The sequence below is a fragment of the Quercus robur genome, chromosome 1 (assembly GCF_932294415.1).
Source record: "Quercus robur chromosome 1, dhQueRobu3.1, whole genome shotgun sequence".
In the NCBI taxonomy this organism is placed as follows: Eukaryota; Viridiplantae; Streptophyta; class Magnoliopsida; order Fagales; family Fagaceae; genus Quercus; species Quercus robur.
In genome coordinates this window covers 21,534,683-21,606,771 of record NC_065534.1, presented here as the reverse complement: position 1 = coordinate 21,606,771, position 72,089 = coordinate 21,534,683, and the positions used below count along the sequence as shown (strand labels likewise).

At 36.8% G+C, this 72,089-nt stretch overlaps 5 protein-coding genes and 1 pseudogene across 8 annotated transcripts; 2 read left to right on the top strand and 4 right to left on the bottom strand.

Annotated features, from left to right (window-relative positions):
• Positions 1-892: 892 nt before the first annotated feature.
• Positions 893-8,293, bottom strand: LOC126725362 (transcription factor GAMYB-like). Of its 3 annotated transcripts, none has more exons than XM_050430071.1 (5): positions 7,905-8,293; positions 6,468-6,516; positions 5,906-6,282; positions 1,493-2,495; positions 893-1,407 (listed from the first exon to the last, which is right to left on the bottom strand). In XM_050430071.1, the coding sequence occupies exons 2-5, from the start codon at positions 6,487-6,489 to the stop codon at positions 1,199-1,201; spliced, it is 1,611 nt and encodes a 536-aa protein (XP_050286028.1). In that variant the 5' UTR covers positions 6,490-6,516; positions 7,905-8,293; the 3' UTR covers positions 893-1,198. The 3 variants fall into 3 exon arrangements, with proteins under 3 accessions (XP_050286028.1, XP_050286021.1, XP_050286035.1); XM_050430064.1 differs by lacking the exon at positions 7,905-8,293 and adding an exon at positions 7,270-7,515; XM_050430078.1 differs by lacking the exons at positions 6,468-6,516; positions 7,905-8,293 and adding an exon at positions 7,270-7,515.
• A 27,460-nt stretch (positions 8,294-35,753) lies between these two features.
• LOC126725360 (urease accessory protein F) lies at positions 35,754-38,305 on the bottom strand. The gene is made up of 2 exons (XM_050430050.1): positions 38,148-38,305; positions 35,754-36,741 (listed from the first exon to the last, which is right to left on the bottom strand). Exon 2 carries the CDS (start codon positions 36,721-36,723, stop codon positions 35,992-35,994), a length of 732 nt encoding a protein of 243 aa, XP_050286007.1. The 5' UTR covers positions 36,724-36,741; positions 38,148-38,305; the 3' UTR covers positions 35,754-35,991.
• A 4,287-nt stretch (positions 38,306-42,592) lies between these two features.
• LOC126725353 (RINT1-like protein MAG2L) lies at positions 42,593-47,226 on the top strand. 2 transcript variants are annotated; one of them, XM_050430034.1, is made up of 5 exons: positions 42,593-42,948; positions 43,474-43,994; positions 44,098-44,190; positions 44,825-44,919; positions 45,074-47,226. In XM_050430034.1, exons 2-5 carry the CDS (start codon positions 43,667-43,669, stop codon positions 47,039-47,041), a joined length of 2,484 nt encoding a protein of 827 aa, XP_050285991.1. In that variant the 5' UTR covers positions 42,593-42,948; positions 43,474-43,666; the 3' UTR covers positions 47,042-47,226. The 2 variants fall into 2 exon arrangements, with proteins under 2 accessions (XP_050285991.1, XP_050285982.1); XM_050430025.1 differs by having other exon boundaries at positions 44,825-44,943.
• Positions 47,227-54,064: 6,838 nt separating this feature from the next.
• On the top strand, positions 54,065-54,574 carry LOC126732576 (uncharacterized). Its single transcript, XM_050435551.1, has one exon. The coding sequence runs from the start codon at positions 54,065-54,067 to the stop codon at positions 54,572-54,574; it is 510 nt and encodes a 169-aa protein (XP_050291508.1).
• Positions 54,575-54,734: 160 nt separating this feature from the next.
• Positions 54,735-55,506, bottom strand: LOC126732506 (thaumatin-like protein; annotated as a pseudogene).
• Positions 55,507-57,971: 2,465 nt separating this feature from the next.
• LOC126732443 (uncharacterized) lies at positions 57,972-58,862 on the bottom strand. The gene has a single exon (XM_050435327.1). It carries the CDS (start codon positions 58,860-58,862, stop codon positions 57,972-57,974), a length of 891 nt encoding a protein of 296 aa, XP_050291284.1.
• Positions 58,863-72,089: the final 13,227 nt, after the last annotated feature.

Below are 72,089 nucleotides of genomic sequence, written 5' to 3'. Positions count from 1 at the left end.
TGAGAAATTTGTTGAAAAATTAGGATAATTTTACAATTTAAAAATGTATGAATAGATTACCATAATATATATATATATATATATATATATATATATATATATATATTTTAAGGTGGTTCTCCTAGGACCTAACAAAGCAATAAATCCATTGATCATAATTCCTGTGTCCCCCTCTTTCTTCTGAAATCACTTGTGCCTTCTAGGCCTTTTTATTTACCAATAAATAAATAAAAATTTTCTTGTCTTCTCCATAAAGAACCAAATCGGCAAAATCCCTATCCCAAAACACCAAGTTTATTAAATCTCAATGCTAGACGTGACCTGTTGCAAAATTGTGAGGGGAAGTTGTGGTTTGTTTTGTTGAGAAGATAAAAATTTGGACAATAGGTACTGTTAAATAGCATTTAAAAGGAGAATAAAGGATGACTATAACTTGTCCTCTCTATAATAAAAGTATATGCATCTCCTTTAGTGCTCTTTTCTTGTATGCCCCCCATGTACTTGATTCAGTCTCTTTTTAAAAAAAAATATTCACTTATAAATTTTTTTTTTTTAAAAGTACATGTATTTAATTGTAATTATTCTTAATTGAACTCGTGCATATGACGTGGTTATAAGCTAGCAATCTTGTCAATTATACTTAGGTTGCCATTCCGGTTTGTCTATAGTTTCTTCAGTGTTCTACCATATCATTTATCAATTCAAAATAATACACATTTAAATATCATCATTATATAACATGTCAACTATGATAAAGTAAATTAAAAAAACACACATACACATTCTTAATGGAAAAAAAAAAAAAAAAATGTCATAGGTGAGTTAGGTAATGAAAAAAGAAAAAGAGTTTTAGCAAAAAAAATAAAAATAAAAAAGAGTTTGCACGCACCTCTTGGGTAGAACATGTGCATTATATTATTACTAAAACCTTGTCTTCCAAGTTCAGCACCAAAGTACAACCAACCAACAACCATAATGTGCAAAGGAACAACAATACCATAAAAACTTTCCACCAACAGCATAAAGTTTGAGAATAAACTCCCTATCAATTATAACAAATAGTTTCAAAGATGACTAACGTTCCAGGAAGATTTCAATAATCTTCAAAAAGTTTATAGTAGTCAAGAAGAGTTCTCTCATGCGCAATAGCAAAGTCACATCCATTCTTAATATATGCAATAGTCACAGCACCAATTTGCTAGTAGCCATTGCTATATTCTTCACCAAGAAGTGCCCCTATGGCATCTGTAAGAGTGGACTGATCCTTACCATGCTCATTAATATGCCCAAACCAACCCAGGTCAAGTAAAGCATCAGGCCTGGTAAAGTCTCCCTGAGTTGAAATTTCTTTCTTAATGACATAATGGGTTTGATCCTGATTGACTGTTTCAGGCATACTACTGCACCCTGCATAAAACATGTGACAGAAACTTTTTCAGCACAGCTATATTGTTCAATCTTAGAAAGTTAATATGATGTAAAAAATTCTCACCCAGCACAGTTTCAACTGATTGGTATTCGTCCATGGAGCTTCCACTTAGAGGAGTATATTCACTGAATACTGATGCAGCAGAATGACCTAGAGGTGAATTTGGCTCACCATGTGCCTCCCATTTTGTCTTACAGGGATTCATGGGCGAACTTTCCACCACATCCGCTGGCATGACAGAAGTGTCTGATGTTTGCTGGGGTGAGTTCTTTAAGCCTTTTAAAGTCTGCGACTCATAGAGTATGGCTTCCAACAAACCACTGCTCCTTGGTGAAAGACAATCTGAATGAGTCTGCTCTGTTGGAGGAGACTGGATCAAACTATCAACAGACTCAAGTGAAGGCAGTGGGGAAGCAGGGGTGCCCCAGCTGCAAGGTTGAGTTTCTGAATATTGGAGTGAAGGGAGCTCCAACTTCATAGCCTCAGATATGGGCTTGGAAGAAGAAGAATTGCCATTTAAAAGGGCATGGCTGCCAGGAAGAACACCTGATGGTAACTGGTCATTGGTGTTATGATCAGGAAAAGTTATATAAGGCAAGTTAAAGGGTTCAGCAACATTCTCATAAGTATTATCCATGTAGTGATTGAATACTGGAAGAGCACCACTGACACTAACATCCAGACCAGGGAACATGGTCTCTGACTCTCGGAGGCGTTTGAAGGGATAAATTGTTGGGATCTTGAAGTTATATGGACAGGATGAACCAATACCTTGTTTGAGCAAGCTGCTTGCAGGAATATCAAGAAGTTTTGGCGAATAAGAGAGATACTCATGATCAAGATCCAAATCTTTGAATTTCACGTCTGGAATCTCCAAATCATCTCCCTGCAAGTGATCATGATGGTGTGCGTCCCCCATTGGCAAAGTACTCTTTTGGTTGTCTCGACTCCCATTCAATACTTGTAAACACACTTCAGGTGGATAAATTGGTGCACCAGCTCGTTGCAGTCTCTTAATCCTTGTATTCCAGTAATTCTTTATCTCATTATCAGTACGTCCAGGCAACTGTTAAAGGGAGAGAAGGAGAAATGTGAAAAGGGAGGTCAGTCTATCTCCGACCATATGCAAATACATCACCAAAATGAATAAACAACCAAGTCAGGAGGCCTTAAAAACCCAATGACTACAAATTAGAAGAAATCTAGTGTTGCAAGTACTAGTAAAAGATGAAACATAGTCAACACTGTGCTCTCTGCACAACTATCTTTGGCTGCAAGGATTAAAAATGTGGAATTTTCAGTACGACAACCACAATTATTTTGACCAAAACAATTAAATGAATAAGACTAAGTGTACTTTATTTTGAATAATGGATACTTAATTCTCTATTTACATAGAAAGAAAATCAAGGCTTCAAAAATATTGGAACCAAGGCAAATAGATGAATTATGTCATGTATGATTAATAAAACCAGAATGTTTGCTATATTACTCAATTAAACATCCTGAAGGGACAAGCTAGGCAGTTTGAGAAGGTTTTCAAGAGATGGGGATCCAACTTCTAAAGCCCATATTTCATTTGTGAGCCCGCCTGAGATTTATCTATCTAGTTTGCTTGTTTGAAGCTTTTATTTTAATAAGATCTTATGCTTGTTTCTTAGTTGCAGCTTATTTAATGTATTCTTCTTAAAGTGTTTTCTTCTATTTGAAGTCAGTTAGCATTTTAGAACCTTTCTCAGGTAGTTTTTTCCTGTAACTTCAGTACAAAAGCATATGCAGCCATCTTAAGAAATATTGAAAATTTCTGTTTTTTTTTTTTTTTTTTTTTTTTTTTTACAGCCATTTGCATTTGTGTATGAAGCATTCAAACCCTAGGAGTGAATCCTAGAATCCCTAGTGTGAACCCAGGGCCTGTTTGAGGATTTAAATACAATATTTTTTTTTTTTGGAAACCATAAAATGGTGGTTCCCACAATTGAATCATTGTTTGGCTAATGTTTTCTAAATACAGTATTCAGAAAATTATTTCCCTATTCAAAACAAGATTTTGAAAGCAATTGAGAGAATGTGTTCAAGATACCGAAAATATTTTTAATGGCATAGTTGTAAATAAATTGAAAACAATAGACTCCAGAGATTTTCCTAAACTCTTTTATCTCTTAAATTACGGGGCTTATTTTTATCACAAAAAAATTCTCACGTTTTAAATTTCAAGCTTATCATTATCCAAAAATAAAAAGAAAAAAGAAAGAAAGAAAGAAATGTACATTAGTTCTATTCCCACACTTCAATTTAAAGCTTATCATTATCCAAAATAATAATAATAATAATAATAATAAGAATTTACACGTGTAAAATATTTTTTTTTTTAATCTCAAAGTTGAAATGGTCTCCCTAAACCATGGTTTTAAAATCTAGACTGGCCGGTCCAACCGGTTCGATCGGAAACCAAGCACCAATCCGAACTGATAAAAACCCTCAAAACTGGTAAAAGCCTACCAAAAACCAGGTTGAACCGGGAACCAAAGGCAAAAACGGTTTTTGCCCTAGTCCGGTTTTTAAAACCATGCCCCAAACATCTTTTTTTTAATTTTGTTTTAAATATTTTGAAAATTGTTCTTAAAAGTGGGAGCCAAACGCATAATGTAAAACTTATTATCTGAAAACTAGTTATATATTCAATTTTTTGAAAATTATTTTCATACTGTTTTGAAAACGAAAACAAAAATCTTCCTACCAAACAGGAATTGCTACCTCTTGTTTTCCCTTTTCTTTATCTATTTTTCTGACACAAACTGTTCACTATATCCACAAATCCAACAATTTTAGCACTCACCAGAATTTTAATCCTAAATTCCTGAAACCTAAGTTAAGATCCTAATCACTAACCCTAATTATGGACATAAATCCTTATTAATCCCGCTGGTACTGTGCCACATCCTCTTCACAGAAGGAGGTTGTAAGCTCTTCCTTATTTTTTAAGCACAAAAGCAATCGTAGTCTGACAGTTTCCAGAATACGTTTTTGAACCAGCTTCCTTCAATACAGATAGAGTCATAGTGTGAAGTGACCCAGGAAAACTGGTAGATAAATTTCTTCAAAAGATAATAAGAACATAAGTTAAAAGCATCACAGGAAGATTTTCATATGGTATATCCAAAAACTTTGTAAAAAGAGAAGAAATCCAGAAATATAATTAATTTGCATGCACCTGTATATCATATGGTTTATAAACATACTGGAATAAGGTTAAAAGCAAGCCAATTATTCATACATCTTACAAGAATTATTACAGCCATTCTCACCCAATAAAACTCTTGTAGTATTTAAAGCATTACTTCCAAATTTTAGACTAAAATATAATAAACTTCAGGCCCTTCAATTATTAAAGAAGGGGAAGAATCTCAAAATGAGGACAGATGCTCAAAAATCCAGTATATTTGTTTGTGCTGGTGACATGTGTATGACATGCTTTGAGCATCTACCCCCATAAGAAATTTTGTTCTTATGTCTGCCAAACAAGAGACTATTAAGTGGTAAAGCCAGCCCAATTCTGAAGGGCAGCTCAAGAACCTAAAGAAGCTCTGAGATGGAAATTTAAAAGCTGCTCTAAATGAAGTGTGAATTAGTCTGATGTTGACGAAAGCTTGCCATAAAATCAGCATAATTTAAAATTAAGCACTTCAAAAGAGACAATATAGAAAAACAATGTACAAATATTAGAGTTACATATAGAATTGTGCTCTTTTGTGATTCAGACTAGCAATATTGTTTAGTAGCAAAGTAACAAAACTCTAGCCATGGAACACCACATTAGTATTAAACACATATCATACAGACGCAAAACAAAAAAGTGAGAGAAGCAGTCAATAACACAATTTTAAAGGCATGAGAATAATTTAAATCAGAGTTTCTATCCATCATTCAAATAAAAAATTTTAAAAAAAAATCAGAGAAAACAAGTGTTAGTGCCTCTCCGCCAGAATCACATTATTGAATCCATTATAATTGTGTCAAGAGCACCCAAAAGGAAAACTGGATTTATGAGACTATAGACAATTATACGGCACTATGTTCACATCAGACATCATGTTCAGCATAGCACTTTCTGGACATGACAAGGTATATGTTTACTGCCTCAGACACACCTAAAAATCAAAGTCCCCATGACATATGCATGTCTAACTTTACAAGAGTCCATGAACAAATTTTTTTAAAAAAAATTCTGGTTTTTAAGTATATATGCATTTAAATATGTGGGTGTCTAGGTGTGGGTATGCATGTCTACATGTGTCCATGAACTGAAGATTGTGCTGTGTGCACATATATAATCTAATTCCTGCCAATGAAACATAGCATGATGTGGTACACTATAACTGAACATAGCTTTCACATTTAAATGTAACTAGAAAAAATAGATCTATAACACTGTATATTCATTAGAAATTAAAATGAAGACGGAAAATGGCCACAAACCTCTGCAGCCATTCGAGCCCATTTGTTTCCCATCATAGCATGGAGTTCAATGATACGGCGCTCTTCCTCTGGATTGAACCCACCCTTCTTTAAATCTGGTCTTAAATGATTTGCCCATCTTAGACGGCAGCTTTTTCCACACCGGGAAAGTCCTGAGTGCTTCTGGACAGCATTCCAGTTCCCCTCTCCATGCTTTTTAACATATTCCACCAAAATTGCATCTTCTGCTGATGTCCATGGGCCTTTCTTCAAACCACCCCCTACTCCCAAGCTTCCTCCAGCGCAAGCTTCTTGAATTGATGCCAAATCTCGGCGACCCTTGGATATTTTTCTTTTCTCACTGTCATTTGTTGCGCCCATCATCTCCTTGAATATGCCTAAATGAGAAGGAAATTTAACATTCCAGCAAATAAAGATTGAGCAAGTGAGCTGGTATATCAGAATATGTAAAAGTAAACACACAAAAATTTAATTGAAGGGAAATGGTTTTAGGTGTTAGATAGACAAGAAACTGCTCTGAAATTAGGACTTAAAAACAACAACAATTTCAACAGACACTTACCCTTGGAATTCATTTGGCACATAATTTTTGCACTTTAGACCTGATCTGACTGAAGAGAAAGGAAATTAACTAAGAAACTAAAGCTAGCCCTTCAAAAGGCCTTAATAAATTACTCGCTTAAAAGGAAAATTATTCGATACTTCAGGAATAATGCTCCTTCCTCTCACATGAATGATGAGATTCATTAGGAATTTAATTAGTGGGACCCACTATTATGTGGAATACCTCGAAATCGGAATGCTCAATAATTACTCTTAATGAAAACCAAAAAAGGATTAAAAGACAAAAAAAGTGACACCAACACTTTCAAGCCGCAAATTTCCCAAACTAAAAAGCATGAAGGGGGAAGAACTACATATTTTAAATATAAGAACCTTTTCAGGGAAAGGGGGAAGAACTTTAATTCTAAAATATGAATCCTTTGTTGAAAGATTGTTGTGTTTGACATGTCCCAAAATGGGGAAAAAGTTTAAGACCCAAAAACTCTTATTAAATTATCTTTTTTACTTTTGTCACAACGTCTTTTAAACAAACAGGACAGAATTTAGAAGACTTGAACTTTGAGCAAAATGAATACAAGATTGGTTAATCTGTAAACTTCAGAGGAGTCACTCAAAGTATTTAGTTAACAAAGTCTAGTATTATAACTAGCTGGATACAGGAGGAAAAACAGAAATAAAGAAAATCTGTGAAATTTTATGTGGGTCTAAGTTGATTAGTAGCTTCAGTTCTCAATGAAGGAAATTTGACACCAATGTATACTGTATACAACAACAGAAAAGGAAGGAAAATGGCATTATACCTGAAAAAACTGAAGATTGCTTGCAGAGCTCCAAGTAGTGGTATCAACCAAACCAGAACAATAAGATGGAGTGAAGAACAAGAGTTTTTTTTTTTTTTTAATAGAAATAAAATTTTGAAAAAAAGGATAACAAGATTATCTAGGAAATTCTAAGAGTACTTGAAATACTAGAATTCAATGAACATAGAAATGGTACTACTACCAACAAACAAACAAAAAGACAAAATTGATATTTAAAAAAAAAAAAAAAAAGTCCCAAATCAAGGTAACAAAAACCCTTCAAAAAACAATAAAAGATGGCTGAACAAAGAAGAGACTTCCCTGACTTTCTCTAACCATAGTCAGCGAAAAAGGGAGGACATGATCGAACCATAGAGGGAGAAAGAGAGAGAGTGAGAGAGCTGAGGATGCTGAAGGTGATGACTGACACACACAGAGAGTTTGTGTTTGTAGTACGAATTAGAATTGGAATAGGAGTGTTTTTTTTTTGTTTTTGAAAACAATGGTAAGAGAAATGAAATATAAGGAAACCAAAAAAAAAAAAAAAAAAGAAAAGAAACAAAGAAACCCAAGTTAAATAAAATATGTCATGTCATGAGGAGAGAAAAAGTAGGAGAGAGTAGAGGAGAAATCACCAGCTGAGCTTGAGCAAATGATTTTCTTCTCTCTCTGTAAAATTTTCAAAAGTGTTTTTTTTTGTTGTTAATTCCTCCTCTTCCTCCTTTTCCTTCTCCCACTGGGTTCGGCACCTCTCTTTCTCTCTCTCTCTCTCTCTCTCTCTCTCTCTCTCTGATATTGGTAAAGCCAAACTGTGAAGAAAAATGAATAGTGGAAATTGACCCATAAGTCCTTGGCCCCCTCTGACACTACTGACACGCTTGGAATTGATTGTTAATGCTCCAACTCAAATCAAAATCAAAGCTTTGAAATTGAAAGCTAATCATTAGTCATTACTATGATTTGAGTGTCCCATCAATTTCGAAAATGATATGCTGCACAAAATTAAAGGTTTGATAGTGATAGTGTGATGATGATGATGGGAAAACGAGTGTTTAGATTTGGTACGTACTGTACATAATTGGAATTTTCTTTATGTAGTTTGTTAAAAGTGTAGAAATATTCACTTGTTCTCACATGCAAATTTACACAAAGTTTGTGTGTCAACTTTTGATTGGATTTCAATATTTTAAAATATATGCAATAAATTATATAAAAATGTTGAAATCTAATTAAGAGTTAACGTATAAACCAAGTGTCAATTTGAGTGTGAAAACGGACTTGTCCTTAGCATTTTTCGAAGTAAAAACACATTAAGCAGCCAAAGTCTAGGGGAAATGGTGGTGCCCATAGTACATTTTCTTGAGCGTGTGATGGTTCTGTTGCTAGTACGAAATTTCTCAGTCAAAATAGTTGCCTTTGACTGGCGATGGAGCTAGTGCCAGTGAGTGAGGGAGAGAGAGAGAGACCACCAAAATAGCTACATGTGCTTCTCATTTCTGTTCAACAATTATCAGATATTATTATTTGTTTTTCATATAAGATCTTCTCATTATCTTCCTTTTGGACAGGCTCAGATGTATTGCATGACTCGAATGAATCGTACACAACATTTTGATTTCACTCAAGTTCCTAAACCATAACATAATAAACCATACTTGAGATTCATAGGGTATAATTTGATGAAATGATCCTAGCACATATGTGACTTCTCATCAATCTTGTTCTAAACCCTCAATAATTTAAGAATTTTCACTCACTTATTCACTACTAGAAAATTTCAATATGATATCTTTTATAAGCTACTGATCAACTGGTTTCCTTGGCTTTCACTTTTTTGAATGTATAATTTTCTTTCTTTTTTATGCTAAATAAAAAATGGGGTCTTCAGGGTAGACTCATCTATCACCAAAGTAATTGTCCAACTATATATCATGCACTTCATTAGAAATTTCTATCTTAGGTACCATTTGAATAACTTCTCTCACATCCACGTTTTGCCTTTTTTTTTTTTTTTTTACTAGCGCCAGGTGCACTGTTCATGGGACATGAACATTGCATCAAGGCATATGCAGAGTGAACAATCATTTTTTTATTATTTTTTTATTATTTTCAGTTTTCAGAAAAATAAATGGTATCCAAATGCACCCTTAATTTATCAGTGCTTTCTTTTCTAGCCTATTCGGCTTATTTAACTTATACAAAGTCTTCATAAGTGAAATTTAATTGATGTTGACTATTAATCAAGTCCTTTGTTAGCTTTTAATGACTAGTTAAGTGCATAAATCTCTTTGTAAGCAAAAATTTCCCGTAATGCACAGCACACTCAAAAAAGGAAAAAAAAATCAACATATACTATACTCTTCTTTTTTAAGGTCCATGTGGCACTTCATTCTTAAGATGCTCACAACGAACGTATCATACAAGTACCTATTCTTTTTCATGTACTTGGCATGCTAAAATAATCTTCAGCAAGCTCCACAATTTACGTGACCATCTGATCTGAGCACCTCTACGTGTTGAACTGGCCAAGTTCGTATAGCAATTTAGCTTGAGCAGGGGACATATAGGCATCAATGTATCAAATTGATGGGTCTCAAAGAAGAAAGAATTCATTTTAAACACTGAAAAATCATATATGGTAAGTGTCAATGCGTGAGTGTCGAACTTTAGAATGATCTTTTTTTCTAGTTATCTTTAGAGTTGATTTGATTTACTCTAACCCCAAGTACAGTCTTCCCCTTTACAAACCGATTAAGTATTTTTATTTTTTATTTTCTCCAATATTTCAGTTTATAAAAATTTTAATCCTAGCTACAACATAAAAATGATGAAGGTAGATATTACGTCAATTATTTTCAATCGATAAAAATCATCTATTATCTCCACATATTGTAAACCCATTATTAACTTTGGCCTCTTTTCCAAATGAGAGAAAAAGTATCATTGCATGCGAATATACACTTGATTAAGATAAATCTTTTATAAAACACTAGATAAATCTTTTATAAAACACTAGCTGGTAACCTATGCAAATGCGCATAATTTTTATTTATAAAACAAATCAATGTCTAATCCTCAAAAGTCAAAATCTATTATCAAAAACTCATTAATAAATAACAATTCAGGTTAGGAAATAATCCCAAAAGTTAGAGAAAAAATTCAGCATTGAAAAAAAATAAATAAATAAATTCATTAATTTGAGAAATTATAATTAATCTAAGAGCATTCACATCCGAATTTCTAAAAAATGCCTATTTTACCATTTAAAAAGTTACTTTATCTATTTCACCAACCCACTTAACAATACACCCAACATCTCATTTCTCATTTTTACATACAACCCAATCAAATAATATAAAATACCCTTCTCTCTCTTCTCTCCTAGTCTTTTTTTCTCTTCACCCACAAATATAGCCGGTCAACACCCCCCACAATCAAAACTAGTCATCACCACAATCAATACCCATCCAAAAATCAATCCCACAACAACAACAAAAAACCAAACCAAACCAAACTAAACCAAGCAGCCACCACCCTCACAGCCCACCACCACTACCTAAAATCCAATAGCACCACCACGACCACCACCACCACCACCATCAGCATCAACAGCCACCACCGCCAAATCCATATCCACAAATCCAAATAAATAAAATAAAAAACAAAAACAAAATAAAAACCAAATCGAAACTGCAACCCACTACCTTCAACCACAAAAAACATAGCAACCACCACTATTTCCCACACACCAGCACCATCATCACTGAAAATGCCCACAATTCCCCAAATCCAAACACACAAAATTAACCACTATGAAACCCACAAAAAAACCCACAACCAGAGAAGAGAGGGAGGCGGAGATGAGTGAGCGAGAAGTGGAGGAAAGTGGAGGCTAAGATGAGAAATAGGAGGCAGAGATGAAAGGGAGGCAGAAGAGAGAGAGAGAGAGAGAGATGGAGAGAGAAGAATGATAAAGTGATGGAGATGAGAGAGGCACATGGGTTGAGAGAGACTATGAGGAAAGAGCAGATGATAAAATATAATATTTTAGTTTTACATCCTTGCAAGTAAGAGCATTTACATCAATCTGTGTATAATAGAAAAAATATGTAGAATTTATACAGTTTTGCCTAAAAATTACCCACATCAATCTGTGTATAATTGTGTAAATTTATAATTTTGCTATAGTAACCATGTAAATTTACTATGATACTATTCATTTTGCATTTAGTTATTTATTCTTTCTTTATGTATCTCGAGAATGAAATAAGAGATTGAATGGTGGTTGTTGTGTATGAAGAAAGAGAAACAATTAAAAAAAAAATTGATATTTTAATGAAATGTAGTGCAAAATAGATAATCTAATGTGGGGTGTTTTGAAAAGTAAGTTTTTATACTAAAATAGACATGAATTTTTGCATAAACTGATGCAAATGCTCTTAGGATTTACCATAGCAAGGTTGTATATTTTTTGAGGTTTGACAACCCGGATAAAGAATGATTTTTAGTGTTTGAGTGGGTAAAATAGCAATTGGGGAGGGGGGGGGGGGGGGTTTACACCCCAAATACTAATGCTCTAAGGGAATAAATCATTACCTATGCATTACTGTCTTATTCATTTGGATAGAGTTGGTCATGTATGTCAATACCCTACAAAAAGATGTCAATAAAAAGTTAGATCATTAAAACGTAAGTGATATAAAATTTAAATAGCAAAATAGTTAGTTTTAGAGCAAACTTAAAAGATTAATAGATTATTGAGTGAAAGGTGAATAGTACAAAACTACAAATACAAATATGTTGACGAAAATGGAGACATGATAAGTAAATTTGACCCTAACAAAAAAAAATTAAAATTAAAATTAATGTAGAATTTTGAAGAAAACATTTGAATTATCACTTTTAGATTTAAGTTGATTAAAAAAATTGGATTTTAACAGAGTATGTTCCAATGGCATTGGTTCTTAGGGGTGGTGGATTTTAAGGGCTGAAACAAGCTAAACTTTGTCAAGTAATGCATGTTCAAGCTTGGCTAATCAGGAAAAGTCAAAAATTCAAACTTGGCTCAAGCTCATAACAAGCCTAAAAATAATATTTGAACTTGAGCTCGTGGGAAAGCCAAAAAACTCGAGCTTGGCTTGGCTTGATTAATTAGTCAAGCCAAGCTCGAGCTTAATATCTGTTGAGATACAAATTTTCGAGCCTTGATTTTTATTAGCCCACTCACAAAATACCCACATGAGCCCACACAATATTTAAAACCCACTTAAATATTTCTCATATATATTACCCAAATATTCTCCATGTTATCGAGCCTTCACAAATACTCTGTACACAAGCCCATAAATTGCCATGGGTCCTCTTACAAATATTACCCATTATATCCCACATATCATCCAACTTAAATTCTCCACAAATAATACTCATCATATTACTACCAAAATTGGGCCGCAAAATTACATTATCCCCACACAAAGCCCAACATCATTTAGCTTATGGGCAAAACCCAAAGAAAGCCTAAACTCCCTAAAATCTCACTACGATGTGGCTAATTCAAAATCCCACTACGATGTGGCACTATTTACAAAGCCCGCTACGATGCGGCACTATTTACAAAGCCCGTTGCTACATGGCACCTCTAAAACCTGTTGCTACACAGCAATACTTTACAAAATCTCAAAATCATTTTACAAAGCCCAAATGTTAATTTGGCACTATTTTCACAAAGCCCAAATACTAATTTGGCACTATCTTACAAAACCCAAATACTAATTTGGCACTATTTTATAAAACCCAAATATTATTTTTGCAACTCTTTCATAAAGCCCAAGTACTAATTTAGCAATTATCTTTACACTATTTTTATAAAAGCCCAAATGCTAATTTGGCATCCATTTTAAAAAGCCCAAATCCATTTTAGCAATTATCTTACAAAACCCAAAATAATATTTTGGCAAAAACAATTACTTTATACTCAAAGCCCAAATGTTAATCTGGCACTTATTTTGCAAAACCCGAATAATCTTTTGGCAACTATTTCATAAGGCCCAAATGCTACTTTGGCACATATTTAACAAATTCAAATATTATTTTAACATTTGTTAAATCTCTAACTCATGGGAAATACAAATTGCTCATCTCTCAAAAGAATATCTCCTTCACAAAATTTTATGGGAACTATGTCTATTATTTCCATAATCAACTAACTATAAAGCCCATGAATATCACCCATGGCAAAACTACTCATCTTGTAGGGTTAACCAAGCCCAAGCAAGCTTATCTACTAAGCCTAGCTGAGTCAGGCCAGCCCACACACAAATCTCAACAAATTGGAAAACACGTGAACTGGTCAGCCAAATTTCAGCAACAATTGAACAGCTGGAGCCCCTTCCCATCAGGTCCCAACTTGTCTAACCAAATCAAAAAACAGACACGTGTCCACCAGGGGATGAATCCTTTCTCTACAAACTGAAATCCCATCATTTCTCAAGTGACATAAAGTTAAAGGTGATGTGACAGAAAGCTGGGAAAGCTTCAACCAGCTGTTACTTATTTCTCCTTCAACTCATTCAGTCAAGAACCCAAAGCTGTCATGACCAGACCAGTGAAGCTCCTAAAACGACACAAAATCAGCTCATTTTCATACTAAAAATATGTATTATCTAGTTCATAAACCAAGCACATAAACCCCAAATGGGGAAACTTAGGGAAATGTGATTTGGAGGACACCTAGGGGATCCCAGCAGTGTTCCCAGCAAGGGCTCCAAGGTTGACACCTAGCTTGGGGTGGTCCAATCTGCCCTAGGCAACTTTGATTCTAGTTGCAGCATAACCAAGATCATTAGCCTAAAGCATGCTCTAATCCCATCAGCCAAGGCTAATCAGCATTCAATGCTAAAGCCAGAAACTCAATTGTTATTACTCAAAACAGCAAAAACTTTCTAAAGTTGAGCTTGCTAATCTTAGCTAAAAATCTTAAGAATGATTCTCTAAGGATTTTCTGGAAATTGAAGAAGATTTAGCAAAGATTATTTACTAATCACCCCCTAAAAACCCTAATATAAATGGAACTCTTCATTAATGGTTCAACAACCAACATTACACTAAGACATACACCAGAAAAGGTTCTTCCTCTCTGCTTAAGCTTTCTCTCAGCCCTGAAAAAAATCTCTAAGCTCTTAGTTTCAAGCCTAGAAACTAAGTTCCCCAGCTCTTAGCTCACAAATACTTTCTCGTAGTTCTACTCTTAAACACTTACTTGCCCCAACAAAACATTCCAGCAGTACTACTATACACTCTCACTCATTACTCATACTACTCACAAATGATTCTCTCTACTCACTACATACACTATAGTCACGAGCATGCTATGGCACCATAATGATCTTGCTGCGCTAGCTAGGATCTCTCTCTCTCCCTTCATCTTAAACTAAGTCTTCTCCATTATTTGTTATTATGGAACCCATGATATTTACCTATTCATTTACTATCAATGGTTATGATGTAACTGTTACTATAGAGTTTTTTCCCTCATATTGTTGTATTAGAAAACTCCTCTCCAAAACTAACGAATAATGAGTCTGAAAACATAGATATTTCCCTTAGTCTGTAAAGTAACTAACGGCTGGAGACCTATCTTGTTTTGTTTTACTTTACTGCTAGGCTATTTTCTGTAGGAACACCTTACCGCTGGGCCGTTTTCTGTAGAAACATTTCACTGCTGGGTTATTTTCCGTAGAAACACCTTACCGCTGGGCTATTTTCTGCAGAAACGCTTTATTGCTGGGTTATTTCTTACAGTATGCTTTTCAACCATGATGACATGTTCGTTGTAGGGATTGTTCATGGGCCACTCTTGTCAGTTCCAATCTAAGCCCAAGGCATAAAATATAGTGGATTTCTTGGATTTTCACCAATAGCCTTTAGGCCGTACATCAAGCCCATCGTCGAGCTTCGATTTAGACCCCCCGACTCAACATAAATCTTATTTGTCGGGAAGGAAACTTTTTCGCCCCCGACAATATCAAGCTCAAACTTGAGTTCAGGTTAACCTTTTGAACTTGAGATCTAAGAAAATTAAATTATCAAATGCTTTAATCTCTAGAATTAAGAAGAAGAAAAAATAGTGTACTCATTTTATCATGCATCTAGTCCTACTTTTGGTTAGCTATTATTCAAATTAAAATTTTATATAATTAAATTCATTCGGTTATCATTCCTTATTTACAGCTTCAACAATTATTCAAAATACAATTTTTACATTCACGTTAGATGATGAAAAACTAGAAAAATACTTGTTTGTAACTATTATAAATGGGAAAATACTAACATGTTTCATAACTTTACGTTAGATGATTGATAGGGAAAGATCATATATGGCCCACTTAACTAATTAATTTATTTTTAAATGTAATAAAAGTCTAAAGTGGTTCTTAGACAATTTAGAAGGAATGGAAAAATTAAGGTAATGGATAGTGGTCCCATGTTGGCTATGTTATTATTAAGATATGTATAATGAGTATATTTAGCTAACACATATAAAATTTTAAATGAATCTATGCTTGGATTGTTTTGTATCAAGCCTTATAGTTCATGAACTTGTTTATGAACAATTTTTTTTCTTGGGTTCGGCTTGTTTATTAAACAAACCTAAAACTAAGGCTCAAGTTTTGCTTATTTATAAACAAATAAACATGAACAAGCTTTTTTTCAATTCAAGCCCAAGTTGTTCATGATTGGCTTGGTTCATTTACATCCCTATGGATTTATAAGGATAGTTGGAGTAATTATCAATATAAATACTAATGTAGATTATGGGAACTTAAAAAAAATGCTATAGAAGTATAGATTAAATGAATGGTTGGGTTCTTGATGGTTCTTGGAGGTATTAGCTGCAAGAAGGGTTGTTCAATTTATTGTGGAGTCACGCATATCTCAATCTGTATTTGAAGGAGATTTGGAGGTGGTGTGCAAGGCTTTGAAGTCAACAAATAAGGATCAATCCTTAATTGGCCAGTTTGTTAAAAACATTTTGTCTATTTTAGGTTCGCTTAGAACTTTTTCTATCTCTCATACTAAGCAGCAAGGCAATTCTGTAGCCTATACTTTGGCCAAGAGAGCAAGAATTTATTTTCCTTTGCTAGTTTGGATGGAGCATGTTCCACCTGACATTTATCTGATTGTTATTTTTTATTCTTCAACATCTTAATAATATTGCTCAGTTTTGACTCTAAAAGAAAATAAAAAAATAAAAATATATGTTGGACTCCTTGTCTTTTGCTCTAAATAACTCACTTGGCACAAAAATTTTAAAAATTTAGATTTATATAGGACACGTATTTGGTCCCTATCATTTAGGGTATATTTTAATTTGATCCCTAACCTTTTAATTGTATCAATTTGGTTTCTAACCTCTCAGCGTCATGTCAATTTATTTCATATCGTTATCTCTTGGATGGAAATTGCTGACATGACAAATAGCCAATATATATATAGTTTATTGTCACATAAACAGAAACTAATTTTTTATTTTAGTCATTTGTCATGTCAATAATTTGCATCCATTAGATAACAACAAAGACTAAATTGACATAGTACTAAAAGGTTATGGACCAAATTGACACAATTGAAATGTTAGGAACTAAATTGAAATATAGAATAAAGGATAGAGACTAAATATGTAGTTTACCCAATATTTATAAACTTGTCTCCAAATCCACGAAAGATGAAATCATTCTTTCCTATTATCATGCAATTGTGTTGTATCATTTATCATGAAAGTTTGGCATAAATATACCATTGAAAAGAGCAAGGATTTTGTGATTTAACATTATATTGAGAAAGGAAATTAAGAATTATTATTTAGTTATCCCAAAAGCATAAAGTTATATGCAATCTTTTATTTAAAAAAGAAGAAGAAGATATTGGTGGAAATTAAATAAACACATTCAATTTCTTCAAATTCCTATCTTGTTTCTTAAATCAATTTGTTTTTTTGCATCAATTTGATTAATAGAAGTATGTATCTTGTTTCTTAAATCAATTTGTTTTTTTCCATCAATTTGATTAATAGAAGTATGTCTCCTTTTATGTCATTGTGAATTAGAAGAAGAAATTACCATCAAATTAATGGCTAATGCTATTGCCAACTTTGTGAACGTAAATATATGAAGAACAAGAATATTCGAAAAACGTTGCTAGTAAATTAATGTCTTTTTGGTGAGGTAATTTGCAAACAAATATGAATGCACAAATAGAATTTGAATGGAAAAGGCAAATCTAAGCCATTGAAAAAGTTCCCAAAACATAATATTTACTTATTAGATGATAAATAGAACAAACTTGCTTATTGTGATTCTATGAAAGTTTTAAAGTAGTATTCCCTTGCATGGCATCAAGTTAGAGGAATCCTAACTCCAAAATGATCACTCTTGTATTTTAGCCGATAAAATAATTAGATTTTAACAAAGTATATTTCAATGGCGTTGGTACTTGGGGTGGTGGATTTATAAGGATGCTTGGAGTAATTATACGTATTAATACTAACATAGATGATAGGAACTTAAAAAATTGGCATAGAAGTATAGGAGAATTTATACAGTCCTCTAGTAGATTACATTATTTGTCCATCATTTCACTAAAAGACTCTCACTTGTTTAAAATTACTGAGTCAATAATTAGTTTCTGTTTAAAAAAAATTTATAACTCAGCAATTTTAAACAAATGAGAGTCTTTTAGTAGAATGGTGGACCGCGTCACTTGTCCACCATGAGGACCTTATAATTTCTCGAAGTATAGACTATATATTAGATGAATGGTTGGGTTTTTAATGGCTCATTTATGGTAGACTCCTCATCTTTTGAGCTAAGTAACTTACTTGACACAAAAATTGATACGTTTCACATTATTAGACATTTGATGATGAAAACCTAATAATTGGATAAAAGTATAGATTAGATGAATGATTGGGTTTTTTGGTTTATTTATGCTAGACTTCTAGTCTTTTGCACTAAATAACTCAATTAGCACAAAATTTAAAATTTTAAATGTGAATATGATTCGCCACGTTAGTCTTATTTTTTTTTAGAGAGACTTTCAATCTATGGCGTCCGCTCCTGATGATAGTTCTTTATCATCAGACCAAGACATCAATTGGTTTTTAGTGTAGGCGGGGATTAAACCCAAGATTCCTTATTCAACCATCAGAGACTTTACTAGTTGAGCTAACTGGAACTCACACTACGTTAGTCTTATTGAACAATAATATTTTGTTTTTAAAAAAAAAAACAATAATAGCTTGTTTGGTTACACATTTTTAAAATTATTTTCATCACCTAAAACTAAAAACTAACAAAGTACATGTAAATAAATTTTTTTTATAAAACATGTGTAGTAATATTCTAATCATAATTTATGCTTCCACCTAAATAGAAGTATAGATCAGATGAATAGTTGGGTTTTTAATGGCTCATTTATGGACCATTTGGATTAATTGAGGGGGAGTAGAGTAGAATTAGTCCAAAATGAGTCTATTTTCAGCCAACTCTACTTAATTCCCCTCGACTCCCCTTCCCTCCCCCCTCAATCCAAACGGACCCTTATGGTAGGCTCTTCATCTTTTGCTCTAAGTAACTTACTTGACACAAAAATTGATACTTTTCACAAAATTAGATATTTGATGATGAAAACCTAATAATTGGATAAAAGTATAGATTAGATGAATGATTGGGTCTTTTGGTTATTTATGTTGAACTCCTCGTCTTTTGCACTAAGTAACTCATTTAGCACAAAATATAAAATTTTAGATGTGAATATGATTTGCCACGTTAGTCTTACTGAACAATAATATTTTGGGCTGAAAAAAAAAATAGCTTGTTTGGTTACACATTTTTAAAATTATTTTCATCACCTAAAAATAAAAACTAACAAAGTACACGTAAATAAAAATATTTTATAAAACACGCGTAATAATATTTTGATTATAATTTATACTCCCGCCTAAACAGAGCTGAACCTCTTACAATTACTGGCTGAGGACTAGACACGAGCCATTGATGACAAATGAAAGAAGACCAGAACCACAGGAACCAATTCTCTCTCTCTCTCTCTCTCTCTCTCTCTCTCTCTCTCTCTATATATATATATATATATGTAGTATTAAAAACTTTTTTTTTCTTTTTTTTTTTTTGCTTTTTGCACTTTCAAAAAAGAACAAATTAGAATATCTTTTGAATTTGTTGCCTTATTATGGAATTTCCCAACTTTAAAAATTTTAGGAACCCAAAACATGAAATATTTATTCAAAAATTGATCCTTGAGAGAAATTTAGATTAATAAGTATAAAATGAAAAAGAAAATAAGATGAATAGATGCATTGGTTCAGTGAGTTTTGAAAAAGTTTTGTTGGTTTGAATATATAGGTTTAGCTGATATATGGCATGAAGTGGCTATTTTAGGATGTTGGGTTTTGAGGAACTTTCAAGGTGTTTATGGTTTGAATACAAGTTCATGGAAAGGATTGCCTATGCATGTGCCCTGTATGATTACACACTATTATAATGTTCACAAATTTCATAATAAAAATATTAGGATAAGGCATGTTTAGTTCTATAAAAAATGTTTGTTGCAATGAAAAACTTTGTGGTAATAAAGTTAAAGTTGATGCAATTTAGACTCGTTATCCATCTTGTTATTCATTTATGTTATTCTGGATTGTAATTGAGTAAAAGAAAAAGGAAAACAGTTGATTAAATTTTGTATTTCACTTACATAATCAATTATGATTTTATGAAAATTACTTTCTTGCTCTAAGTGAACTTTCCTCTCTAAACATGACTTTCTCTCTTTACACTCTCTATTTAACTACTATCAGTCTACCAAATTGATTTATGAACAAGGTTTAGGTAAAGTACAAAGTTTAATCAATGGTTTCCCACTTTCTCTATGCTCTTTTACTATCTAGATTATTAAAAACAAAAAAAAAACAGACAAAAACAAAAACAAACAATGATGACCAAAGGCCTTAAATTAAAACACTTTTATAAATTGGGGCTATAATTAACAAAATTAAAACCTTTTTCTCCCTATATATTTTAATTGAATTTAATGCTATAAGGATTTATTATAAATCCTATGATATTTAAACCCTCTATTAAGAGTAATGCTAGAGATAAAAACTTTTTTACAAAAAAAAAAAAATTACAAACTGCTGATGTGGTAAGTGATTATCGGTAAATGAAAAAGTGATATTAGTGGTAGATCTAAATGAAAACCAGTAAGAAGTTGGCTACAACAACAATTTGTAAAAATATTATAAAATAGTTTATGTCTATAGCATTACTCCTTTATTAATATCTTACTTTATTATACTTTCTCCTTTAAATGGTAGAATAAATAATTTTATATGCAAACATGATCATAATAAATTCTTATTAATACAAACATAATTTTAATAAATGTGTATTAATGACTATCATAAATAAATAAAATTATAATAATTACTCTCATAATTATTTCTTTCATATTGTGAAAAAAAAAATCATATTTTATTGATTTTTTGTGTCAAATGAAATTATTTTCTTTAATATCATGTTTCATTCGAGTGAAAAGGGAGGAAAGAAAATGAGAATTTTCCATCATTTAGTTGAGGAGAGAAAATAGAGGGGAAGGGAAATGGGGTGTGTGGGGGGTAAAATCTGTCAGCTGATGTTGGGCCGTAGTTCATGTACCAAGCCCAGCCACAGTAAGAAGAAAAGGCATGGGCGTAGGATATCTCATCCTAACCATGATGGGCCGGGCCTGCTTAGGGGCGTCCGAGGAGGAGTACCTCCTCGGACTCGCCAATTAAGTGTCCAATTCACACTCCATACTTGGCGAAAGGTCACCCAATACGAAGAAACAGTGCGTGACGTTCAGGAAAGGGGGCAACCACAACTGCCGCATTAAATGCCAAGGAACTACTTTTCCAGCCGCATTAATGTGGAAGGGACAGGAACGCAGAATCATCTTGGCCAGTGCAACTCACAGAAAAGAGGAAGGATGACCTATGGGACAGACACTCAAGTGGCGGGTCAGGTGGTTGATAAGTGTAGGGACATGATCTTAGGAAGGATGCTATATAAGAGAAGGAGATCCTCATGGAAAAGGGATCGCAAGCAGACGGAAGAAAAAGATAGAGAAAGAGAAAAGAGATAGAAGTATAAGAAACAGCCCCAGGGACCATTACTCCAAAAGTTTGAAGGAATATCCTTACGTCCAACTGGTTGCATGGCTTGGTCGTAACTGCGTTTCCTCTGTCAAAGACCTAGTTCTGTAACCTACTCTCTACAAATTCATTGTTGAGGGACTTTTGGGCCAGAATCACCCGCCTGTTGGGCCTGAGCCCCAAAATCGTGCCCCTACAATTGGCGCCGTCTGTGGGGAGAACTTGTGTCTCGACAAGTGAAACAGCAAGGGATGGAAGGATCAGGTCCGCGCCAAACCGGACGTGCAGAATCTCAACGACAGGACAACTTTGTAAACCTTGAACGAGCAAAGGACCAAGATAATCAACGAGAGGGCAGTGTGAACACCTCTCACATGAGTAGAAGTCGCTCGAAAGGGAAAGATCATGCGTCCCACCAGCACAACGAGCGGAAGGCTCTACAGCGAGAGATTGAGGATTTGAAGAGAAGGCTGCGTCGAGCCCAGCAAAAACGTCCTTCGCCCATTTCGGATACTAGCAGTGGTGAGGATGATGAATACAGACGAAGGACGAGGACCCCTCCGAGCGAGACGTTCTCCTATGAGGAAGAGAGGCCTCACAAACGCGGCCGCAAAAGCCCACCTTACCAAGGCTTGGTCAATGACGCCATGAGCAAGGCCCTGGATCGAATCTCCCAGTCGCCGTTTACCCGTAGAATAGAGCGGGCGGTGCTCCCTCGGCGATTTAATCAGCCAACGTTTACCCTGTACAATGGTCGAACTGACCCAGTGGAGCACGTGAGCCAGTTCAACCAAAGGATGGCCGTCCACTCCAGGGACGAGGCGTTAATGTGTAAAGTGTTTCCATCCAGCCTGGGGCCCCTGGCCATGAGATGGTTTGATGCCCTCCCACCAAACTCCATAGACTCCTTTAAACAGTTGACGCAGGCTTTTGGCTCCCGCTTCATCACCAGCACTAGAGTCCCTCGGCCCCTCGATTCCCTTTTATCCCTGTCCATGCGAGAAGGAGAAACGCTGAAGGCCTACTCGGACAGATATTGGGAGATGCACAACGAGGTAGAAGGAAATCACGATGACGTCGCCATCAGTGCCTTTAAAAGGGGCTTGCCGACAGAGCATGGCTTAAGAAAGTCTCTTACAGGGAAGCCAGCCACCAGCGTGCGGCAACTCATGGACAGGATAGACAAATATAAAAGGGTCGAAGAGGACCAGCAAACCGGGAAGGGAAAGGCGAAGTTTGTCCCCCAGGAGAGAAGGGACTTCAGGTCGGACCATTTCAGTAGCAGTAATAAGCCGAGAAGAGATTATACGGAACAATCGGGATCTACAGGGGCTCAGGTAGTCCACGCTGTGTTCCGAGAGCCATTACACGAGATCATGGAGAAAATAAAGCACGAACCCTTCTTTCAATGGCCAAATAGGATGGCAGGCGACCCCTCAAAACGCAATCAGAATCTATATTGTGCATATCACCAAGAGCCTGGTCACGTCACTGACGAATGTAGGAACCTGAAAAACTATTTGGATCGACTTGTCCGAGAAGGAAAGTTAAGGCATCTGTTGCAACGCCCTGAGCAGTCAAATGTCGATACCAGGCAAAGCGCCTTGAGGCCACCCATCGGCACGATAAATGTCATTCTTGCCGCACCTGGGAGAACCGGTTCCGGTCCGTTCAGAGTAATGTCAGTGGGTAGGTTCCCGACAGAGCCAGGCGAAAGGGGATCCAAGAGTGCTAGAGGGAGGGCCCTGCCATTAATTGGGTTCACGGAGGAGGACAAGGAGGGAACTATTCAGCCCCATGACGATGCCCTAGTCGTGACGCTTAGAATAGGAGATTATGACGTGAAGAGGGTGTTAGTTGATCAGGGTAGCGTCGTGGAGGTGATGTACCCAGACTTGTATAAGGGGCTGAATTTAAAGCAGGAGGACCTGTCGCCATACGATGCTCCCCTGCTTAGCTTTGAGGGAAAAATCGTCATCCCGAAGGGCATGATCAGATTGCCTGTGCAAACAGACATAGAAGTAGTGGAAGTGGACTTCATCGTGGTGGACGCATACTCACCCTACACAGCTATTGTGGCACGGCCATGGCTTCATACGCTAGGGGCTGTGTCGTCTACCCTGCATCAGAAAGTAAAATACCCGTCAGAGGGCCGAATCAAAGAGATAATGGGGGATCAAGGAATGGCCAGGCGATGCATGGTATCGGCAATTGCTCGACAATTAAGCAATGGGCCCTCCACTTCAACCGGGAATACCTTATAGCAATCAAGAACCCCGGTCCTAGCTACAGGTAATGAAGGACCGGCCATGGAGGTGAGCTGTGAAGAGCTGGAGAAAGTGCTCGTCGGATCAGACCCCGAGAGATTTTTCCAGATCGGCTCGGAGCTACCAGCACAGGAGAAGTCGGCGCTAATTAATTTCCTGCGTCGAAATGAGGACGTATTCGCTTGGGATCCTTATGAATCCCCTGGGGTTGACTCAGACCTAATACGCCATCACCTTAACGTTAATCTGGCCATTACCCTAAAGAAGCAGCCCCCTCGGCGCCCGTCAAGGGAGCATGCAGACGCTGTGAGGGAAGAAGTGGCAAAATTGAAAAGAGCTGGGGCTATCAAGGAAGTGTTCTACCCCGAATGGTTGGCGAACACAGTCGTGGTGAAGAAGAAGAGCGGGAAATGGCGAGTCTGTGTGGACTTCACGGACTTAAACAAGGCCTGCCCGAAGGATCCTTTCCCAATGCCGCGGATAGACCGACTGGTCGACGCAACTGTCGGGCATCCCCGAATGAGTTTCTTGGACGCTTTCCAGGGCTACCATCAGATATCCTTGGCCCGGAAGACCAGGAAAAAAATGCCTTTGTCACCCCAATTGGCAACTATCATTACAAGGTGATGCCTTTTGGCCTGAAGAATGCCGGTTCGACCTATCAAAGGATGATGACTAGGATGTTTGAACAACAGATGGGAAAAACTGTCGAGGTGTATATAGACGATATGGTAGTAAAGAGTAAATTGGTGACCGACCACATCAGGGACCTTGACGAGGTGTTTCACATTCTGAGAAGGTACAAGCTGCGACTGAACGCATCTAAGTGCTCATTTGGAGTGGGATCGGGGAAATTCCTTGGCTACATGGTAACCCATCGGGGGATTGAGGTTAACCCTGACCAAATAAGGGTCATTCATAGTATGCAACCTCCTCGGAATCCCAAGGAAGTCCAGAAGCTTACCGGCATGATAGCAGCTTTGAACCGTTTCATCTCCCGCTCGGCGGACAGATGCAGACCTTTTTTCCTCCTATTGCACAAGTGGAAGGGTTTCGAGTGGACTGAGGAGTGTGACGTAGCATTCCAACAACTCAAGGAATACCTCGCCCGACCTCCGATCATGTCCAGTCCCGAGGCCGACGAGGTGCTCTATGCATACATCGCAGTCGCCGATCATGCGGTTAGCCTAGTACTGATCCGAGAGGACAACGGCACGCAACGGCCCGTGTATTACGTGAGCAAGTCGCTACAGGAGGCAGAGACCCGGTACCTCCCCCTCGAAAAGGCAATATTGGCTGTCGTGCAAGCTACAAAGAAGCTTCCCCACTATTTTCAGGCACATACAGTGGTTGTGCTAACCCAACTTCCATTGAAATCAGTCCTCCGTAGCGCCGACTACACTGGGAGAATAGCTAAATGGGGAACCATCTTGAGCGCCTTTGACATCAGATATATGCCACGCACCGCCATAAAAGGTCAAGTCCTCGCCGATCTGGTAGCTGAATTTGCGGAGCCAACCTTGGAAGGGGTGGAAGTGCCGGAATCACCGAACGACGATAGGAGATTGGTCAGCGCGATTTCTGTGCAAGAACGCGATAAGTGGAAAGCATACATTGATGGTGCAGCAAACCAAAAGGGCTCCGGAGTGGGGCTCGTTCTAATCTCTCCCGAAGGTATAACCTTGGAGAAGTCGTTGAGACTGGGATTCCCAGCAACGAATAACGAAGCTGAGTATGAGGCACTGCTGGAGGGGATGTCCATGATCCGAAAGCTGGGTGGGAAATGCGCGAGCATATTCTCTGATTCGAGACTCATAGTGGGGCAAGTAAGCGGGGAATTGGAGGCGAAAGATGAAAGAATGCAACGGTATCTTGCCCGAGCTAAACGCCTACGTGCCCACTTCGACGACCTCAGTTTAACGCATATACCCAGAAGCGGGAATACCCACGCCGATTCTCTGGCAACACTGGCCACATCCTCGGCTCAGCCCCTTCCGCGGGTTATTTTGGTCGAGGACCTCTGCCGCCCCACGGAAGAGGAGGCTAACGGTATTCGGGTACACAACGTCGGTGAGAGACCAAGCTGGATGGACCCTCTTGTCCGATTCTTGAAGAACGATTCCTTACCGGACGACAAAGTCGAGGCCGACAAAATCCGGAGGAGAGCTCCTCGATTCTGGTTGTCCGAGGACTCCAAGCTCTACAGACGTTCATTCTCGGGGCCATACTTGCTATGTGTGCACCCAGGTGCTACTGAACTCATTCTGGAGGAGTTGCACGAGGGGATTTGTGGAAGCCATACGGGGGGCCGGTCCCTCTCCCACAGGGCTATGACGCTGGGTTACTGGTGGCCGAGCATGCATAAGGAGGCTCTGGAATATGTGAAGAAGTGTGACCAATGCCAACGGTTCGCTCCGAATATACATCAGCCGGGTGGGGTACTTAACCCATTGTCCAGCCCTTGGCCATTTGCACAATGGGGCCTAGACATATTAGGTCCGTTCCCCAAAGCTGCCGGGAACAAGAAGTTTCTTCTCGTCGGCACCGATTACTTTACGAAATGGGTCGAGGCGGAGGCGCTGGCAAACATTAGGGATGTTGATGTCAAGAAGTTTATCTGGAAAAACATTGTCACCCGATTCGGTACCCCACACACCCTAATCTCGGACAATGGCCTGCAATTTGATAGCAAGGCCTTTAGGAAATATTGCAGTGAATTGGGGATTGTCAACAGGTACTCTACACCAGCCTATCCGCAGAGTAACGGACAAGCCGAGGCAATTAACAAAACCATAGTGAATGGGCTGAAGAGGAGGTTGGACGACGCGAAAGGGAGGTGGGTTGAAGAGCTCGCCCATGTTTTGTGGACGTATCGCACCACGCCCCGCCGATCCACGGGAGAAACCCCCTTTTCGTTGACCTACGGGGCCGAGGCTGTCATCCCATTAGAGATAAACTTTCCCTCCCAGAGGACTGCTACATTCGACCCTATTGTTAACAACGGGCTTCTAGAGAAAAGCTTGGACCTCCTTGAAGAAAGAAGGGATTGCGCGATGGTGCATCTAGCTCAGTATCAACAAAAGCTCAAGCGGGGCTATGATGCCAAGGTGAAGTCGAGACCCTTGACGCCTGGGGACCTGGTGCTGAGGAAAGTCCTGGGCAATGCGAGGAACCCTGCATGGGGAAAGCTCGGGCCAAACTGGGAGGGTCCATACCGTATCACCTCTGTGGCTGGCATTGGAGCGTACTATTTGGAAGACTTGGACGAACGTGTAGTGCCACGTCCATGGAATGTAAATAACCTGAAAAGGTACTTTTATTAATGAAAAATATTTTACTTGATGTCGTTCTACTGTACAATTCTCAATAAGTGTTAAACAGAACCCAAGTCCTGCATGGCTCCCCGGACCACAGACTTGGGGGAAATTAACTACGCAACAATTCTCAATAAGTGTTAAACAGAACCCAAGTCCTGCATGGCTCCTCGGACCACAGACTTGGGGGAAATTAACCACGCAACAATTCTCAATAAGTGTTAAACAGAACCCAAGTCCTGCATGGCTCCTCGGACCACAGACTTGGGGGAAATTAACCACGCAACAATTCTCAATAAGTGTTAAACAGAACCCAAGTCCTGCATGGCTCCTCGGACCACAGACTGGGGGGAAATTAACCACGCAACAATTCTCAATAAGTGTTAAACAGAACCCAAGTCCTGCATGGCTCCTCGGACCACAGACTTGGGGGAAATTAACCACGCAACAATTCTCAATAAGTGTTAAACAGAACCCAAGTCCTGCATGGCTCCCCGGACCACAGACTTGGGGGAAATTAACCACGCAACAATTCTCAATAAGTGTTAAACAGAACCCAAGTCCTGCATGGCTCCCCGGACCACAGACTTGGGGGAAATTAACCACGCAACAATTCTCAATAAGTGTTAAACAGAACCCAAGTCCTGCATGGCTCCTCGGACCACAGACTTGGGGGAAATTAACCACGCAACAATTCTCAATAAGTGTTAAACAGAACCCAAGTCCTGCATGGCTCCTCGGACCACAGACTTGGGGGAAATTAACCACGCAACAATTCTCAATAAGTGTTAAACAGAACCCAAGTCCTGCATGGCTCCTCGGACCACAGACTTGGGGGAAATTAACCACGCAACAATTCTCAATAAGTGTTAAACAGAACCCAAGTCCTGCATGGCTCCTCGGACCACAGACTTGGGGGAAATTAACCACGCAACCATTCTCAATAAGTGTTAAACAGAACCCAAGTCCTGCATGGCTCCTCGGACCACAGACTTGGGGGAAATTAACCACGCAACCATTCTCAGTAAGTGTTAAACAGAACCCAAGTCCTGCATGGATCCTCGGACCACAGACTTGGGGGAAATTAACCACGCAACAATTCTCAGTAAGTGTTAAACAGAACCCAAGGCCTGCACGGCTCCTCGGACCACAGACTTGGGGGAAATTAACCACACAACTCTTTCAGCAAGGGTTAACCGTTTATGATTCTCGAAAAGCGTGAAAAGGAGCCCAAGTCCTGCGCGGATTCTTAGCCACGGACTTGGGAGAAAACAGCATTGTAATCGTTTTTGCCCAATTACAAAATGTCGCAATTCTAACGTATTCATTCATTATGGTTTGTCTTTCAGCAGTAAAAGGGCAAAACCGATATCCATTCATGATGAAAACAAAATAGAATAAAGCAGCGATATATGTAATGAAATAACTTTTGTCATATAATGTTCAAAGTAATTCGATTCAAAAATATTAGCAAGGATCAAACAAAACGAAGTACAAAAGCGGGACAGACGAATTCCTATTCTACGTCCCTAAGGGCCCTGAGTTGGGGCAGGCTGATCATCCGCTGCTGGGTTCTCCGGGGCGATCTCCTGGGCCTGGGCAAGGATCTCGCTGATGCGAAGACTGTCCTCGGGTGACTGGCCCTGCGTAGCTTGCTCCATGCCCCCAGTCTCGAGAATGATGGAATCTGCTGGAAGAGGCTCAGTGGAGGCGACCTCACCAGGAATCTCACGTATCTCCGCAGGGAAAAAGATGTTCTCAGCTTTCCTGAGATCAGAATCTGCGGGGACGGCTGCCCGATCCATGGCCAATCCCCAGGTCGAGGTGACGTATTCCCTGCAGACGGTGGCAACTTCCTCAGACAATCTCTCCTCAGTATCGTGAACCCCACGTTCATACGAAGCCGCCACAGCCTTCTCGGCAGCCTCCCTGGACAAGCGAGCTTCCTCCTTGGCCCTTGCAAGCTCAGCCTTAAGCTCCGAAACCGCCTGTTGCTCCGCTGACAGTCTTTCCTCAGAGTGTCGGAGCTGCTTACGCAGCTCTTCGGCTTGCTTTTCAGCATTCTTCAGGCCAGCCTCTGCACTCGCATTGGCCTTCTTCACCTCTTTTAGCTCATAATCCTGACGATCAAGATCTCGTTTGAGATCGCTCGCGGCCCTCTCAGCTGTAGCACGGGACTGAGCCTCCCTATGCGCATCCTCACGTGCTTTCTTGGCCCACTCCTCAGCAACATAAATTTGTTGGGTGACCTGCACTCAGACGGAAATGAAGACGATACCAAGATAAGACAATAAGAAGGTTCTCAACACAAAGATAAGATAGCAGATTCCACTTACCACAGCCATGTCCCTCTTTAGTGACATGAAAAGCTCTGGCTGACGAATCTTCCTGAGGCCTTCCATATCACGGGGCAAGAGAAGAGGCTGCTGCAATGCTTCAGCCATGAACGAAGCTTGCTCACGCTGGGACTCCCATAGGGTCGCATCCCAGAGGATTGGAGCGCCATCTAGCTCGATCCGAGGAGACCATGTTCATGGTCCCCTCTGAGTGGCCGCCTCATCTCGGCTCTCAGTGGACCTGGTTCTTTTTTCTCGGGGCTCTTTCGTTTCCTTGCCCTTCTTTTTAGGCCCGGCTTGCTCGCGGGCAACCTCTCCCTCCTCCGCCTCTTCTACAGGCCTTTTTCGCCTTAGGTTAGGCATAGGCTTCAGCGCCGCACCCGACGAGGGAGGGGGAGGAGGAGCGGGGGCTTTGGAGACGACCTGTCCTTTCGAGATTTCCTTAGAGGTCTGCCCTTTGGACCTGTTGGATAGAAGACCCCTAAGGCCAGTCCTCGGCTGGAGGTCCATTCCTTCTTCTTCTTCTGTGTCCTCGTTGATATCAGGTTGTGCGATGACCAAACCAGTACCAGGAGCCGCTGAGGCACGGTCTAAATCAGCGTCAGAGTCAGAGATCTCTACTACTCTGACCGAAGCCTCCCCTTCCTCAGCAAATTGGAACTGGTCTATCTGATCCTCTAAGGATGAATGTGAAGAGCCGGCCTCCTCCTCTGGGATTACTACTGGGGGAAAGACGCGTTGGGGAGGTAACTGAATAGGAGGCAAGTCTGTATCAGCGAGGAACCCTGGTATGGACACGTCAATCCGTGCTAATCTCGGACTACCGGCCCTTATAGCTTGCCCGGCTTCTACCTGGGCTCGAGTGAGCGGAGTGTAATCCAAAATCAAAGGAGCCGACCGTAGTTGTCCATCCTCGCTAACAAAAATCTCTGACCTCAGGAGGTAATTTAGGGCCGGGATATTGACTAGGCTCAGCCGAGGAGTTGTTAGTCCCTTGTCTGCAAAGGCCGTTAAAAGATTTATGTTAGTCCGAGGAGACATGCAACCAAGCCAACAAGTTTAAAATAAATAAAAAAAAGAGGAAAAGAGGTGGAGGAGCTTGAAACCAAAGTCCTCCCCACGGCATCTAGTTCTACGACACCCCACCTGGCTTCCCCGCCCTAGTCGGACAGTGAGGGCCGTCATACCATGGCCCGGAGACGATTAAATGGTCGTCCTTCAAGCCTTTGCTAGACTTCGAAAGGCAGGATATCAACCTCACTTCGTCAATCCTAGACTTTAGATAGTATGTGTCGCCGAGCTTATGGCATTCATAAAGATGAACCACGTCATGCCATGAGAGGCCGAGGTTCATCTGATCGTTCAGGGTTTCGACACACCCCAGGATCCGGAACAGATTAGCGGTGCATTGATGGGGGGCCAACCTATGACCACGCAGGTAATCCCTAGTTATTCTCCCCATTGGAATAGTCATTCCTCCTTCCACGAAGGCTATCATTGGAATGGCGACTTCTCCTGTTCTCCGTTTGAGCAAAATGTCCTCCAGATGACAGTACTCTAAACCTACCTCCGGTGGGATACGATACTTCGCCCTGAAGCCCGCCATACCGGCCGGAGAATCTACCATTTTCTCAAGCCTACCCATCCCCTCTAATCCTAGAAACAACTTGAAGGCAGTATGATTAATGAAGAATAATGGAGAAGAAGCGCGCACTTACGGGTAAGAGGCTCGAAGGAGTCTTCAAGAGAATGGCAGCGGAAGTAAGAACGGACTGAAGGAATAAGCTCTGAGAAGTTCTGAATATTGGAAGGCTCGTCAAAAGTGAGGGACGAACGCCCTCAAAGCCTAGTATACTCGATAGAAGTTGAACAGACGCACTCGCGTCTAAGGCATGTGAAGCGTTGTCCACCGTAGATCCTGCCTCCAACCGTTGAATTGAGCGAGTGTAAAACCTCGAAAGCTGCGGTTACTTTCCCCTGGGTCATTAACTGCCCACAGCATTAATGAGGCACGTAAAGGCGTGCCTTCCTCCCTCCACGTGTGAAGCAGTGGTTCACCACGAGCCGTCTAGTGGGTATCAAAATCCCGCCTTTTCTCCTCAGACCCAGAAAAAGGCCGGCATTTTGAGGGGCTATTGTGGGGGGTAAAATCTGTCAGCTGATGTTGGGCCGTAGTTCATGTACCAAGCCCAGCCACGGTAAGAAGAAAAGGCACGGGCGTAGGATATCTCATCCTAACCATGATGGGTCGGGCCTGCTTAGGGGCGTCCGAGGAGGAGTACCTCCTCGGACTCGCCAATTAAGTGTCCAATTCACACTCCATACTTGGCGAAAGGTCACCCAATACGAAGAAACAGTGCGTGACGTTCAGGAAGGGGGGCAACCACAACTGCCGCATTAAATGCCAAGGAACTACTTTTCCAGCCGCATTAATGTGGAAGGGACAGGAACGCAGAATCATCTTGGCCAGTGCAACTCACAGAAAAGAGGAAGGATGACCTATGGGACAGGCACTCAAGTGGCGGGTCAGGTGGTTGACAAGTGTAGGGACATGATCTTAGGAAGGATGCTATATAAGAGAAGGAGATCCCCATGGAAAAGGGATCGCAAGCAGACGGAAGAAAAAGATAGAGAAAGAGAAAAGAGATAGAAGTATAAGAAACAGCCCCAGGGACCATTACTCCAAAAGTTTGAAGGAATATCCTTACGTCCAACTGGTTGCATGGCTTGGTCGTAACTGCGTTTCCTCTGTCAAAGACCTAGTTCTGTAACCTACTCTCTACAAATTCATTGTTGAGGGACTTTTGGGCCAGAATCACCCGCCTGTTGGGCCTGAGCCCCAAAATCGTGCCCCTACAGGGTGAATGATTTTTCTTGGGTCCATAAACTTCTATCCCCCACAAATTGGATAGAAAAGTAGGCAAAAAATGTTGATAATAAATGCTTTTACTATTTTACCCTTTGAAACCCATTTGACCAAATATGTTGTTTATTTTTTTTAATAGGGATAATTACACTTTACCCACCTGTGGTTTGCCTCTAATTTGATTTCTCTACCCGTAGTTTCAATTTTGACACTTTACCCACCTGTGATTCCTTCTGTTACTGATCCGTAACCCACCTCTCCTTCAATTATTACTCTAACACATAATATGTCAAAAACAAAAGCCCAAACAGATCAAAACACTCCTCACTCCCAAAACTCACTCCCATCCAACTTGCTTGCCAAACTAAGACTAAGATCCTCGATCCAAGACAGTAAATCTACAAAAACAAAGCAGACTGCAACACCTCAAACTGCATTGTAGTATCTAGGATTCTTGTTTTGATCTATTTTCTGGGTATTCAAAGTTTTCCCAAGAAAATTAAGATTTTCTTTCCAAATAAACACTAAAAAATCAAAAAAAAAAAAAATAAAAAAAAAATCCAAATGAAGCCAAGCACATGGAAACAAGCACAGAATTAAAGAAAAGAACTCAGATAGAAACAACGTCCCTCATTGTTAGTCTCTGCCTTGGATTTGGTTGGATGCATTCTTGGACAACTTCACAGATGGCATCAAGCTCATTATTTCCAAAGGACTTGAGTGTCAGATCAATTAGGTAGCTGATGCTCCGCTTGTCATTTAAATATTCAACTACCTGGCAAGTTGATGATGAGTTATTTCTCTACAAGTATTCAAGAATTCATGTATATTACTTATTAAGGGGGCCTCACTAAAAGATTTAGATCTTTAGACTAAATTACAACTTACCCAGTTAAGTTTTAGATCTGGGTTTTCAACTTTTCTAGTTTTCTAGTTTTTGGACATGAGGAGTTTCAATTCTTGTTGTTTAAACTTTTCTAGGTTTCTAGTTTTTGGACATGAAGAGTTTCAATTTTTGTTGTTTGAACTTTTCTGGGTTTTCACCTTTTCTGGGTTTCTAGTTTTTGGACATGAGGAGCAGGAGATTTGATTTGATTTATTTGAACGTTGTTGAGTTAGATTAGGAGTTTTAATTTTTATCTAATTTTTCTCATATGGCTTTATCATGCTTTCAAATGTATAATTAGTTTATTTGTGGTTGAGATGATAAGTTCAAATACAAGTTGAAGTTCTAAGAAATTGCATAATATTTTTTAGCAATAGCACATTTTGATCTTGTTTTCTCTTGAATTTTTACGTGTTTTATGTTTTGGGAGAAGAGAGACATAAAAATGGTGTAAAAATACATATTTAACCTTCTTTTTAACGAAGGTGGGTAACAGAGCCTTAACGGAGGGAATCACAGATGGGTAAAGTGTTAAAATTGAAACCACAGGTAGGCAAATCAAATTAGAGACAAATCACAGGTGGGTAAAGTGTAATTATCCTTTTTAATAAATGCAATATGAGCAATATGGTAAATCCTACTAAACTTTTTTTTTATCCTCTCATTATTCTTTCTAGCCAAACAAAGGAAATTCATATTTATTTTTTACCCTTCCTCTTTCCCTTCCTCTTTATCAAACACATATGATGGAAAACTAAAATATTTTGTATCCTCTCATGTTTCTATCCTCCTACTTCTCCATCTTCCTAATCAAACAAATTTGTGTATAATTGCTAAAAATATTCATTAAAAGTAACTGGAAAATGGCTGAAAAGAAAACTTAATTAACCATCGTTATAGTTTGGTCAAACAAATATTTTCAAAAATTGAAATATTTCATTAAGGTTACTAATGGTATGATTTATGTGTTGATTTGTTACAAAACTCATGGAGATGAGTGTCATTTTTGTTAAGGTTTGGAGCGAAATTTCATTCCTAAAACTTTAAGTTTTTTGTAATTTACTCCAAATAAATAAATAAAAAAGAAAAAGAAATATGATATTAATTGAAGGTAATTCATATTTCCCTTCTTTACTAATTAAAAAAAAAAAAAAAAAAAAAAAAAAAAAAAAAAAACATGTCTTTACTCGAAGAAATCAAGAGTTTTTATTTATTTGTTAGTTTTATCATTTTACATTCTTTTATGTGTCCAATCACTACCCCTAAGGACTTGAAAGGTGATTCTTTCCCTTTATTATTTATTTATTTTTCCTTTTAAAAAAATCGCTATAAACTGTTTAGTGAATTATAAATGAATGTGACTATGGGTAGATGGAGCTCGGCCCAAACCGAATTCAAGCCAATACCCATAAATATGTGACCCAACCCACGTGTGAGAGGCTTGAACAAGTCTGTTACATAGACAACCATGCTAAGGTCCAAACAAATCACTCTTATCCCCCGAGGAGGAAAGTAGTGCCGAGGATAAATAATGCCTTGGGAGAGTCCGCTATCTGAGCATGGATCTAAATGCCTGGTTCAAGTTACAAAGGAATTATCGTAGGGCCGGAACTAAGGGGGCCCATTTCCTTGATATGAAATTAGACATAATAGAACAATGCCCTACACTCAAGTGGTGGGGCCCATGCACAAGTTGAATATTCTCATCATTACCAACCAACTAATGAGAGAGTATAAAAGGGGAAAGATTCAAAGGAAAAGGGGTTGGAACATTTTTCGGGGGTGAGAAACACGAGTGAATTGAAGGACAACACATTTCTTTTAGGAAAGAATAAACCAGTCAGGAATACTTGAAAGATAACTCAGCCACCTAAGAATCTCCTTGGATAGTCCAATAAATAATCTCAAACCATCATGGAGTAACTTCTATTCATCAAGTCATCTACTTAATCCTTCTTGGGATCACCCATTGTGAGCTATATTTCCAATTACCCACAAATTAATTAATTGTGACCCAAGCCCAAAGGTTGCCATCCCATTGGGCTGGACCCTCACAGTACTCATAAGAATTAAAGTATTTAAAGAATAATGCTATAGTTACAAATTATTTTACAATATTTTTACAAATTATTGATATGACAAATTCTTACTTGTTTTTATATGTCCACCACTAACACTAATTTTTTACTGACCACCAATAACCGCTTACCAAATTAACAATTTGAAAAAAAAATTGTAAAATATTTTGTGTTTTTATCATTTTCCTAAGTATTGTAAGCGGGTTTTTGTAAAGCTTAGTTTCAAGGATATTGACATCAATCTTCATGCAAAGATGGACATCGGGTCCACTGCGGTGACTCTTTAATAATTTTGTTTTGGGTACGTACTAATAAAGGCAGCATTAAAAATTTACAATTATTCTCTTTCTACAAATTAAGAGCATTTTATGCCCAAAACAAGAAGAAAACGCTCTGTAGGATATCTCTGAGAAAGGGGCTTGGCTTATGTATTGATAGACTAAACAGGACTCAGGTAGTCAGGTGAGTTTCTCCTCTAGAAGCTAGCTAAAAGCATAACTCAAAGTAGTAAAGACTGAAGTAAACAAATAAAAGTTTGCGCGAAAACAATCTTTAGAATTGCTTTCTTTTTGCTAACAGAATATGTGTACTGTATCAGTTTTAGAAATATAGCTGGTGATTTTAATTTTCTGAAGGCATGGAAAAATTGGTGGAAATATCAATGACTAGTGATTTTACAACTGACTGTATAAGCCTATCCCACAGAGGCTGTAGCATCAGTCATCAGTGTAGAACAACAAAGACAACAAATTGATGCAATTTTTTTGGGGTTTCAAGAGCAGAACATTCTAGAAAACAGGTAACCATGGCAACCCTGCACAGTATCAAGCAAAGGAATTGTTTGGCATGCTTCCTCAGCATTACGGTCCATCCACTTTTCCAGGATAGCTTCAGCAAGAAGAACAATTTGATGCTGCAGTACAGCTGCACCCATAGGTCCTACCAAATTCAACCTTGTTGCAGCAGAGATAACATCCCTCGTTGTAATAAACAAGTAAGCTCTCTGAGAGGTTCTACTATCCAACCCAAGAAGTCCACATATAAGCCCAAATATAGGAGCATGGTGAAAAGAAACAACCCCAGAACCCAGAGAGGTATCTCTCATGGATTTGAGAGAGGGGATTTCTGAAAAGACAGCAGCAGCCACTCTTATAAGTGCTGATCCTTGTGCAATTGATGCCTTTCGACCCACTTCATTTGTGAGCATTGCATCTAATGTTCTGTCAAGTTTATGCCAGGTTTCCAAATTAGGTGACAAGGTTGCAGAATAAACAAAAGGAAGGAGTAAGCTTCCAGTATTCTCTAACACATGAATCACAAAAGTTCGAAGATCCTCAGGACCTGATACTATACGAGTTTGGATTGCTGCCTCAAGACCAAAAGAATGAGCAAACCCACCTGTAGGAAGGATGGAATCAAGCAATTGCCACTGACTCCACTGTAAATGAGAGTCCATGGAAGTACATTTCTCACTTTCTTTATTCAATTCCATCCCAACCTCCATTGGAAGAGAGCAAGTACTCTAGATAGACAAGCAAATATCATAAATAGCTGTCTCTAAAAGTAAGAAAGTATATAAATGGTCTTAAAACATTTTTTTCACACATTCATTTAATAAAATGGTGCAGACAAACTCAATCTGTCAAGCCTGTGCAGTTTAAATGCAAGTAACAAACATTAATACTACTTTTGTCCTAACTACTCTCGTTTTTTCTGCTCAACCAAAAAGAAGGGAAAGGAGGAGTTGGCTTTTTTTTATGCAGTAAGAATGGAACTGAAAAAGGCCAACATTCTTTTCAAGGAAATTTAGAGGATCAAAATTAGTGAGAAGAAACTCAACCTCTATAATTCACATAGACCTTTAAATTCTGCAAAGAAAATCAACAAGCAACGACCATCAGTGATAGAATGGGACCACTTGTAATCACCAGGTCAAGTGCCAATAAAGTCAAATAAGGTACTGTAGGAGGCGCTATCAGATATGATTAGGAAATCATTAATGTTGCGGCTCATCAAGCCTGCCCGTTCCGTACAGCTTATTTTCAAGTCGTTAGAAAATGGCTGCTGTATCTAGAAAATAGTGATGTTTGAAAGAGTCGTACTTTGAATAAGCATGGTTTCAAAACGGGATGCCAAACAGGCATAAGAGAAACAACAACAGCTGAAAGTATCATCGATCATGGAGAAGATGCTTGGCAAGTGCATCTGCCAAGATATCTTCATAACAAGCAAACAAATAGAGTGATCAAATGATGAAGCAATACAAATTTAATTTTCACTCAGCAGCATGAAGCTCAACTAAGAAGAAGAGAAATCAACAAGCCATAGCACAAAACAATTGGGGAAATGGTAATTCTTTTGGCTTCCCTTAAACTAGCCTCCTGACCTAATCTTACAACTAGGATTTGGCTTGTGTCCGGTGCAATATTGGGCACTCGATACAAAATTGACCACATGTCAGTCTCGTGTACCGTTCATTCCTCTAGTGTCCCCAAACACATACACATTCAATTGACTTCTATTATATTCCAATGTTTTTATAACAGTTGAATTGCAACTATATGATTCCTTGTCTTATATTTAATTTCAAGGTGAAAATCTTTCCAAATTCGCCTAGACATTGCGTTTCGAGCAAAAACATATAATACTATTAAATTTTCACAAAAGTTTATAATCAGGAAGAGAAAAAAAAATACAATCAGATCACAAGAAAGGGCTAAAGGGTCATTAAAAAAAATATAAAGTTCTTGCATTTTGCAATTTAGTTTTCACAGGATTCACCAATATTTATTTTGCAATCAGGTAGTGAGAGTGAGATCGAGTATATATATATATAACCAAAGCGACAATCATAAATAGATATATAGTCAAACTAAACCTTCAAGAAAATGAAATTGAAAGTGAGAGAGAGAGAGGGAGAGAGAGTACCTGAGTGGGAGTTGTGAGGCAGTGGTTTCGGTCAATGAGTTGATTCCTCGCAGTCGCAGCAGACAGTGGATTCGCTCATCTCGGCGGGTATTTCAGAGCTTCTGCACTAGCAGATTCAAACTATTCGAACTTTCGATTTTATTACAACTGGACTTTAAAATATTTTGTCTTAAATTAAGTAGTGCTACGATTTTTTTTTTTTTTTTTTTTTTTTTTTTGCTAAATTATTACTAAATTGGTCCTAAAATAATAGGATAATGGTTAATTTAGCTTTTTTTTTTTTTTTTTTTTTTTTTTTAAGGAAGAACATAATACATATTATTAAAAAAAAAAAAAAAAAACCGACAATATCAACAAGAACAACGGAAAGAAAAAAAAACTTTCAAAATTAGTATAAATATCATCCTTGAATCTACATTGTATCTAAATTTTAATGAAACATGTAGGGCAGGCTCAGAAGTTCATTATCTACCCGTATATTAGGCCTGTGACCCAAGCCGAGAACAAGGATTTGCCCAAGGAGGAAAAGTTTTCGTCAAAGGAGACTATGTTGATGAATAAAAAGTGGGATTTGGTTATAATAGCTCAAGAGAATGTGCCGAGGATGAAGAAGTCCTCGGCTAGACAAAGCCGAGGTCCTAAGAGATGGTTTATCAATAAGGGTGACGATCCCAGAAATTCAGTTGGAGTAGACAAGCATTGTAAAGACATCAGATAAGGAGGAGTTTCAAAATATCTCAAGAGAAAGCTGCTACCTCCGCATTAAATGCACTACAGCTAACTCCCTAGCCGCATTAATGTAGAAGTGATACCTAAACAGTATATTTCAGCCTTACAACTACTACATGAGGACTTATGGGGGGATTGATGGGACAAGTACCCACACCAACTGACTGGCAAGTACATGGAGGGTGAATATGAAAAGGAGAGGCAGTATAAAAGAGAGAGGAGGGAGTAAGATAGGGGGATCGAAAAATCCAAGAAAGAAACACTATAGCAGTCTACAATCAAATCTGTAACGTTACCTTAGAACTTTATAAAAAAACCAGTGTCCTCAGATTCCGCCGAGGACGTCTTTTTCTTTTGTTTACACTTGTGTGTTTTCGTTCTTTTATCATCAAACCTATCTAACTCGTTGTTCGGTTAACTAAAACCTAGTTTTTCTAACCCATTCTCTACAAATTTATTGTTTTTAGGCTTTTTGGACCTAAGTCCATCAATGTGTTGGACTAGGAACACAAAACGGGTCCTTACAAAACAAGTTACTGTGGTAAATATAGTACAAATGGTAAGGTTATAATAAAAAGTGTAAAAAAATCAAAATCAAAATCAAAAAAATTTTAATTATTAATTTCATTAAACTTAAATATAAAAGAGATAATTAAAAAAAAAAAAAAAACTGACTTGATTTTAAAACTTGATGGATGAAATTGATACTATTGTAAAGTAAGTATTATTTTTTTTAATTTTACAATTAGATGGTTACAACTTACAACTAATGAAATCCCAACCCTCATAATATAAGAGAGTAGACTATGTCATTGAGTTAAAGACTTTTTATCACCAAAATTATATTGAACTTTATCAAATAGTTTTAAGAATAATCAATAATTTAAACTTTTTTTTTTAACTAAATTGAAATTTACACCTTAAAGTTAAGGGTAATTTTAATTTTTCCTTTTAAGGTTTTAAAATTTGAATATGCAATTATGTAGCCCAAGAGCATTCACATCAAACTAGTTAATCTAGTTTGATGATAAAAATATAGCTAAAAGCATACAAAACTCTCCTACATCAACTAGCACAAAAACCTTAACAGGGAACAATAACTTGTCTCTTATGGTAAGGGTAAGGCACTTTCATCGTTGCACCAAATAAATTCATTTTTTTATTTCCCTCTCTTTCACTCTCTCTGATGATCGTTTCTTTTTCTCTCTATTTTGTGCCTCTTGGTCTTGTTTCTTCTCTCTCTCACGATCAAATGCCTTTGGGTCTCTCTCACAATTAACTACCTTTGGGTCTTCTCTCACAATCGAATGCCTCTGGGTATCACATCAACATCTTGCTGAAATTAGATCACAATTTGGTTGTTGGTGACAATTGAATAGGTCACAATTTGGGTTTTTGGCACCGGTGGAGATGGGTTTCTGGTTGGTGTGCAACGGTTGAGTACTGGTTCAACACCCTTGGTTTGAAACCAAGATCTGTTGGGTTTTGATGGTGGATCCAAGACACTTTATTTGGTGGTTGTGTACTTGTGTTTGTTTTGGCTTTGATTTGGTTGTGTAACTTGTGTTGGAGTGTTTACGGATATCCATGTTTGAGTGATTGGATTGTGTTGGATGGTTATGGGTTTTGGGACGGTTGTGCTAAGTGATCGAATTGTGTTTGGTGATTGTGGGTTTTGGGATTAAAATTGTGAATAGAAAGAAAATAATATTTAATTGAAACAATGATATAATACTGAGGCTGATGTACGTGTATAAAAATAAATATATAGATAGCTAAATTAGAAAATGTAGTGTTTTTTTTTTGTGTTAATTTGGCTAGAAATTTGAGAAGGCGGATGTGAATGCTTTAAGGTTATATCTCGTTTTGATTTAAGCCACTTTGTTTATGGTAATGAAATTTTTGTTAAGAGCCCTTGCAACTTTTTTTTTTTTTTTTTTTTTTATACAAGATAGAATTCTATTCTAGCCTAATCTAAGTGTATATGTGTGTGAAGCTCCCTCCTGAAAACTTGAACCCCAGCCTTTTCCCCCCACACCCCACAAACACTTATACTTGTGGAGTGATCATCGCACCAAGGGTGTGCGGTGGTCCTTTCAACTAAAAATGACATAGTTTTAAGAATCCAAAATTTGGAACTTTAGTAAGAATATTAAAATTATCCCAAAGGTTTAGCGTGTATATTGCACTTTAGTGAAAAATCATTTAAAAATTTTTTGGGACAAAATTAAAAATTCCCCAAATTTTAAGGATTCAAATTACAATTTATTTTATTATTGTGGGGGCCGATTAATCAATAACTATTAAAACCGTGTTAACTGGCCCTGTGGCCCATCCGAGGACGTTAAACCATCCGAGGAGGCCCATATAAGATTATAAGGGGAACCAAATGAAAAGAGGAGTAGATATCACATGAGATGGGTCCAGTATGCGTCCGAGGACAAAATCATTCTTGGCAATATGTGTCCGAGGACGATCTAAACACCGCATTGTCACAAACACACTTCGAAGTTGTATTACCACAAAAGGTGGGACATGGGACCAAGGGTAAGAAAGAAAAGATAAACAAATATCTTTAACAACAGCTGCCTCCGCATTAATTGCCTCTCAACCAACTCTCTGGCCGCATTAATGTGGAGGTGGTGCCTGAACAGTAATGAAGCAGCCTTACAACTGCTGGTTGGAGGTTCCAGAAGGCGTTGAATGGGACAGGAAGGGATCCCCCGAACCCAACCTACACGTGTGTGGTGAAGATGACACCAAGAGGGCAGTATATAACATGGAAGAATGCGCCAAAAAAAGGGAGATCGGAACTTCTAAACAAGTAGTGCCTAGAAGAAAATCTTATGAAATAAAGAACTTAGCTTGTTTCAATGAGAAATTGATCTTAATATTTGTGTTAATCCATCCAGAAACGTTAGGTTGAATCATTTTTCTTTTGGATTTAATCTAGTTCTTTTATATCCACGCTCTACAAATTTATTGTTTGGGCCTTTAGCAATCGAACCCAATACGAGTTTGGGATCGTTACAAATTGAGTCCTTACAATTATTACTTTCTAAAAAACAAAATACATTAACAATTTTTTTTCTCTAAACTATTAAAAGTGTTATATTAATATATTTTGTTCTTAAATTTTGAAAAATATCTTCTTTTATTTTTTACAAAAAATTATTAAAAAAAAAAAAGTGATTTTCGTGTTTATTTTCACCCCTAAGCTATTGAAGAATTATTTTCAAGAAGTTAATACAAATTTTAGAGATTGAAACAATATTGAGCGCTGATTATTACATACATTATGGACGAACAGTATGCACCACATCAATTAAAATTGAGTATTTAAAATACAATTTAACTTAAATTCATGTCTTCAAAATATAATTTTACGATTTCAATTTAATAACTAAAATCGTATTTTGTACGCACGATAGAATTTTTTTTCCATTTAGCGTTAATTTTCTAAGAATATCATTAGTTGTCAAGTTGCAAAACAAATTGGAAAACTAGCATCTCGAGTTTTTAAAACTCGAGATCAATTAGAACTCGAGTTTTTAAAACTCAAGACCCAAGCAGAGACCCAACCGGTGGCATCCAATGTGGAAAAAAAATTCCACGTAGAACTCGAGTTTTAGAAACTCGAGTTCTACCATTTTTTTTTTCAAATCAGCCTTCGTCTTCTTTCAGTATATCTTAAACCCACAAACACAAATGGAGGCAACCCATGTCTCCAAGAACACAACCAGTGACACCCACCAACTCTTCCATTAGAAAATCATCGAGACCCAAACGGAGACCCAAGAACATCGTTGATGAAATCACCGACGTCTGAAAGCACGTGAGCATCAGCCATGATCCGAGCCACTCCTCGATCCGGTTGCCAACGTTGCTGCCACAAGTGACGCAGAGTGACTTTGTCTCTGTTCGTCGTCAGATCATTCCTCTGTTCTTCATCATCAGATCGTTCTTCCTGTTCTTCTTCAGGTCTGTCGTTCTTCAAGTACCAAAATCGACGAACCCAAATCTCCCTAACCCAGGAGCGTCGGAGGCAGTGGCGGCGAAGCTCCAAGCGAAGGTTTTTCTTCTTTGGGTCTTTAGTTTGATGAATTTTTGTTGTTTGATGATGTTTTTCTTCTCTGGGTTTGTTGATAAATTCGTTGTTTGATGATATTTTTTCTTCTCTGGGTTCTTTGATGATGTTTTTTCTCTGGGTTCCTTGTCTGGAATTTGCTTTAGAACCTCATCATCTGTTAAAAATGATTTTGCCTAAAATGTTTTTTTTTTCCTAGGCTCTTTCTTTCTTCAGTCGGATTCTTTCTTCTTTTTCTGGGTATATAATGTTTGAAATTGAGTGTAAAAAACTCGAGATTCATTTTTTTAATCTCGACTGTTAGAAACTCGAGATCTATGTGACATAATCGTGTCCAACTCAGCAAACTCAGCTAGTAAAAAGTGAGTTTTTGAGGCTTGAGATTGATATGAAACTCGAGTTTTAAAAACTCGAAATGCTAATTTCCATTAACTTAGTATATTTTAACCCTTCACAATGTTAGTCGGCAAATATCCCCACGAAGAATATCTAATAAAGTAGTGTGGACAGATGTGTGCGAGAAGCTGAATACCAACAAACATTAACCAACAATAAAGACAAATGACGTTACGCAAACAGGGACTACAACAGAGGGAGAAACCCCAAGTCGGAGGAGTTGTTGAACACTTGACCAGCCAGTTCAAACAACACAAAAGCTCCCAAAATAGTAGGTATCAATTTTTTCTTTTAAAGATTGTCCTAAATGGAACCCACAGTGTCATCACCACCACCACCACCACCAACTCCTCCACTTCCAGCGGTTTTGCCCAAACCCAGTGATCTCTCCCCACATCAGTTGGAGTTTCTCGACCAACATTTCCGAACCCACCAAGATCTCCTCTCCAAAACTCCCCATCTCTTCTCATCACTCAACAAACGCTGCTCTGATCTCGACACCCACCTCCTCTCCCTCGGGACAAGCCTCACCAAACGCGCTGTTTCATGGATCTCTCGTTCCTTCGCTGCCAAAACCTCCCTTCACAATCTCAATCTCAAACTGCACAACCTCAACCTCCGCACTGTTCCACAAGGTTTGTTTGTATATGTTTGGTTTCATTCTTAATTACCGTTGTTCGAACTATTGTTGTATATGTAATATGTTTATGTTCTAATTTTTTTTTTATGGGATTGTAGATGGGTTTGGTTCGAAGATTCTGGGTGAAGAGTTGCCTCTGGCTTTACTTGCTAAGCAAGTCAGGCAAATTGAGAGTATTCGCAATTATATTGGTGGGTTACAGACCAATTTCTTTTTCTATTTCTTTTCTATTCTTATGATTTTCTGAATGTGTGACCAACTTGACAAATAGTATTACTGTTACCAACTTCATAGCCTTAAATTTCCTTCACATGCATTTACTTCCTCAACTTGTGTCTTTATTAGTCAATGGTGTATATCTTTGTTGGCATGCATACCTGTCAGTCTGAGAAATTATGTTCATCTCATTATTGATTATATATTTTGATTCATAGGCTTAGATTCTTGTGGACATTAACATTATCCCAATTCCATCTGTTAACATTTTATTTTTTGGCCAAAATACACTATTGGTCTCTAGACTTTAGTCCATAAGTGATTGTAGTCACTCAAGTTTAAACCGATCACTTTGAGTCCCTAAAAAACTTTAGAGTGATTGATTTTGTTCCCTATCAAACTTAATGTGATCACTTTTAGTCCCTACAGAGTGATGATGTGTCAAATTTTTAGTTTGTCACATCATCTAAGGGACTAAAAGTGATCACTTTAAACTTGAAGACTAAAATCGATCATGGGATAAACTTTATGGATTAACAGTAAGCATCCCTCCCTTTTCCCACTTGGCTTTCCAAGGCATAAGCTAAACTTACTTTCTTATTATCTCAGAAACTGCTCTACGGTTGGAAGCTCTGGTTGGGGATCTTGAAGATGCTGTTTTCTGTGTCGTGAATCGCCACTCTGGGTTCCTCTTCTCAGCAAAGGTTTTAAAGTCATCAATTGCTACTGTAATGGTCTAGTCCCTTCACCCCCCCAGCCCCCTTCCTTTTGTTTTGCAGTATTCCTGGTTGCATGTTGAAGTGGTAGGTTAGTTGATGGGAGCCAAAATGTTGAACATTAATATGTGTTGGAATGCAGGACTCTGGACCAAAGCAAGAAAAGTTGCTTCAAGCCATAAAAGCCATGACTGATATTGAAGAAGCATTAGTACATGTTGTGAAGTTCCACCCTCAGTGGCATAATCTTTTGATAGCTGTTGATAATAGGGTAGATAAAATTTTGGCAGTTATTAGGCCACAAGTTTTTGCCGATCACCGAGCTCTTCTTGCTTCTCTTGGATGGCCACCAAAACTTTTAACATCTAAAATTGAAAGCGGACAAATATCTGGCCTCCCTAACCCTCTAGTTTTGATGCAAGGTGACAAAAGAGAGAGATATTCTCATAGCTTTATAGCTCTTTGTGCTTTGCAGCATCTGCAGAAACGGAGGGAAGAACGACAGCGTAATCTTTTTGGGAAAAAGGAGTACAGTATGCAGCTTTGGGCTATTGATGAACTGGTATCTCCTATTGCATCACGGATGGAATACCACTTCTCAAAATGGGCTGATCAGCCTGAGTTTATTTTTGCTCTTATGTATAAAATTACTAGGGATTTTATTGTTGGAGTGGATGATGTGTTGCAACCTTTGATTGATAGAGCAAGACTGATAAGTTGTAGTGCTAGAGAAGCTTGGGTGTCTGCAATGATCCAAATGCTGTCCGGCTTTTTAGCAAAGAGATTTTTCTCTGGTCTTGCTGAAAGATACAAAGAAAAACATATGACATCTGAAGTTATGACTTCATGGCTTCATCTGATGGACCTTATAGTTGCTTTTGACAAAAAGATGCAATTGCTTGTAAATTTGGAAACTGGTCTCTTCCTGGCAGAGTCTGAAAGGTTTGAAGGCCTTTCAAGAGGCATATCAGTATTAATGATATTCCATGATAGGCCTGATTGGCTCAAGATTTGGGCAAAGATGGAGCTCAAGGATGCTTGTAAGAAACTAAAGGCAGAAGTGAAAGATGAGAGAGCTTGGATAGTTGATAACAAACATGGATTGGCAACATACACTGAGCAATATCTTCTTTCTACCAGAGAAGATCATAAAGCTCCGTTCATTGCAGAATCCGCCCTTAAAATTTCCTGGGAATTGATTGAACGATGCCGAACTATGCCAGCCACATTACTACGTCTACGATTTATCAGATCAACTGCAGTCAAATTCCTCTGGTACTTTTTTGAAGTACTGCTTTTCCGCTTCAAGGGAACCGAATTCTCTCCTGACAATTATGATGATGGTGCATTGATCAGATTATGTGGACTGATTAATGCTGCCAGGTATGTTGATTCTAAACTGCAAGAATGGAGTGATGATGTGGACTTTCTTGAGATGAGAATTGCTGAAATTGATTCCAACCTCCATAACAAAGATGAAGGTATTGACTGGGGGTGCTTTTTTGGAGAAGAAATAAAAAATTTGTCTGAACTCGAGACCAATTGGCTTATGGAGATAATTGCTGTTATTCTTCGTGCATTTGAAAATCTTTCATGGGAATATGTCCAAAATAAGGAACATTTTGAGGAAGAGCAAGAAGTTTTGTCTCCAGTTAGATTATCAGCAACCATGGATCTAGTTGTATGCACTGATTTTGCTGAAGCATTAGATGTTCTAAGAAGTCAGCTTCAAGTTTTGAAGACGAGCCTCAATCCAAAAGACTTCTTGGATTTATGGAGAAGTGTTGCTGAAGGACTTGACCATTTCATTTCTTGCAGCATTCTCTCAAGTGAGATTCACTTTTCTGACAGGGGGGTCGGTCAGTTTGAAACTGATATGCAAGCATTGTTTTGTATTTTTCAGCCTTTTTGTGCTCGGCCCCAAGCGTTTTTCCCTTGTATTAAAGAGACTCTTAAGCTTTTAAAATTGAAGAAGGAAGAGGTTAAGCATTTGCAAGTAGTTTTATCCACTGGTGAAAATGGAATAAAATACTTGCATCTTTCTGGAATTTCTCAAATACCTTTTGATCAAGTTGATAGAGTTTTGAGGAACAGGAAGTTTGGAACTTGATATTTACTATGGTAGCAGATAGGTTTTTTAAAATAATTTTAATTTTCTCACTTGCAGCTGGTTGTAGTTGAAATAGAATGGTACTTTCTTTTTGTAATTATTTAATCTAATATAGCTGACTCTTTGAAGGCAACTGAATGAAATGCTACACAGAAGAGATTACAGTTCATGGTTGCCACTAGCCACTCATAAATTTAAGGTACTCCCTCCATTTTGATTTTTACTCTTCCAGTGTGTTTGGATGGAGGGGGGGGGGGGGGGGGTGGTGGTAAAGGGAAGGGGATATGGGTTGCTTAATTAATCTTATTTGGATAATTTTTAAGAGGGAGAAGGAAAGGGGTGTGAAGGGATTTGGAGAAATAAGATACCCCACCAAAACCCCTCATTTTTAATTCCTTCCAATTGGGGAAACTTGAAGGAGGGGATATTTCATGAGATTGTCTCACTACATAATTTTCCAATTTTGGAGGGGAATAGGTTCCACTTATATTATGATTTTTAAATAACAATTTTGTTTATGATGTCAATTTATATACATTCCTTTAAATTAAAAAAAAAAAAAAAAAAAAAAAAAAAAAAAAGGAAAGGATATAATCCATCGTCAATTTATAAGATGTCTTATTATTTATTCCATCCCATTTCAATTTTAGAACATTCAAATAAAGAGGAGGGACATGTATTCTCTTGGTAGATTGTATTTAAGTTTAAATTCAATCAGGACTTGGTGTAAACCCAAGTATTTACGCCTTCCATTGAGATAGTGCCATGTCAACACTATTTTACTCTTTACCTTCGTAACAATTTCGTTCTTGAATTAAAAATTTACCATTATGACGATTTTATTCTTGTGTTTAGAATTTATTGTTGTGATGATTTTACTCGTGTTTAGAATTTGCCATTATGACAATTTTACTCTTGTATTAAGAATTTATTGTCCTAATGATTTTACTCTTTTACATTATCAAAAATAATTTTTGGAAGCATAAACTAAGAAAAGATAATGCTTTCACTTGAAGAAGTTTTATTTGCTCGAAGGAATTTTGTCCTCTTACTTTTTTTTTTAGTTATCAGGGAATTACAAGGAAATAAAGTAATGCTAATAACACTTTTACTAATAATACCTCTTGAGATGTTCAACATTCCATGGATAGAGCAATTTGCTTCCATCCAATGCCTCTAAATTGATGAAACCAAAAATGGTCGTCAGTTGAATTCATCGTCCACTTCTTCTTCTTCCTTTCGTTTACTAACTATGCATTTGGCCGTCAATGTGTCTTCTCCATTCATGTACTTTTGTGCTTTGAACATTAGATCTGTCATCGTGGTTGGTGGACTCTTTGCCATTGCAAAAATAAAGTCTTATGATATTAGCCTTGCTTGGAAATCAATTAGCAAGACTTGATCATCTACCTCATCCACTTCTAAGATTTCTCTGTTGAAGCGTTTCACCAAAGCCCTCAAGATTTCCACCTCCTGCTGTTTTATCATCAGTAAATAAGCAATTGGTATTTTGTGTATTTGTCCTCCAATGAAGTGTCATACGAATGAATCGCTCAATTGTTCAAAGCTTGCAATTGACAAGGGTGCCAACTTGCTAAACCAAACTTAAGCTACTACCTTAAGTGTGGTTGGGAAAGATCTGCACACATTACCTCATCGGGAGTTTGCTGGTGATTCAACATCGTCTTGAAGGATTCTATATAATTAGGAGGATCCTTCTAAACCATCATATGTCTCCAACTGAGGAAGTCGGAACTTTGGAGGTAGTGGACATTCCAAAACACTAGTGGTGAAAGGTGAATTGGTCCTTTTTATCATCCTATCTAAGTTTTTGGATGTCTTTCCCTTCATAGCACTCTTCATTTCATCCATTTATTTTCTCATGTTCTTTAACAACTCGTCATCATTTCGATTGGATTGCTACGTATGCTTGAAACTTCCTCCCCCATGACTATTTTTCGGTCTATGAACTTCTTCTTCGTTGTTGCTCCGATTACTTCGTCTAAGTGGCGTGTTACTGTTTTCTAGGCACATTCACTATCTCAGCTCCTGATTTTGTCTGACCAACTCTTCTACACTACCTGTGAGAGTTTGAATTTGTTGAGACATCTAAATTGGATCAAGCTAGGTTGATGTATTCGAGTCCATTAGTGGTGAGGAATTCAAATGGAGTCATGACAGCTTGTAAGTCAGATTACATCGTTTCCCACATACAGTGCCAAACTGATGAAACCAAAAATGGTCATTAGTTGAATTTCTCATCGAAGCTAAATGGAAGAGTCAAACTGATGAAACCAAAAACGATCGTCAATTGAATTTCTCGTCTAAGCCAAATGGAAGAGTAATAACCTTTTGCAAAAGAATGTAACTAGGAAGAAACAACACCAGGGTAGTGTTTGGCAAGAACCCTTCGATGCTTCAATTAGATAGCTGACAAAGCTTTAAAATACTTCAAGAATCTAGTATGATTGTTTGTGAGTGTGTACCTTTATTCTTGGTGGGAGATGGTTTTATATAGTCTAGCTTCCAAGGTTTAATTTGTTTCATTTCTAAAGTTTTGGATTTAATTTAGTACTTTTAAAACTATAGGGTTTAATTTAGACTATCCCTAAATTATAGGGCTTAAATTGAAATTTACCCAAAAAAATAATTGCAATATCATAAAAAATATGAGTTGGTTGATGAGTCCAATTACTCCAATACCCAAGCCCCTTCTTGGATGGCCAAGAGGTTTGTAATTCAATTAGTTGGCACTTTTTGTTGTTTTCAGTTGAGACATCTAAAATTCAAATCACCCTACCCTATTTGTAACTATTGAAAAAAAAAAAAAAAAAACCCAGTCCTTGGATGCATTACCACGGGCTGAGATTTTTTACCACAAATTATTATGGATGTCTCTTGAAGCCCAATCACCTCACAAATCGCAACTCAAAATTTTCTTCACAATATGGGCTTTACAAACCACAAACTTAACTTCATGGTCTGGGCTTTTCTCTTGCTTCACATATTGCTATTGGACTTACAGCCCTACTTTCTCTTATTTCAAGATTAGGCTCACAACCCATATTTTCTCTCTATCTCTAACCATGAAATGGTTTCCCTCAATTACAGTCCATATTTACACAAAGTGGGCTTTGGGGAAATGTTCAAGTCCAATTTATTTAACAAGTAACATGAGTTATTGGGTAAGAGCATTAGCATTGAAAAATGCTAATGCTATATTTCAGTCCTTTTTAGCATTTTATGTCTCAAAATGGGCTGCATCAAAGGATGCTAAACACAGAAATGGTAAAAAATTATACAATAGTGCTACAGTACAATTCTATCTTTAGAATTGTACTGTAGCACAATTGTAAAAAAAATATATATATATTTTAATCGACATTTCTCTATCCTCCCATAATTTCGGTTACATTCTCTCTCTTCATTCTCTCTTTCTCATCTGCTCTCTCCGCTCTCTTCATTCTCTCTTTCTCACTTTCCTCTTTCAAACCCAAACATCATCCAGCATCTGTTTCTAAATCAATGCCCGAAGTGAGAATCGCAGGTCCACAACCAATTAAGAGGCCATTTACAGGACATGGAAGCAACTTTACTCCGTTGGATCCAACAGAAAGCATGACAATAGAGAAGTCCTCATTCGATCTCGTCGAGAAGATGCACTACTTATTCGTTCAAGTGGTGAAAGCAAGGAAACTCCCCAGCATCGACCAATACCAACCGGGTTGAAGATCGGAGTGGGTCATGGCGTGGGTCACGAAGATCGAAGATCGGAGTGGGCTGAAGTGGGTTTTTGGCTGTGACCGGTGTTTTTGGTTGTTTTTGGCGTGGGTTCGGTGTTTTTGGTTGTGGTTTTTCGTTGTGGTTGTGGTTTTTGTGCTTAAAGGGGTTGTGGGTCCGGTGTTTGGGTCGTGGGTGACAGCGTGGGTTTGGTGGTTGTGGTTTTTAGCTGTGACCGGTGTTTTTGGTTGTTTTTGGCTTGGGTCCGGTGTTTTTGGTTGTGGTTTTTGGTTGTGGTTGTGGTTTTTGGTTGGGTCCGGCGTGGGTTCGGTGTTTTTGGTTGTGGTTGTGGTTGTGGTTTTTGTGCTTAAAGGGGTTGTGGGTCGTGGTTAGGTCCGGGGTTTGGGTCGTGGTTGGGTTGTGGGTCCGGTGTTTGGGTCGTGGGTCACGGCGCGGGTCACGGCATGGGTCGCGGAGTCGGAGATTGGAGTGGGCTGAAGTGGGTTGTTGCTCTGTTTAAGGTTTGATGGTTGTGTTTGTGCGTGTGTTTGTGCGTGATGGTTCTGTTGTGATGCTGGTTTTTTTTTTTTTTTTTTTTTTTTTTTTTTTTTTTTCTGGCTATGACCGGTGCTTAAAGGGGTTGTGGGTGGTGGTTGGGTCCGGGGTTTGGGTCGTGTTTGGGTAGTGGTTGGGTTGTGGGTTGATCGGTGGTGGGTTGATCGGTGATGGGTCTGTGTGGTTTGGTTGAGGGAGGCTGAGGAAAAAAAAAAAGAAACGGTTGGAAAGCCTAGGAAAGTAGAACTGAAAAAAAAAAAAAAAATTGGTTAAAAAGAAATAATAAAAAAAGATTAAAGAATAATATTTTAATAAGAATAGAGTTTTAGGATGTGAGAGGTATTGTAAAATGGGATGATATAAGTAATAAAGTGACTTTTTGGGATGGTATAATAGTATAGAATAGCATTTTTCAATGCTAGTGCTCTTTTAGTTCGTTCTGCCCATCAATTTTTTATTTTTTTATTGTAGTGTTTTATTTATTACTTTTCAAAACTTTAAGATTTAATTAGTTACTTTTTGAAATTATAAGGTTTAATTTCTTATATCTCTTAAATTATAATGTGGTGTTTGCTGTGCTAGATTTTTTGAATAATGGCATTATGATACCTGACATAAATCATACAAACATTGTTTTAATACCTAAAGTAAAAAATTCGGAAAAAATGTCGGAGTTTAGACCAATTAGTTTATGTAATGTGATTTATAAAATCATTTCAAAAGTGCTTACAAATTAGATTGAAGCAGGTTTTACCTCATGTAATTTCTCCCACTCAAAGTGCTTTTGTTTCGGGACGGCTAATTACAGACAATGTATTGGTGGCCTATGAGACATTGCATACTATGCACTCCCGGAAGAAAGGTAAAAAAGGCTCTATGGCTTTGAAGCTTGATATCAGCAAAGCCTATGACAGAGTTGAATGGCAGTTTTTACAAGGCATCATGCAAAAGTTGGGCTTTCCAGATGTGTGGATTGAAAGGGTGATGAGTTGCATTACTACACCATCCTTTTCTATTCTTGTGAATGGAAGGCCATATGGCAATATTATTCCATCTAGGGGAATCCGGCAAGGGGATCCTCTCTCACCGTATTTGTTTCTGTTGTGTGCAAAGGGATTCACTTCTCTACTGGCAAAGGCAGAAGTAGATGGAAGCATTAAGGGAGTGTCAATTTGTAGAAGGGCACCCAGAATTTCTAATCTCCTTTTTGCAGATGATTCTTTGTTATTTTTCCAAGCAACTCAAACTGAAGCTAAGACCATTAATGAGATCCTTCAACTTTATGCACATGCATCGGATCAGAGTATCAATTTGGAGAAGTCTTCGGTGTATTTCAGTAGCAATACAACAGATAGCCAGAAACAAGATATGCCGAGGATCTTAGGTGTCAGGGAGGTTGACCAGTTTGAATCATATTTAGGGCTACCTACTCTAATTGGGCAAGCCAAATACCATACTTTTTCCTTTTTAAAGGATAGAGTGTGGAAAAAGTTACAAGGTTGGAAAGGTATGCTTCTATCTAGAGCTGGTAAAGAAATTCTCATAAAGGCGGTGGCTTAGTCTATTCCCACTTATACGATGAGTTTATTTCAAATCCCAATGAAATTATGTGATGAACTAGATGCTTTATGTGTGAAGTTTTGGTGGGGACAGGTTGGGAATGAAATAAAAATTCATTGGAGAAGTTGGGATAAGCTGTCAATCTCAAAGAAAGATGGCGGAATGGGCTTTCGTGATCTTAGAGCATTTAATCTAGCCATGCTAGCCAAGCAAGGATGGAGTATGATCCAAGAAACTGACTTATTGCTCTATCGGTGTTTTAAAGCGAGATACTTCCCACGGACTTCATTTCTTGAGGCAGTTGAATCACCAAATAGTTCCTATGTATGGAAAAGCATGCTGGCAGCCTTACCAATCCTCAAGTCCCATCATTGTTGGAGATTGGGGAATGGTTATTCAATCAAGGTTCAAGGTGACAAGTGGATTCCTAATTTTCCATCACATTGATTACTCCATCGGCCCAATGAAGATGTTGAAGGTTGGGTTGTGGCTGACCTCATTGATCATGAATTACATGAATGGAGGATTGATGTAGTGAAGGCATTATTTCATGAGGAGGAGGCTGATGCAATATGTAAAATTCCCCTTAGTCATAGGAGTGTGGCTGATTCCATTACATGGCTGCATAATAAGAATGGCAAGTTCACTGTTAAATCAGCATATAGGGTTGCACAACAGGTTTTAAAGATTGGGAGAGGGGCTAAAAGTTCAAATGGGGGGTATGGGAAGCAAGTTTGGGCTACCTTGTGGAAGCTCAAAATTCCAAACAAGATCAAAGTGTTTGGCTGGAGAACGTGTCATGATATTCTGCCGACAAGATTAAACCTGACCAAGCGGAGGATTATATCAGATAATAGGTGTCCGATTTGTTGTAGATGTCCAAAATCAACAATTCATGCGCTTTGGGAGTGTGCCACTGCACAGGATGTGTGGGCTAGCAGTGTTAAAATTCTACAGAAGGGATGCACGGGTCAAACTGATTTGCTGCACTTATTGGAGTACCTTCTAGACCGATTGTCTTTGGAGGAAGTTGAAGTCTTTTTGATTCAAGCTTGGCTCATATGGAATAGGCGCAACAGCGTTATTCATGGTGGCAGATTCATTGATCTAGGGACTATTAATTAGAGGGCAGCAGAGTATTTAGAAGAGTACAAACATGCTCAATAGCAACTTTATGCAGAACCGGTTATGCAGAATAGCAGGACAGTTTGGGAACCACCTCCAAAATCGGCTTTTAAGCTGAACTTTGATGCAGCAATTTTTTCTGAGTTGAACAGAATTGGTGTTTGGGTTATAATCCGTAACTACAAGGGTGAAGTCATGGCAGCCATGTCCGCAAGAGGGCCAGCAATAAATAGTAGTGAGGAAGGTGAGCTGTTAGCATGTCGAAAGGTTGTTGAATTTGCTATTGACACAGGTTTTTCCAGGTTGGTTCTTGAGGGAGACAATGTTAATGTAATGCAAGCTATTTCATCGCAAGAAGCCAACATATCTCTGCTGGGGACTGTTGTGGAAGATATTAAACATCTTATTAGGGGCCTGCAGTGGGTATCTATTTCTCACACAAGGCGTAGTGGTAATAAGGTGGCTCATGTGTTAGCGCAACATGCTAGAACTAGTATTGAGGATTTGTATTGGATAGAGGATTCCCCTCCTCCAATCATTGAACAATTGTATCACGATGCTTGCCTTTTATAAATGAATGAATGCCGTTTCCCTTTCAAAAAAAAAATAATGTAATTTTATCATAAAATTTGATTTTTTTTTTTTTTTTTTTTATTTTATTTTTATGAACGTTAATGTCTTCCATCTGTCATGGAAATCTTTTTTTTTTTTTTTTTCTTTGAGAAAGTAGAAATCTTGTTTTTATGGGGCAGAAGCTTTCATAGATATATTGTTACAATGTCAAAGTGAATACATTGGAGCATTTGCGCCACACTAATTAGGCATATGCTCACAAAGCTTCAGAGATTTGATTACACCACTTCTTTGTATACAAGCTATCTACTAGTGGTATGCCTCAGACTAGAGGGAACCAAGAGGGCAGAACACTAAATTATAGTTACTCCCACTAGGGCATGAATACGTGCTTGTTGCATCTTCATAAGGAAAACCGTAAGCACCCGGGCACCCCCCATGAGAAACATGGAATAATTTGTAGCTTTACAGTCTACACCAGTGCAACAATATTCCGTGGTGTTGAATACAGTACAAGGGATGTAACACCCGCCCGGAGCTTTCAACTCAGTTGGGCAATTCCCGTTGAGATCACCTGTACAGTCTATGCTTGTGCACTCCGGAGACGTAGAGTTAAAAATCATAGGAACATTAAACCCATCAACAAGAGAGATGTGAAAGTCATCCAAGTTTTGCGTTTGGCTTAATAGAACTTCGGCAAGGGTGCATGGGGCTGCACCATAGCCTTGGCATTGAAAAAGCCCACCAGAGTCACCAGTTAGACATTTACCAACCCCAGATCCATTGAAAATGCACTCAGTTCGGGCCCAAATGCGACCATTACCCCTTGCTGAGTCAGGACTAATTTCAAGGCTCCAGGTTCCACCTGGGTTAATCTGCCTGCCACCACCAGGCACAGCTGCAGCCCAAATTGTGATGTTGCAATTGTTTTTTTATATCAAATCTGGCTGCATAGGCTAATAAGGAAATGAAAATAAGAGTACTGACAAAGAAGTAGAAGAAGGAAATGGACAGGTTTTTGAAGGGCTTCATTTTGGAAATTAAGTGGGAGAGATAGGCCTTGGCGCTGGCTAAACTTCTTTCCTGGAAAATTTGGCTGTGTGGCTAATTGGCTTTGACTTGAAGACTAGTCGACAAACGAGCCCACGCGGATGCCTCGTTAAAAGTTAAAACCCAGCCTGTCCGTTGAACAAATATGGGTCTTGTCCTCCATTACAAAGTTCTCAGCTGAAGTGATAATGACATGTTTATATTATGTTGATAATGACATGGTTACAAGGAGGGAGATTTGATTTGAATCCAGATATAAAAAGAGAGCATGCAATAGTAGATTTAATTTCAGAATAAAACTACTCCATAAGGTAGTGATTGTAGTGAACACACACCATACATACATGTTCAAAATAATTTCATAAGTTCAGCAGTCAGAGAGAGAAAGCATACCAAAACTTTTCAAATCTGAGAACCTCACCCAGACAAAATCACAAACGCCTCAAGCACTCAGCTGCTCTACCATGAGTGACCATCTCCTGGATTCACAAAACAAACAAAATCAACTCCACTTCTCCACCTTCAACCTCAGCCTCAACCTCAAACAATCAAATCCAAAAAGGAAAAACCTTTCTGCAAATTACGAGTGAATTCTGCGAGGTGGGAAATTGGGTAGAGCTAGAGCCCGAGTGGATTGAGATTTGAGAGACTCGGAAGTCAACGATCATAGACGTAGAGACATCGCCATTTTATAAATAAGCACCAAAAAAGGTTATTATTATTCTTTTTTTACTCAAAAAATGGATCGGAATTTTTAAAGCCCATTCTTATTGGGTTCAGCCTAATTGGGTCACTTGTTAGTGAAAGAAGAACTTGTTCAATTTTAACTAAACCCACCAATTTTTTATTTTTTGGCGACTTAATGATATCCCTCCACAACAATATAGGTGTAGCACCGCCTCCTGCTTTCCATTGTTTTTGACATCTTCATCTTTTATCAAGCCCAAAGCTCTAGATTGACTAAAGGAGTCCTTTTTTTTTTCTTTTTTTGGGAGAAGAAGGCTGAAAATCCCGAGTCCCATATTTTCGTTATGGGGTCTACTTTCTTTCAAAACATAATCCCAAACTATGAAGCACAGGTGCATTTCAAGACTCGGGTGCAGGTGCGGGTGCGGGACTCTGCAATTTTTGAAAAAGGTGGGTGCAAGTGCGATGAGACTCGACAATTAAAAAATTATTAAAAATATTTTTATTTATATTTTTAATATATTGCTAAGCATACTTTTACACATTATATAAACATATGCCAAATTTAAAGAGCAATAGTAGATAACAACTAAAACATGATGTTCATAAATTAAATACAACTCACAAAATTGAAACTAAAACATTTCATGATGTTTGGAAATTAGAATACAACTCACAAATTTGAAACTAAAACAAAATAAAAGATAATCAACAAGACAATCAAACACAAACATTATCATCATCAAGATCAATAGCTTCACTTCGAATTTCACTTTCACTAGTAGTAACACTAGTGCTAACATTCCTAATAACCATGGCCTCCAACTTTGGCTCATCGAGTGTAAGGGCTGCATTCTCAAGAATTCCAACTCCTCCATGTATGTCGCTCTCATTCCAAGAGTCTCTTGCAATATCCCACATTTTTGTTGCTGTATTTACGTACTCCTCATTGCACCTTGACAAAAGTCGAAAATTAGAATGCACATATACCAAATCCTCAGCGTGTGTAGGAGCCATTTTATTTCTTTTAAAGGAATGAATGAATTTGTATGTGCTCCAATTCCTCTCAGCGCATGAGAATGAACAAGGTTATCCAATAAGGGCAAGGGTTTGAAGAGTCAGAAATGCAGAGCCATGGTATTGCCACCAAACCAAAGGTTGTAAGGCCCACCTATCTGTCAAGGCATTTGGTGAAGGAAACATCCCTCCTGAAAATGCAGCAAACTCAAACTTCACAACCTTTAATTCATTCTCATCTTCAAAGTATCGATCCAAACACTTGCTCCTTTCCTTAGAAATTTCATGATCTCGATGTGAAGAGATGCGTTTTGGATTCTCCGAAAGCCATTCAATGGAGTAATACCTAGTTAAAGATTAAAAAACAAATATAGATGAAACGTGTGTTTTACTAGAAGGGTGAACTAAGGAAAATAGAAAATAAATGTACTTACTTAAGATTTAAGGAATGAACCAAGCAATGTAGTGGTGTACAATTTTTAGTCCATCGATCAATGAGTATATCATACACTACACTCCAAAATGAGCTATACTGATCATCTTCCAAACCTTCGTGCCGATATATTGCTGCCTTCACCTTCTCTATCATTGAATCCCACATCTCATACACAAGATAAAAACAAGGCTTATCTGTGTCGGCTACTCATAGCATATCGTAAATAGGTGCTGTGAATTTAAGGATATAATCAATTTTATCCCACCAAAGATCACTTAGAATCATATCTTTCACCTTTTGAGCTTTTCCAACATCATCCTCCCTATAAGAAGCCCATTGGTCACTAATAGCCATGGCTTGAAGGCATATTTTTATCAACTTCAACCTTTTTAGCATTACAACAACCAAAGCAAATCTAGTATCAGCAACTTGGAGAAGTTTTAATGGAAAAAATTCATTAAACATTGCCAACCTCATTGAATGGTTCATGATAAAAACACGTATGAAGGATGCATCATCAGCAATACATGTAATCCAACTACATTCCTCATATGTAACTTCATTCTTTTCAGTGTTTTTTACTGCACAAATATTCTTCAAAACTAGATTGAGAGTATGGACAACACAGGGTATCCAAAATATTTTAGGATACTCACCTTCAATAAGAGCTCCAGCAGACTTCATCACACTAGCATTATCAGTGATGACTTGGACAACTTTTTCATGTCCAATCTCTTTTATAGCATCCTTCAACACCCCATCAATATAATGTTTGTCTTTGAACTCACCTGACCCATCAATTGCCTTTATAAGCACTAGACCCCCATCTGATACAATCATAATATTAATAAGAGGCCTTATTTGTGGATCTGACCATCCATCAAAAATTATACTTACACCATTTTCAAGCCAAAAGTCCTTAATTAGTTTCAAAAGTCTTTCAACATAAGCTCTTTCTTTTTGCAAAAATGTTGTTCTCAAGGCATTGTATCCAGGAGGAACATAACCCTGAATGCTATTTGCAGCAGCATATGCGTAGGAATTACGATAATATGGATTCCTTGCAAAGTTAAACGGAAGTCCACCGGTATAAAACATCCTAGCAATTCTGCTATCCAATTCATGTCTAGCATTATTCTGGAATACTTTCTCCAAAGTAGAATTCACAATCACTTCCTCCTCTTACCATCAACTGGATTTGTACTATCACTCCCTTCATGTCTTCGAAATGGGGAAATAGGTATAGGCCCACGGCCTGGGGGAGGTGGGAGTAAGGGAATTTGACTTCTCCGTTCTCTCTCTAATTTATCATTCTCAACTTGATCACCTTAGGGCATGGTTTAATACTTTTATTAGGAATTTTTAATAAATGAGCCTTAACCCTATAATAGGATCCCATATAAACTACACCACAATAGTTGCACTTAAAGTATGTGTTTCCCTCTGATTTAACAGATGCACCAGGTGGTTTTTCTACTTTAGTCACATACTGCCAAAGAGGAGATTCATCATTTGGCACTTCTTGATTAGATGAAGGTGAAGTTTCTGTGCTAGTAACTTCATCCATTGCAAATTCAATAGATTCAATTTAACCTACAAATAATAACTATTAACTAAATAAATTAATAATAAATCAAACCCAAGTTCACAAATTCACAAATCACAATGAGTAATAACTATTAACTAAATAAAACTAAGATTCACAAATCACAGATTCACAAATTCACAAATCACAAATCACAAATCACAAAGAGGCAGAGATAGAGAATGCATGAGTTGAGAATGCTTTATATCAATACCTGAGTTGAGAATGCGTGAGAAAGAGTGTCTCACAGGGGAGACGAAGAGCAGAGACAGAGAGGCAGAGAGTGAAGGCAAAGCGAGCACACTGCAGAGAGCACAAAGAGACGAGTGACGGAGTGAGAGAGAGCTTAAAGTTTGGTGTTTGGATGAAGTGAGAATGCATGAGAGAGTTTTAGGGTTTGTTATTAAGTTCAAACGGTGTGTTTTGCACCCTTTTTTTTTTTTTTTGAATTTCAGCCTGAATCAGCCGTTTTGGCTTGAATCTGCCATTTCAGCGATTTCACCCAATACGATCAATATGGCCCGGGTCGGCGTGAATCAGGCCGAGTCTTAGCCGCGTCAGCGCAAGTCATGAAAAAAAAATGTGGTAGGATGCAGCACCAACGTGCAAGTAGCGGCGTCCCTCGCGCGTCGCCGCGTCGGATGTGGGTGCGGCTCCTCTGGTGCCGCGTCCGTGCATCCCAGATCCCAATCCGAATCTATATATATATATATATATATATATAACTGAAGCCTCTATTAGCTCCACAATTTTCCACATCACCTCAGGGGGGTTTAGTGGAATTTACCCTAGATATTAAAAATTTGAGGCAAAGATTCAGAGAGAGGTTTGAGAGAGACTTAACAAATAGCAAGCTTTAATGAATACCTCTATCATTATGCAAAATCAAAAGGTACATTACAGATTTTTAATCTTTTGACTTCATAACCAAACTTGCCTATTTATGTGGTATCATATTACCTTTTAATTTGGAGTATGTATATGAAATCTTTTAACTTCATAACCAAACTTGTCTGTTTATGTGGTATCAAAAATACATAGGTACCTACAAAAACCTCATTTATGTTTTCAATTTTTAGACACAAAGGAGCTTGCATAGGCCTTGAGAGAGAAAAAACAACCCTTGGTTATATTGATGTTGGTGTTGCTGCAACAAGGTACTCTCTTTTCTTTTTAAAATTCTCTCTTTTCATTAAGTGTTGTTTTTCTTACACGTACACAAGCCATTTGATAAAATTTGTAAGTGATTTTTTGTTGTTGTTCTAGAAGTCATAATACATGGAGAATGGTAAGGAGGAAGATAAGTAAGGAATGTGATGCTGTGTTGTTGATTTAATCAGGGTGAGATGTATTTGTTGGCCTTATTTTCTCAATATCATTTTTTGTGCGATGTAAAAACATGATTTTCATTTTTTTTTATACATTTTCAATTGAACTAGAATGGATTTTTTTTCTCCAGCTTAAATGAATGACTGGCTTTTATGTACTGCACCTATTCTTTGAACTTGCTTTCAAGTTTCATATGATTATATTCTTTAAGAAAACATGTACATATTCCAAATTAAAAGGTAGTCTCTAACTATTTGTATTAAAAATTTGTTATTTTTTACCTCTTGGAATACGCTTTTACATCCTTTATGAGATTTTGTGTTACCAAGATTTGCTATAGCTTAGTTTGTTGTATTGTTTATAGTGGTCGAACTACTGTGTGTATTTTGGTTTCTACAATGAAAATGGTTCGTTTGGCATCTCTAGAGGTGACAAGAATTATTTGTGAAGTTGTGAAGTTTTGTTTAATGGTGGGAAGCAGAATTTTTTGTTGGGCAGGAAGCATAGACAACCACAAAATTTCAGAGGGTGGTTAGAGATGATCACCTGCAGGATGGTATGGATGATATAATATATTAAGTAAATATTTTGAGTTGTTGTGAGAGTGAATATTATTTTTTTCACTTTAACATTAGAGAAATTGTTGCATCAATAATAAAATTTATATATTATTTTTTATTAATATATTTCATTCTATTTTTCTCCTCAAAATTTTGATAGAGATGGTAGTAGCTTCAAAGCATACACAAGTAATTTATTCATATTTTTTTTCCTATAAAGTTTTATTCTCTCATTGTCACCATTATCTACTCATCAATATATTTTCTTTCCTCAAAGTCATAATACAAGTAGTGTTAATTCTTTGATTTTTCTTGGGTTGTCCTACCAATTGATTGATTTGAGTTGAATCTTCGAATTGAATAGTGGGAGCTATCCTCAATTTATAAGCTTATTATTGTACATTATATTTGTATTTTAGATTGAGCCAATCATTTGAGAAGTACATTGAAAATGGATTTTTTTTTTTTTTTTGCTAAAAAAATAGAGCCTAAATTTTTGGGAGGTGATGCTTGCTTTTGACAAGAGTTTGAATTTTTTTGCAGGACCTTATTTTTTCTGCACTTAAACTGGCCTTCCTCCCTCTAATTTTTATTTAGCCAAAATATCAAGAGGACAACCCATATTCTCATCTACTCTTTAGACTCCTTTACTCAGTGTTTGGTTGCCAAGAAAACCAAAAGGAACATCTTCATCTCTTTCACAAAGAAACCCATGAAAACCCAAATGACCTTAACCCAATCACACCGGCCAAGGTCCAAAATTCCATCACAATATTGCTATTAAACCCAAATCTAGTTTCTCTCCAAAAAAAAAAAAAAAAAAAAAAAAACCCAAGTCCAGACTATCTAGTTATCCCATCGAAAATGGCTGACCCACCAGCCACCATCGAAGGATTTCCATCAACAAAATAGAGACATGAGAGAAGAAGAGACGGGAGAAAGAAGAGGGTAAGATTTTGGCCTGGCAAAGGAAAAGAAAATAGAAAGAGTGAGAGAATCAAGTGAGAAATAGAGGAAAAAGAAAAGAAACAAGAGATAGAGAGAAGACCAAGTGTGTGGAGGTGAGGTGTTGACTGTGACTCTATGAGGATAAGAAGAAAGAACGGAGAAAAGATTAAAAAAAAAAAAAAAAAAAAACCTTTGGGTTTGAAACAAACAACATTACAGGTCGTTTGTCTTCAAGGATCAAATTGGCTATTTTTAAGAAACTTTGGATGTGTTTGACATTATCCTAAACCTCAGGGTAGATAAGTGTAATTTATCCAAAAATTAATTACATTTCTAATTGAGAGCAGTTTTTTTTTTTTTTTTTTTTCTCATAAAAAGTATAGACTTATTAAAGGTTTTTTTTAAAAAAGTGAAATATTTTTTGAAAATGTGGGTTTAGGTAGTTGGAGCATTTCAAATATCCTGAATAGAGAGTGTTCCTATTTTGTAGGTAATATTTTAGTGCAAGTTATACATGTAAAAATGTATTTTTACCTAACTATCCTTTAGTTTTGTCTCTATTTAAACTTAGGAGTGTTGGGGATATTTTGGAACAAAAAAATTCAGTCCAAACAGGGCAAGCCCCTTAAATAGTAGTATAGATAAATATATAAGCAGAGACCTCATGTTAAAGAGTATAAGGTTGTGTCATGTGACGCATTCCTTGAAGTTCTCTTTATTTAGGGTTCTAAATCAACAAAGTTTGCATTTATATCAAAGTAGTTCATTAAATTAGCCAATAGAGTAAATGCTTATATTAATTATCTATAGTTGTGCATTAATTATTTATATCAAATGAATTTATATGATTATTTTTATAAACCCTATATAAGAAATAATTTTTAGTTGGAATAATAATAATAATAAATTTAGAATTTGACATTCTTACTCATGTTTAGTTACTTTGACAACAATTGACACAAAAGCCATAAAAATTAAATATTTGTGAACTTACTAAAATAAATCTTAGTACTTTAAATTTCTTAACTCCTTTCAGTCACATGTAATGTGTGTGTGTGTGTGTGTGTGTGTGTGTATGTGTGTGTAATAGAATAAGTACATTTATTTTGTTATAGCATAATGAAATTTTAATATAATTTTTCTACGATTTATATGAGAAATAATAATTTAAAGATATATGCATTTTTTTAACAGGCATGAAACATGCTTATCTATATTAACCACTATATCATGCAATTTTCAATTTGTGAACACATATATATAGTGTGATTTCTATTTTATCTATAAAATAAATAAAGATGACAATTTTTTAGAAGGAAATTTATTCTAAATATTTTTTATACATCGATAGTTGGGAGATATGAATCATGAATGTCTCTATTGGAAATTAAGGTGTCAACTAATTAAGTTATAAGAATCTTTGTAAACTTATTGAAATATTAGAGAAAACTAATAATAAGTTGCATCATCACACATCATGCGGGAATTTAGCTAGTTTTCTTTTAATTAGTATTGTTTTTGTTGCTACAAGTGGGCAAGTAAAACAAGTTCCATCTATGATACAGTATTGATCATTTAATTCATGATGAATGTTAAGTACAAAACCTCAACTGCGGGTGCACATATGTCAGGCTTGATTGAAAACATAGTGAAAAATTATTTTCATTTTAAAAAGGAAAATGTACTATAAATTAATAAGAATCTCTTTAAATTAAATTATCTTAAAAATATTTTGGCATTTGGACTAGGCCCCCTACCCTAAAAAATGAACAACTTTATTAGGGTCAAGGATTGTTTTTCCACTATCACAATTTTCATTGTAAAAACAAAATAAAATAAAGTTAAGCTCAATTTTTCTTGTAGTATGATCAATTTTTAATTTAAAGATTAGCATACTTTAAGTAATCACCAATATCTTTGGCTACTTTATGAGTGAGATAAACTGATGGCACTTCATAAGGAGGTTCGGCAAATGGTGGATGGTCCTCGTATCAATATAATATACATGCTACACCTTTAATTTCTACCAAATCTTTCTCTTCTGGATTATCACATAACACAATTTTTCCTTTCAATTGTTCTTCCAATTGTTCTGTAGAGCTACACAAATAATTTAGTCATCAGTTATAGTTTATTACTTTATATGTGATTATAATGAATTCAAAATTTTGAATTATAAGTACCTTTCATTGTGGAGAAAAACCGCTAAAGGAAGATCTTTAATCTCCTTTGAGATGATGAAAGTGAATGATAAAGTAAGAATATTGGGGGAAAATCAATAAAAGAAACAAAGAAAGAATAAGTATGGTTTCACTCAAGTGGAAAGCATAAATCATATAAGTGGACACAATTTAACAATCAAATCATGGACCTACTATTAATATTTTGAGTTTATGTATATTATTGAAGATAAAATTATTGGATTAATTAGGATGAATTTTAACTTTTAATCTTAAGCATATAAAGCAAAAGGAAACAAATATGTTTTACATACAAATCAAATTATTTGAGATATTCATGTTGTTATGCACCTAAATAAAGTAAGAAAACTTACAATTACCTCACATTGTAAATCATCTATTGACAAAGTAGTTATAAAATGTCTCTTTGATAAAGAGCCACCAACTATCAATATCTATGATGCAGTATTTTTTTACTATTGCCTCACTACAAAAAACGTGGGTTATAACCATGTTTACAAAAAAAAAAAAAAAAAAAAAGTGGCTATAGCTAACCCATAGTCGCGTTTTTAAGAAACACGCGGCTTAAACTACAGACCTATCCACGTTTTCAAAACGCGGCTATAGGGTAAGTCTATAGCCGCATTTCTAAGTGTTTAGAAGCGCAGCTATAGGTTCATCTAGAATTTTTTTTTTTTTAAAATAGACTACCTATAGCCACGCTTTTGAAACGCGACTATAGGTCCATCACGAAATTCATGATGCTCCTTATATATTGGAGAGTTTAATTGAAAATTGGGATGAAGAACATTTAGTTGAGGTAATTAAACTGCTTAATCTACATAGTGTTCTTGTGATGCCTTGGCTATGAGCATCTCGTCTTTCATGTACACTTCTTTGTGGTTTTTGTGTGATTCTGTGTTTTTTTTGGCTGATCATGAATGAATATTGTAGATAGGAATATTGCTATGTTAATTTGAATGTATATATATAAATAGGATGAATATTGTAGACAGGAATATTGTAGACAAGTTGATATGTTAACAAGATGAATATTGTAGACAAGAATTTGTGATTACCCCCCCCCCCCCCTCCCAAAAAAAAAAAAAGGTTATAGCCGCATTTCTTAAACGTGGCTATAGCTTAAGGGCCTATAGCCACAGTTATTAAACACGGCTATTCTATGACCTATAGCCGCATTTTAAAAATGCGGCAAAAATAACTCCTATAGCCGCATTTACCAAGAGTGGCTAAAATTAAAATGCGGCAAAAATAACTCCTATAGCCGCATTTACCAAGAGTGGCTAAAATAAGATCTATAGCCGCATTTGAAAAAATGTAGCTATAGACTTGTCGATTTATTGTCACAGTTTTTAGACTACGCTTTAATACGTGGCTATAGAAAATGCAGCTATAGATGAAATGGACCTATAGCCACGTTTTTAGTAGTGCCTTCGAAGGATCAAAATTCTAGCAGTAGCTACAATTAGTATATTAGACTTCATAGCCAAAAATGATCCAACCACAATATCATTGAAATTATTATATGATTTTGTAAAATTAAATGCAATTGATATAGAAATCACGTCAACTTTTTGCTCAATTGCCACAATAAAACCCTTAAAAATATCATGGTTTCTCTCATCTCTATAGCTTTTGTATGGATAGATTCTTGCTAATGGAGCTAAACCTACAACGGTTTCAAGAAAAGTGTTGAACAAAATTGTTTCACTTTTGGTCCCCGCTGCCACTGGGGCACACCCAATACCATGGCCATTTACGTTGTTGAATGAATACTCGTCACGATAAATGTCAGTTTTTTGAATTTTGCTACAATAATAGTAGATAAAACTAACATTAAAAAAAAAAAAAAAAAAAAAAAAATCTTCAACATAAAAAATCTATTAATACTAGAATATTAGTCTTACGTGTCTTTTAGCCTTATATCATCCTAATAAATCCCTTCTTTAATCTCGCCTTCCTTGAGTAGAAACAGAAAATCGATACTTAAGTCCAGTATTAATTATTGCGATTTTGATTTCCTTTTCCTAGACAAGTCAAAATATGAACCAAGTTAAGTTTCTTAAAATAAAAAAAAATAAAAAAATAAAAACAAAAAAAAAAACTAATTAACTAGTAAGTTTTAGCATTAGACATTTCGGTTATTGACATGATTGGCATTGATACCAACTAGAACTAATACAAGGATCACAAGCTCTCTCAAGTTGCAATAGAAAAAAATTTCAATAACGGTGGTGAAAGTGGATGTAGTGATACCAGTTGCAATAACATATAATTTTGGAGGTGGAATAGAGGTTTAATACCTTACTGTATTAGGGAAAATTGTTGCAATAATTTAAAATAAATAAATTGTTGCAATAACTTGATACCAATTATTTTTGCAATCTATTACAACAAAATTTTTGAATTGATAGCTTATTGCAACAAAGTTATCATTGCAATAAATTGATATCAATTATTTTACAATCTATTACAATAACAAAAAAGAAATTATTATTTATGAAAACGAAGATATAGTTGCAATAATTTTATATGATGAGATTACATCTAATTTGAATTTTCAGATTACATTAGACTACATGATTGTGCTAATCTTCATGAGGTAAAGATTATCTTGACTGGTGTTTATCTTCTGATGGGGTTTGAACTCCTTTTGTGTGATCTTGTTCTGTTAAGGATAAGTTTGTTTCAAATAATTATAAGATATTCGAAGTAGTCAATTTTTTTGTTGCAATAGTGTGTATATATATATATATATATAATTGCATCAAAGTTGTTATTAAAATATTTGGAGTTTATTGCAACATAATTTTTTATTGCTATAACTTGCATCAACAATTGCAATAACGTAAATGTTATTGCAATGATTTTTTTTTTTATTATTATTATTTTTTTTTTTTTGCATTAGGTGAAAATGGAAGCAATACCCATGTAATTACAATATACATATGCCTTAATAACATAATTCATATGTTACAGTTAGGAGCAAAAGCTGTGTTTTAAAAATGTAACCATAGCTCGCGTTTTTAGTAGTGCCTCCAAAGGACCAAAATTCTCAACAATAGCTACGGTTAGTATATTAGACTTCATAACCAAAAATGATCCAACCACAACATCATTGAATTGCAATTAATATAGAAATCACGTCAACTCTTTGCTCAATTGCAGCAATAAAACCCTTAAAAATATCATGGTTTCTCTCATCTCTATAGCTTTTATATGGATAGATTCTTGTTGACGGAGCTGAACCTACAATGATTTTAGGAAAAGTGTTGAACAAAATTGTTTCACTTTTGGTCCCAGCTGCCACTGAGGCACACCCAGTACCATGGCCATTTACATCGTTGAATGAATACTCGTCACGATAAATGTCAGGTTTTTGAATTTTGCTACAATAATAGTAGATACCATTAACATAAAATATATATATATATATATATATAGCATAAAAAATCAATTAATACTATAATATAATTCTTTCGTGTCTTTTAGCCTTATATCATTCCAATAAATCCCTTCTTTAATCTCGCTTTCCTTGAGTAGAAAAACAGAAAATCAATACTTAAGTATGGTATCAATTATTGAGATTTTGATTTCCTTTTCCTAGACATGTCAAAATATGAATAAAGTTAAGCTTCTTAAAAAATAAAAACAAAAACTAACTAATTAACTAGTATGTTTTCGCATTAGACATTTTGGTTGTTGACATGATTGGCATTGATACCAGCTAGAACTAATACAAGGATCACAAGCTCTCTCAAGTTGCAATAGAAAAAATTTCAATAACTTATAATTGGTGGTGGAAGTGGATGTAATGATACTAGTTGCAATAACATGTAATTTTGGAGGTGGAATAGAGTTTTAATACCTTACTATATTGGGGAAAATTGTTGCAATAATTTAAAATAAATAAATTGTTGCAACAACTTGATACCAATTATTTTTGCAATTTATTACAACGAAATTTTTGAATTGATAGTTTATTGCAATGAAGTTATCATTGCAATGACAAAAATGAAATAATTATCTATGAAAACGAAGATATAGTTGCAATAATTTGATATGAATTTTTTATGTCAATTATTTCAATCTATTACAATAACATGTTTGGAGTTTATTACAACATAATTTTTTGTTGCAAAAACCTATTACCTTAGATTTTATTGTTATAACTTGCATCAATAATTGCAATAACTCTAATGTTATTGCAAATTATTATTATTATTTTTTTTTTTTGCATTAGGTGAAAATGAAAGCAATACCCATGTAATTACAATTTACAATATACAAATGCCTTAATAACATAATTCATATGTTGTCTCACTTAATTCTTTAAAAAAAAAATACGCCTTTCACTTATAAGAAAAGCTTGGGACCAAATCCCACAATTCCAACAATCGCATCAAATATAATCTTGATATGCTCTTGTTGGATATTCCCAACAATGGAAAGTTAGGAAGGTGATGGAGGAAAAGCAAAACAAGCTATTCCCAATTGGTTTACAAAAACTAAAGAGTTTCCTGGTGGAATTTCCAAGATTGTATTACCCCAAAAATAGAAAGACACTATTGAAAGTAAACTATTTCAAACCATGTTGATTATAGCATGTCTCAAAGATTAACACTTAGGTGCTCGAGGGATGATAGTTTGCACAATAAAAGCATCACGGAATGCCTCATAAGCTAATTTTGGCAAACTAGTCAGGGTGTCCCTGAGTCCATGATCACTCTTCCATCACCCAATTCTGTTAATTGAAAAACATCTTTAGAAATAGATACCTGAATGCCTCCAACTCCAAGACTCATCAACCAAACATAATAAAAACTTAGGTTCTTTATACTGCTAAGCATGAGAACCTATACAGTACCCCCTGAGATAGCTTCACATCCAAGTACGAGTGATCTAGATAACTCGTTGTAGCTGCTCGGCAAACAATTACTAAATGTCCCCCCAACAAGAAGCTCGTACACAAAGGATTAGGGTCCACCTCCCAAACCTATGATCCTAGCCTTTCTACTAAATGTGACCATATTCATATGTTCACACCCTATAGCCATGTTTAGAATTAGTTTACACTATTGCAATGACAATTATGAAGTTGCAACAAAGATATTATTGCAATAACCTGTTATCAATAATTTTACAATTAATTGTAATGACAAACATGAAATAATAATCTATTGCAACGAAGATATCATTGCAATAATTTGACCTGAATTATTTTTGTTAAGTATTTTCAATCTATTGCACTAATATTCATGACATATAGTATTTTTGAATTAAATTTGTGACATCAACAAATAAACCACATATAGACACTATTAAAATTGGCCTAACCATAGGTGGGTTAAATTTGATTTCTCCTATATTTTCATATCGATGAAATTTAAAATTTTATTCTTGGACAATGATAACTATTCATTATCACTTTTTAATTGTCTAGTCTTAGTATATTTATATAACCTACCAAGTATTGAGAAAAAAAGAAGAAGGAAGAAATTAAATAGATATTTGGAAGAAATTGAACATCTCAAAAGATAATATACCATTTTTTTTTTTTTTTGGTGCTAAAAATAGACAATATACCCTTTGTTACGAGAAAGTATATCATTTTTCAGGAATACCAACTTAGCACTTAGTTGAGTAGAAGGTCTCTCTGTTGCTAAGAAAGTGAGCTTCCTCTCTTCTCTTAGGCAGTAGAAGTGTTCTGTCCCTTCCAACGAAGGAGAGTTTGTATCTCTAAGGTAACAAGTTTACCTTTAGAGCTAGTGGGGTTTGTTTTTCTTTGGGGTTTTAAGGAAACATGGTCAGTATTCGTATTATCCAACACGGGCATGGAGGATTTGGCTAACAAATGGAGTCATTTCTCTCTATTGGAGAGCGAGAACACAGGCTTTATACTTCAATGGGACCAACAAATGGGAGAGTTTATTCTCGCAGCACAATTTCTGACACCATGCTTCCTTAACATGGAAGCCATGGCAAGAACTTTCAAACAATTATGGAGGTCCACAAATGGATTTAAGAGACGAAATCAAAAAGAGCATCGAGTGCTATTTGTTTTTGACAATCTAGGAGATGTGGATAAGATACTGAAGAATCAGCCCTGGAGTTTTGACAAACACTTAGTAATGCTGCAAAGATACAATTCTTTTATGCATCCAAACTCAAACCCTAGCTAGAGAGAGGGATTTTTGAACTAAACCCTTCCAAAACTCTTTTCTAACTTTGATTTTTCTACACACACAGTAGCTAGCACGCTTTTGGTTCTTCAAAAAACCTCTCATTAGTGGTCTTTGGGCAAAAACTATCTATCTCATTCTAAGAAACATTTTTCAAAGATTCTTTCAAAAGCTTTTCAAGAACATCTTTTTATTTTTAAGTTGTGGTTATTGATGGACTATTGATATATTTGATTCCCTTGATTATCATTAGATCTTGTTGTGTAGGCACTAAGAGGCCGGTTAAATATCAACCAAGTTGTGTTCCATAAGCAAGGTGAGTCTCTCTCCATGACTCTTCCTTAATTTAGGATTTTATAACTTGTGTTTTTTTTTTTCTTAATTTGATTTATATGTTATGAATGCTTGGAAACATGATTTGATTTATTTGGTTTTGCTGTGCTATGTCTCACCATGTGTTGAATGAAGAATTGGATTAATTTATTAGAAGTATGCCAGGTTTTGTTTAATTATTGTTTTGTTGTTGCTTTAAAACTGTGCTTCTGGGTGTGTATGCGTGTGCATGCTTCAAACATTCCTACGCATACTTGAGGCATGCGTATGCATACTTCATATATGCGTACATATACTCGAGGCATGCATACGCATATTTCATGTATGCGCGCACACATGCTTGTGCCCAGAAACCCAGATATAGGATTTTTGTTATTTTGTTTGTTTTGATTTGTTTTAATCATATGATTAGGCATTGTTAAGTCTAGTTTTCACATGTTTAGGTCTAGGGTCTGTAGAATAATATGTTTCACATGTTTTAATTGTTGATTAATAATTAGAGTTTATATCTTGGTTGAATCACATAAGCATGCATATGAATATGAACATGCATTGATGTGTAGGTGTTGTGGTGCTATGAGGTAAGTGAGGTAAGTCATGCATAATTACATGAACATGCATTTGATTTGGTTGATGAACATGATGAGATTTCTTGATTGATGAACATGATGAATATAATTGATGATTAATGCCTTGTTTATGTTTCCGTTTTGTGATGTGCTTGCTGCCCTTGGATATATATTGCGAAATGATTAGTAGGGTTTTATGCTATGGATAAGTGTGGGACATATCCATGTTTGGATGTTAAATGCATATTAGTGTGTGTGTTAGTTTAGAATAACATATTAGAGGACTCTTTGATGGGATTAGGATTTGGAATACAATGAGTAGAGGCCAACATACGTCGGGTGGGGTTGGGTGCCTAAAACCTTCCCATCCTCATACCTAAACTCCGAACAAGTGCTCTAGTAAAGATCAATCCTTCCACAAGGACGCTATATTTATGGTTCCTAGACCTAATCTAAGTGGCGACTCCATTTTCTTCTCCGCCTCAATCCACTCAGCCGAGACGTACTCCCCCTTGCGCCCACAGTGGTGACTCCACTAGAGATAAAGAGTTTGACACTAATGTGTTTCATCTCTTAATCTTAACAAAGGCTTTTCTAATATTGTTTTGCACACACTTT

What these genes read in the sequence shown, in the direction of transcription:
- LOC126725362 (XM_050430071.1), bottom strand. Translation starts at nt 6,489, where the DNA reads ATGTGCCAAATGAATTCCAAGG. An exon ending in GTGCCAAATGAATTCCAAGG is followed by an intron (nt 6,283 to 6,467) that starts GTAAGTGTCTGT and finishes CTTCTCATTTAG; the next exon opens with GCATATTCAAGGAGATGATG. An exon ending in ATCAGTTGAAACTGTGCTGG is followed by an intron (nt 1,408 to 1,492) that starts GTGAGAATTTTT and finishes TGTTTTATGCAG; the next exon opens with GGTGCAGTAGTATGCCTGAA.
- LOC126725360 (XM_050430050.1), bottom strand. Translation starts at nt 36,723, where the DNA reads ATGGAGGTTGGGATGGAATTGAATAAAGAAAGTGAGAAATGTACTTCC.
- LOC126725353 (XM_050430025.1), top strand. Translation starts at nt 43,667, where the DNA reads ATGGAACCCACAGTGTCATCACCACCACCACCACCACCAACTCCTCCA. An exon ending in GAGTATTCGCAATTATATTG is followed by an intron (nt 44,191 to 44,824) that starts GTGGGTTACAGA and finishes TTATTATCTCAG; the next exon opens with AAACTGCTCTACGGTTGGAA. An exon ending in TAAAGTCATCAATTGCTACT is followed by an intron (nt 44,944 to 45,073) that starts GTAATGGTCTAG and finishes GTTGGAATGCAG; the next exon opens with GACTCTGGACCAAAGCAAGA.
- LOC126732576 (XM_050435551.1), top strand. Translation starts at nt 54,065, where the DNA reads ATGCAGAATAGCAGGACAGTTTGGGAACCACCTCCAAAATCGGCTTTT.
- LOC126732443 (XM_050435327.1), bottom strand. Translation starts at nt 58,862, where the DNA reads ATGTTTTATACCGGTGGACTTCCGTTTAACTTTGCAAGGAATCCATAT.